The sequence below is a fragment of the Phascolarctos cinereus genome, unplaced genomic scaffold, assembly GCF_003287225.1.
Source record: "Phascolarctos cinereus isolate Bilbo 61053 unplaced genomic scaffold, phaCin_HiC Scaffold_4;HRSCAF=312, whole genome shotgun sequence".
Taxonomy (NCBI): Eukaryota; Metazoa; Chordata; class Mammalia; order Diprotodontia; family Phascolarctidae; genus Phascolarctos; species Phascolarctos cinereus.
In genome coordinates, this window is record NW_027555847.1 from 546,320,665 (window position 1) to 546,381,612 (window position 60,948).

Sequence of the window (60,948 nt, forward strand, 5' to 3'; positions counted from 1 at the left end):
TCTAGGAGAATATGGTGACTGCTTGTGTTCTCCACCCTGATATTATAACAAATGCTGATATTTCTCCTAAATTAGTCATATCACTAATGCCATGGGTTTGGACATATCAAATAACTATTAGTAGAGTAACCTGGATTATTAGGTGAGCTCTTGAGAACCTGCAGCTACAGAATGGGAACACTTGGAAAATCATGGTATCCAACAACAACTTTCTGGCTCAGCCTGAGAAATCAACATTCTCTTCATGATTTCCCTCTGCTTGCAATTAGATCTTCCAAGTGAAGGGCTTCAGTGAAATGCTTGATAACCAGCTCTGCTGAAATGAGAGTCAGGAAAAGGCTACTCAAGTTGCAAACAAATCAGTGACAGAAAGAGATACAAATCACAGCTGGTATTTATTCTCTGGGGGAGATTTGAAATGGCATAAGAAGAGCAGACAATTTATTTTCATATAACACCGACTTGCATGCAGAAATATGCCCAACAGTGGCTGCACAGTACAGTCTGGGGGTCTGAGCTTTTGAATTCACTGTTCAGTTTTCAGAGTAGCCTCAAATCCCGCTCAGACCCATGGCACAGAAATTTGATACATCTGCTGCTGTTAGTCATACACATCATTACCATCAGCTCACTTTCCCAACCTCCAAATGTCCATTTTTTTAAAGGAGGGAGTGGGGGTAAAGATATCACATGTTAACCTGATACATTTGCCTTCTAAGCAACTTTTCAAGAGCACATTAATCTCAGTAGATATTGCAAAGACAGTTTTCCCCCCTGCTGGATTTTAGTAACTGGATCAGCAGAAGCAGAGGAATAACCATTGAAAAATGACAAAAGATTTGCTGCAGGTTCTAGCCTGAATTCTATTTATAACTCAGAGCCTACCAGTGCTATATTAAAAGACATGCATTTGCATGTGCATGTGTGCGTGTGTGTGCTCATGCATGCATGTGAAAGTCATTAAAGCTGCAACATTTTAAAGGAGAGCATTTTAATTAGCAACACCGCCACAGAAGCCTGCAAACATCATCTTGCTTTACAAGCTGGAAATTGACCTTGACATTTGTTCCGTGGGCTTGACTGTAGCCAGGGAAACATAATCCTCATCATGGTCAGTGGGTAGGTGGAGTCTGGAAGATGGGATCTTGCGGTTGCTAAACTGTGTTTTTTTGTTTTTTGTTTTTTTACAAAGAGTTACTGGAGGTGTTTCACTCTCTTCTGTAATGAACTACAAAGCTGTATGGGAATGGTCTGCTGATGCAAAATAGCCTGTAATCCTTGCCTGTCCCCATCCATGCCACTGGAACCTGGTATAATAGTATGCTCAGAAGCTCAAGCAAAGAGTGACTCCCCCAGCTCCTCTAAGTAGCTCTTTGTCTCTGTCTCTATATCTCTGTCTCTCTTTATTTCTCTTTGGGTATCTCTGTCTCTATTTCTCTCTCTCTATCTCTGTCTCTTTCTCTCTGCTGTCTGTCTGCCTCTATCTTTGTCTCTGTCTTCTTCCAAATGGGCAAATTTAGTGGTGGCCTTCCCCTAAGAAACTCTCATGAATATTTGTGTTATTCATTTAGACAGTTTGCTTATTCTGAATTTTCCTAATAAGAGAACTTTGTGTTAAATACCCCCACTTATCCCACTGTGAAATTCAGAAGGGAGAAAGGGGATGATATTTTAAGATTTGGCTACCCCCTGCCCCCAAATAATAAATCTAACAAGGAAACAAATAAGAGCCTGTTATAATGCCATAAGAGTAATACCTGAATTATATTTTCTGTGTTATAGTGAGAAATGCTCAAAATATTATGGTTACTCAGGAGACACAGGATAATTAAATGCGTGGACAGTGACATGGTTTGTAATGGGCAGTAAAGAAGCAAAAGTATATACAGGCTATCAGAAAAGATAGAAAATATATATATATATAGAGAGAGAGAGAGAGATGACTTTATTCATATAAAACATCTTTATTTTTAAAATGGTTTTAGGAATTATTGCAAACAGTTCTATTTTACAAATGGGGAGTGAATATTTCTGAGTAAAAGCTTTAAAAATGGCAAAACAGAGGCACAGAGGTTAAGTGATTTGTGAGTCAGCAGCAGAGGAGAGCAGACACTGGAACTCAAGTCAGTCACAATTCAAAGGACTATAGACATGGGCACAGGACTACAAGAACCCAAGTGGGGGCAAGACTCAACCTTCTGATAGCAGAGCAATAGTAATGACATAGTTCAGTAATAAAACATGGAATAAGGGCCCTATTTAATTTTTTGCTACAGCAACCAGAACACTTACACAACTATTACTGAGAAAGCATGGTATAATGAAAAGAACATTGGCTGGTTCTGGAGTCAGAAGACATGAGTTTGGTGTATATCTCTACTATTTACCACCTGCATGACTTAAAGCAATTTACTTCTTCTCTTTCTGACCTAATTTCTAAAATAGAGGTATTAGACCTAATGATTACTAAGTTTAATTCCACATTTCATCTGACCTTCCCATTCCAGCCAAGTCTTTGCCATTTACCCTGCAGATACTCTCTTCTAACCACTGAATTCCATTCCTTGAGTGTCTTAATCCACTTGGTTTTGGAATCAATTGCCCTGAAGGAATCTTGATTGCAGATTCAGCCAGTGCAAAGGCACATAGCCTACTATATCTACTCTAAGCCACACTTTATTTCCCAACTGATAGTCCCTTCTAACCTTCTCTTTGTCTTCTGCCCTGCTACCTCACAATATCCCAGTCCCATGTCCTTACTTCCCAATGTGAAAGCAATCAGATCCCTATCATTGCTATTGGAAAAGACTATGTAAATTGTCTGCTCTGTGGCTCTACCCACTATTCCTCTGACTTCTCATATCAAAATATCCTTCTTTGGTCAATGTTCCCTTGCATGTTGTCTCCCTCACGTAGAATGTAAGCTCCTTGAGGACAGAGACTATCTATCTTTCTTTTGGATTTGTATCCCCAGATCATAATAGCTCTTGGTGATAAAAAGTGCTTAATAAATGCTTTTTTATTAATTCATTAATTATACATCTAAATCTATGATCACATGAATACCACTCAAATCATATTTTCTGTGTGCACTTCATCTGAATTTTAGGATGGCCTTGCATGTAGGTGAATTAAGTGAGTTACCTACATAAAATGCTTTCATGGTCACTTCACATGCAATAGAATATAAGGTTCTTGAGGGTAGAGGCTATTTTGTTTTTTGTCTTTGTCTCTCCAGTGCCTATCCAAAAGCTTGGCATATAGTAGGCTTTTAATAAACTCTTGTTGAATTAATAAACAAATGAAGAAACAAAATTGAAAAGGTCCTACTGCCCTAAAATATCTGTCCTACTGGTTTTCAGATTGTCTGAAATACACTGTTAGAAATTAATTCCTTTCCTGTAAGTATTGTACCTCCAATATTTTCTGTTAAAAGTAAAATACCCAGAGCCATAACTAGCAATTCTTTTTTTCATTTATTTGCTTATTTTTGGTGAGGCAGTCAGGGTTAAGTGACTTGCCCAGGGTCACACAGCTAGTAAGTGTCAAGTGTCTGAGGTCAAATTTGAACTCAGCTCCTCCTGACCCCAAGTCCAGAGCTCTATCCACTGCACCTAGCTGCCCAATAGTTTGTTTTATAAAGACCGCTGAGTCTGCAATCAGAAAACCTGGGTTTGCATTTTCATCAATGCCACTTACTAATAATATTACCTTTGGAAATTCTCAAACTGTTTGAGCTTGTTCCCATGTTAAAATGTACCTTACATTATTTGTTAATTTTGTAGTTTCCCATCCCCTTATTCTTTTTCCTCCCTCCCTCTACCATACATTTGTGTGTGTGTGTGTGTGTGTGTGTGTGTGTGTGTGTGTGTGTGTGTGTGTGAGGCAATTGGGGTTAAGTAACTTGGCCAGGGTCACACAGCTAGTAAGTGTCAAGTATCTGATCTGAGGCTGGATTTGAACTCAGGTCCTCCTGACTCCAAGGCCAGTGCTCTACCCACTGCGCCACCTAACTGCCCTATAACTAGAAATTCTTAAGCTTGGGGCAAACACATTGAGAATTAGGTGAAAACCAGACAGAAACAGAGACACCAGGATATCCCTTACATACCCCACCTCCCCACAGGAAAAGATTCCCAATGATCTAGAAACATGACAAGACAAGGCCTATTTTATTTTATTTATTATTTTTGCCTAGGCAATGGGGTTAAGTGACTTGCCCAGGGTCACACAGCTAGTGAGTGTTTTGTATCTGAGGCTGGATTTGAACTCAGGTCCTCCTGAGTCCAAGGCCACTGCTCTATCCACTGTGCCACCTAGCTGCCCTGACAAGGCCTATTTTAGAGAGGTCCCTCTGCCACCCCTACTCCTGACCCTCAAAAAGCAGGATAGGGAAGATAATAGCTTCCTAGTTTAACTTATTATGTTTGCTAACTAGACTAAATTCAGCTTGTACCTGCTAAAAGAGTAAAAGTGCTCTGAGTACCCTCTAATTTGGGGCTTTTAGGGGTAATATTTTTTTTACTTGTAAGTACAAACTGTATAACAATGCTAGGTAAATCCTACCCTGCAAATACCTCTGGGAAAGATAATATTTTATTCATTTTCAGCAAAAAATTCACCACACATTTATTTATTATTTTTATTCTACTACCACTGTATTTTTATTTTTTAATGTAATTTCATTTATTGAAAAGGAGAGGGGGCAGAGCCAAGATGGCGGAGTGAAAGCAGTGACTTGCTTAAGCTGTCCCCCAAACCCCTCCAAACACTCGCAAAAAATGGCTCTAAACAAATTCTGAAGCAGCAGAACCCACAAAAAGACAGAGTGAAACAAAATTCTAGCCCAAGACAACCTGGATGATTGATCAGAAAGGTGTATCTCCCGGGCTGGGAGCACAGCGCAGTGCAGCATGGGAGTGCATGCCACTGGGAACCTGCAGCAGGCCTTAGAGGACTGAATCGCGGGCAGCCTTGGAGGTTTCCAGACTCCTCAACCCACGAATGCCAAAGACAACTTAGAAGGTCAGTGGGAAAAGTCTGTTTCTGCAGTGCTGAGAGAGGAAGGCGGGGTTTCAGCTCCATTCCCCAAGAGCATGGTCCTGGGAGGGGCAGCTGCTTCCCAAGCTTCCAGCCCACAGACTGAGGGGGAATCCAGTCGCTGATCAGAGAGGGTTCGCAGGGATCTCTTTGCCAGTGCTGAGGCAGGAATCTCTTGCTTTGCCAGCGTTTGGATCTGGGTCACAGTTCTGGGCCGCGGTGCTGGGGTGAGGAGGAGCGCTGGCGTGGTGGAGCTTGTAGTGGCTGGGGAGAGAAACCCCTCCTCACAGTTACAGGACAGAAAGGAATACTTGTGGTCACAGGCCAGGAAAGGAGTAAACACCTCGCCCCTTATCATACCACCTTGTAGAACTGAAAATTTACAGGGCCCTACAAGTATCTCTGAAAACAGCTGTACAAACCCCTGAAGCTTGGGACAGTACATTCTCCATATTGGAAGCAGACTCTTACCTTAACAAAGAGTTTAAAACTCAAGTAATTGGCTGGGATCATGAGTAAACCTTGCAAAAAGAGTCAGACTATATTATCTTTGGTGACAAAGAAGATCAAAATATACAACCAGAAGAAGACAACAAAGTCAAAGCTCCTACATCCAAAGCCTCCAAGAAAAATATGAATCATTCCCAGGCCTTGGAAGAGCTCAAAAGGGATTTTGAGAAGCAAGTAAGGAAAGCAGATGAAAAACTGGAAAGAGAAATGAGAGTGATGCAAGAAAATCATGAAAAACAAGTCAACAGCTTGCTAAAGGAGACCCAAAAAAAAACTGAAGAAATTAACACCTTAAAAAATAGCCTAACCCAAATAGCAAAAGAGGTCCAAAAAGCCAATGAGGAGAAAAATGCCCTAAAAAGAAAAATTGGCCAAATGGAAAAGGAAGTCCAAAAGACTACTGAAGAAAATACTTCCTTAAAAATTAGAATAGAGCAATTGGAAGCTAGTGACTTTATGAGAAATCAAGACACTGTAAAACAAATCCAAAAGAATGAAAAATTAGAAAAAAATGTGAAAAAGGAGAGAGTTAGCTGTAGAGTGCAGATCCAGCCCTCTATAAAGAAGGCTTTGAGAGTTTAGTATGCCACCCTCCAGCCCTCCAGTCAGAAGGGAGAGAAGGCTGAAGGAGTTGGCAAGGTGTTGCTACTCTTGTTCTTTCTTCCTTTTTGAAGAGGACCAATGATGTCACAGGGTGATGTCTTGGCCTATGAGTGAATTAGATTTAAGTGAGGTGGAATTGCACAAAGTCTTCTGCCTTACTCGACCCCAGAGTCATGCAAGTCCAGTGGCAAGACAAAACTCGGGATGTCTGGTGACGGCCCAGGATGCAATGGATGACCTTGGTGTCTTAGATGTCTGGCCAACATCAGATTGCTCTAGTGCCTACTTTAGCCACCTTCACAGCCATTGGGACAAGTTGTTCTCATCCTCCCATTCCACACGGGAAAGCTTTCACATTCTTGGCATAGACATCCTCCTGACTCACAATGTGTTTGTGGCTTGTCAGTTACCTTCAACATTTAGTCCATCATCCATGCTACACCTTCTTGGCATCACAAATGAGAGTTGGGCAAAGGTGAACACCAAAGGTGGATGAGCAGCTCTAAAAAAAAAGGGCTCAGCAAGCCCTCACATCAGAGTTGAACAGCAGAACAATAAGATTTCAGGAAATCAGCTGATCTTGAGAAGGGCATCATGTTCCTTGGAATTCAAACCAAGCAGAGCAGCTGGACAGTGTAGATCCAGCTCTCAATAAAGGAAAGCCTTGGGAGGAGTTTTGTGTTCTTCTCTCCAGACCTCCAATTAGAGAGGAGAGAAGGCTAAGGAAGGTGGGAAGGTGTTGAGTATCTGACAACTAAGTGCATCTGGAAAAGCTTTCTATAAAAGTTAGCATCTGAACTAAACCAGAAGAAAAAAAAAAGAATCCCAAGAAGTAAGAAGGGAGTATATTCTAGGCCTGAAGGATAGTTTGTGAAAACTCAGAGAAATAGGAAATAGCATGCTGAGTCTGGGAAGTTCAAATAGGCTAGTTTGATTGAAATGTAGATTACATAAAGAATTAATTTTTTAAGTCTGGAAAGGGAGGTTAGGGAGAAGTTGCTAGATGGTGCAGGTGATAATGTATGGGACTTAGAATCAATAAGTCCTAATTTCAATTCTTACCTCAGATACTTGAGTCTGAGTAAGTCTCTTTCAGGCTCAGTTTCATCATCTGTAAAATGGAAATGATAATAATAACACCAAGTACTATATAAATGTTAGCTATTATTACAAACTAAGTTTGTATCTCAACCTAAAGGCAACAGGAAACTGCTGAGATACTTGAGTGGGAGCATGGTGTGCTCACCGCTGTGCTTTAGGCAGCTAGGTGGCATAGTTGATGGCCTTCTGGGCCTGGGGTCCAGAAGACCTGAATTCAAATGTGGCCTCAGATATTTGCTATCTGTGTGATCCTGAGTCAGTCAGTTAACCTCTGCCTCAGTTTCCTCAACTATAAAATGGAGATAATAGTACCTCCCTTCCAGGGTTTTTGTAAGGATCTAATGAGATAATATGTGCACTATGATTAGCATAGTACTTGGTACATAATGTAGGTGCTTAATAAATGCTTTTTCTCTTCCCCACTTGGCCTTATTTTGACAGCTGTATGGAGAATTTATTAGAGTAAAATAGAAACAAGAAAGAGCATGGAAGAGAGAGGTGGAAATGCATTTCACCTGCTTCACAATTTTGCTTAGCATGAGCTCTGTCTGAATCACTCTGCAGAAGACTAGTGAGAGCATATTGCCTGTACACATAATCATTTGGCAATTTGTTTCAACAATTGGCTTAAAATTCATTACACTGTCTTTCAGAGGCACCCACAGTCATTAGAGTTTTATGTGACTGTTCTAGGCAATGAGCCAATACTGACTCAAAGGCCAAGGGATAATGGCAGCTTTAGTGGCAGGACAAGGGAAGAAGGAGGTTCAATTTAAATCAGAGGAGTGCCCCATTGTAAAACCCAATTAATTTCAATTAATGAAGAAGAAAGCCAACCTGAACTTTAGAATTTGTTTAAAGAGATGCAATTTTGCATATTTTCAAGAACACCCTGTATAATCATTCTCAATAAACTAGAAACTATTGCAGTGTAAGTCCTGCTTTAATGATTTATAATGAGTTTATAGACCTTCTAGCCCCCAGGGAGCTCTAAGAAGACTGACCAAATCACAGGGATGCTCTTTGGAGACTAGGCTAAGCAAATAGCAGATGCTTAACAAAGAAATACTGATTGAAATGAAGGAATTCATTGTTCAATAAGGCAAAGGTCAAAGAGAAAGAGATTATCTCAAAATGAACATGAGCAGACGGAAGTTGGGAAGAGTAAGAAAATGTAATGGTGATCAAATGACCATATTTTGTCTACCCCGGAATAAAGAAAATAGAAGAGACAATGATGTGTTATCAGTGATTATTTAAGTCCCCATTGGTGAAATTTTTCTATAATCTCAAACTGCCACTATCATAATCTAGTTATGTGTTTACTTCATTGCTGCTGGCAACATGCCAAGTGGGAATATATGATGATAAAACATTTGATATAATTAAGCAAGCAAAATACACCAGTTGGTCTCTATCCTCTTACTATAAATGAATATATAGGAAGAGTGATTTTTGCTGTTCTGGAGCAATTTCCCCAATGTAATTAGACTTATACATTTTTTTAAAAAGGCAATCATATTCCACTTGGAACTAGTATATTTCAGAGTAATTGTTCTTATGTTAGGGTGCAATGATCTACTCTCCTTCCCCTGTCCTTTCCATTTTGTTGAGCAGTACCATTTAGTATGTACTAGCAACAAAAATAAAGCAACAATAACAACAACAACTAGACACAGCTTTAAATCATCATACACCAGGAAACAGAGTGAGAAGGCCTAGTTGTGAGGTGCACCTTTGCAGGAAGTATCCACATCAGTGAACTCACGGGTTCATGGAAGTTGAAGCATCTGCCATAGGAAGAAGCATAAATACTTTTGTCCTATTAAACACTCTTTACTTGGTATTAACATACTAAGAGCAAAAAATTACATATATCAAGGAGATATCCCTAGCAATCACCCATCCTCCAAGTTTTGCAGCTTCCATAAGATTAAATCACAAGATCTCTGTATGTTATTTTGACAGATTAAAATATAGCAGTTTAAATTGACAAGAGAGAGTCTTCATATTTTTCTAACAAAGCCTGGAAGACAGGTATTCCTGAGTGCCATGGCAAGCACTGCTGGCCGGGGTAAGGGGAACTTTGCAGCTGACAAAGGAAGCAACTGAATAGCATACATTAGATCTCTTTGGTGTGACAAAACTTTGATTTAATGAAACAATCCTGCTGGAGTATCTGTTGTAATCACATCCCAAGCACTGAGCACAGTGCTGAGGATGTAATTGTTACCACTTGTTTATACTCATTGATTCATTGGTTGGTTGATTCCCACAGTTTAGTCAAGCTACAGTAACTACATAGAGAAGCTATCAAATGGGACTTATTTTCTACGCAGAGAGTGGTTCTTTTGAAAGAAACTGCAAAGAAAATAGGAGATGTTGACATTCACAAAAGGTTCATTTATTAATATTTTTTGGATCATACTCTTAAAAAAAAGTGTTATAAATACCCAAAATTAACTACAAAGGGCATATGATAGAAGATGCTATCTGCATCCAGAGAAAGAACTGATAAATAGAAGTATGTATAGAATAATTTTATGTAATATATATATATATACATATATATGTATGTATGTATGTATGTATGTATGTATGTATGTATGTATGCATATACAGTTTGCCCCAGTAATTCCCTGCCTTTCTAGGGAGAGGACAGAGGTGTGATTTTTTCTCTTGTTGTTGTTACTTGTTTTCTTTCTTTTTTTGATAGTATTTTATTTCTTCCAATTATATGTAAAGACAATTTTTAACATTCATTTTTACAAAATTTTGAGTCCCAAATTTTTCTTTCTCCCTCTCTCTCCCCTCCCTCTTTTCTTCCTAAAATGGTAAGCAATTTGATATAGATTATATATGTACAATATGTAAAACATATTTGCATTTTAGTCATCTTGTGAAAGAAAAAAGACCAAATGGGGAAAAAAAACTTTGAAAAAAATAAAGAAAGTGAAAATAGCATATACCTCAATCTGCATTCAGAGTCCAACAATTCTCTCTCTGGTTGTGGATAGTATTTTTTATCATGAGTCCTTTGGAATTGTCTTGGATCATTGTATCTCTAAGAAGAGTTGAAGTCATTCATAGCTGATCTGTTACTTATTTTCTTTGTGTGAAACTAAAAATATTGTGTGCAACTTGCTTTTCTTTTTATGTATATAATAAATTTATTCTGAAACTTTCAAAGCAATCCTGCTTATCTGCGATTCCTTTTGGCCTTTCTTTGTTCTCAGAGGAAAAACATTTTTATTTTATCTGAAGGAAAAAAATGAGCCATTGGAACTTTTGAGGAGGGAAATGACTTGGTCAGATCTGCTTAAAATATCACTTTGGAAGCTCTTTGGAGTAGATAGATTGGAGAGGAGAGAGACTAGATGCAAGAAACCAGTTTGGAGACTCTTGCAAAAGTTCAGGCAACAGGTGAGGAGGGCTGTATTAGGGCTAATAAGATGTAATCTGAATAAAGAGACCAATGTTAGGATGCTTTAGACATAGAATGAACAAAGTTGGTAACTGATTGGACCTAGGGAAGGAAGAAAAATGGAGAGGTGGAGAACCTCTTTGAATGGAAAGATGTAGGTGCCCTTGACAGAAATAAGAGAGGTAAGTGGATCAAGTGGGTTTAGAGCAAGAGATGGTGAGTTTTCCCATTCCTTGCAGTGAAATATCATGCCCCTTCATTCTATGCCATCATGAATTTCCATGAATGGTATCATCTATGCTCCATATGGGAAGCTGTATCAGGCAGAGCACACTGTACATGCTCCTAAGGACTGAGCTCTCATTGACCAGTTCCCATTATGAAGATGACTGTAGGCAAAGACACAAAGACAGCATACAAGGGGCAAAGAGTTATCTAATTTGACTGAAATATAGAGCACACGGAGGAGAGCAATATGAAAAAAGATTGGAAAGGTAGGGTGATGATAGTTGTAAAATGTTAGGGCTTGAATCTTAAGCAAAGGAGTTCAAATTTTACTTGGGAAAAAAATAGCAACAAGGAACTTACTAAGATTTTTGAGCACAGGAGTAACATAGTCATATCTTATGAATATAAGAAAGATTGTTCTCATAGTGGTGTGAAAGATTGGAGGGAAGAGAAGGGAAATAGGAAGAACTGTTCAGTAGCTTTGTAATAGTACAGATAAATGGTAATGAGGCTCCATGTTGGGTGGTGGTAGCTGGGAAGCAGAGAAGGAGGATGTGAAAAAGACTGTGGAAGTGAAATCTCTTGGACTTAGTAACTAAAAGGTGACAGAGAAGGAAGAGTGAAAGATTATATCACGAATATGGGGCACTTAGTAAAAGAATGAAAGAAAATTCAAACTATTGTGTAATTCACAGTCCTGCAAAGCACAGAATAAACCTCATTTTGGAGGTGTTAAAGAGTGAAGTTAGTCTCTTGGAGAGACTTTATATATGCGTGTGCTTTAGTAGCCATTAGAAACAACTGTTGCCATTCTTCAGTCTTTGAGGTCTCACCATAACTCATAGAGGTAGCCGGAGATTCAAATATGGTAGTAAAATTTTTTGTCAGCTAATGATGCCTAATGAGTTTGGGGAAAATATAACGGACTTTTTTTCCCCTGACCAAGCCATATATTTTAAAAATGTGCTGGGAAAAAATACAAACTGTTTGGAAAGATATAGAATTACCTTGAGCTAGTTACTACTAAGGGGCTTTGATGAATGTAGAAAACAAAAAGGTGGGGTGGGAACAATGACCTAGAATCAAAGAACATCTAAATGGGAAAAAAAAAAGCCCTACGATGGAATAAGAAACTAACCCAGCATTGCTAGGGTCACTGGTGATTCAAATTTTCTATTAACAGGACTATGGCATTTGTGGACCCTTTTTTTTTTTTTAAAACCAGGTCAAAGCCCCACATATTTCAACATCTTTTAACCACTGCCTCCCTTAATCTACTCACCCTCTTAAAACTCCCTCCTTTTTAAAAAATTCCCTTCTTCTCCTACTTCCTTATTACATAGGATAAATGTCTGTACACAACTGTGTGTACATATACATATATACACATATATAATATATGTTTGTATATGCATATATGTATACATATGTATATGTATATATTTGTGTGTGTGTATTCTCTCCTTAAACCAGTTCACATGAGAATGAGAACAAAGCATTACCTGCTCCCTTCCATTTTCCTCTCCATTGTATAAACTCTTCCTTGCACATCACTTTTGATAATTTTCTTATACTTCATCTCCCTTCCTCCATCTCTCAGTATATCCTTTTTTCACTCTTTCATTCTTCTTTTGAGATCATCCCAACACAATAGACTTAAATCCATACCTTCTCTCTCAATAGACTCCTTCTAACTGCCCTAAAGATGTTAAAAGTTCTTATGAGTTACATATATCATCTTCCAATATAGGAATCTAATTAGTGTTAACCTTGTTGAGTCCTTTATAATTTCTCACTCATGTTTACCTATTTATGCTTCTCTTGAGTTTTATGTTTTAAAGTCAGATTTTTTATTTATCTCTGATCTTTTCATCAGGCATGCTTGAAAGTTCTCTATTTAATTAAATATCCTTTTTTTCTTCTGTAGGATTATCCTCCATTTTGCTGGGTAGATTATTCTGGGTTGTAATACTAGTCAGGGGTGGGGAGCCTACAGCCTCAGGGCCATATGTAGTCCTCTAGGTCCTCAAGTGTGGCCTTTTGACTGAGTCCCAAGTTTTACAGAACAAATCCTTTTATTAAGGGGATTTGTTCTGTGAGGTTTGGATTCAATCAAAAGGCTTCACTTGAAGACCTAGAGGGCCACATGTGGCCTTGAGTTCACAGGTTCCCCACCCCCAGCTTACCTCCTTCACCTTCTGGAATATTATATTCCAAACTTTTTGCTTCTTTATAGTGGGAGATGCTAAATCTTGTGTGATACTGACTATGGCTCCACAGTATTTCAATTATTTCTTTCTGGCTACTTGAAGTATTTGCTCCTTGACTTGGAAGCTCTGAATTTGGGCTATAATATTCCTAGGAGTTTTCATTTGGGAATTTCTTTCAGAAGGTGCCTGGTAGATTCTTTCAATTTCTACTTTGCCCTCTAGTTCTAAGATACCTGGAGAATTTTCCTCAATAATTTCTTAAAATATATCTAAACTCTTTTTTTGATCATGGCTTCCAGTTAGTCCAATAATTCTTGAATTCTCTCTCTTCAATCTATTTTCCAAGTCAATTGTTCTTCCTATGATGCAGTTCACATTTCCTCTTCCTCCTCCTCCTCCTCCTCCTTCTTCTTTCTGTCCTTTCAACTTTGTTTTATTGTTCTTGATGTCTCATGGAGTCATTGGGTTCTACTTGTCCAATTCTAATTTTTAAGGAACTGTTTCATTCAGTGAGGTTTTGTATTGCTTTACCATTTGGCCAATTCTGATTTTTAAAGCATTCTTTTCTTCAGTGTTTTTTATGCCTCTTTTGCCAAACTGTTAGTTCTCTTTTCATAGTTTTCTTGCATAGCTCTCATTTCTTTTCCCAATTTTTCTTCTACCACTTATTTTATTTTTAAAATCAGTTTTTGCTCTTTTTTTTAAACTCTTTAGCTTTCCTCGGAATTCTTGGTGGCCTTGTGTCCATTCTGTATTTTTCTTTGAGGCTTTTCTTGTATATATTTTCAAGACATTGTCTTCTTTTGCATTTGTATCTTGAATTTCCCTGCCATCATAGAAGCTTTTTATGGTCAGTTTCTTTTTTTGTTGTTAGATCATTTCCCCAGCCTATTTCTTTACTTTGGTTATGCTCACCTCTGGGGTAGGAAGGATGTCTGGCCTGAGCTTGTCTTTTATGTCCTTTTGCTGCTTTCACAACTCAGTGTGGTGCTCTAAGTTTTCAGCACTTCCAACATGATGTGTTGTAGGAAGAGGTCTCCTCCCTACCCACTTGATCTGCACTCTGGTTCTTACCTAGTTAGGGTCTTTGCTCCCTCAGGATCACTCCTCTCTCTGACCTGGAACTGGTAATGGGTGACAGAGCTGCCAGATGGCTCCCAATCCTGTGCTCAGTGCTGGTAGAGGAGTTCCCTGGAATCTCTTTCTGATCAGGTGTTCTGTCCCCTCACCATGCCTGGGTGTTGGGTTGCTCCCTGCCACTGGTACCATTGCCAAAGCCAGGTATTACTACCACCACTGGTGCTGCTTCTGCTGTGCCATATTCCTGATCAGTCCCCACTCCAGAACTGTTCTTCTGACCAGTACCCACTCCATTAGTGTCCTCAGACCCCTCTTTCTGACTTCCTAAGCTGCCCTAAGCTAAAAAAAAGACTCACTGTGACTTTTAATTGCCATCCCTGCCCACAATCTCATTTTTAGGTTGTTTGGGGAGGGGAGGCTTGGAAAAATTCAGTTTTTATTCTGCCACCCTGACTGTTCTCTTTGTTACAATTCTATATCTTAAAGAACTTCTTGGATCTAATAACTAATAGGCTAGGCATGAGACAACGGTTTAAACAAGAATGGCAGCAGTGAGAAAAGAAAGGGAGAGATGGATTTAAGAAATATTTTGAAGAATTGACTGGATATGAGAGGTGAGAAGCATGACAATGGGAGCCAATGAGCTATAGGAGTACAGAAATAGCCCCAACTCCTCAAGGCTAACCCTAGAGACCCGAAGAGATATAGTACCTGAGCCTCTGCCTCACAGAGATGTTGCGGGGAAAGGGTTTGGTAAGCCCTTTTTTGTAAACTTATAGTTTACAACTCTATATATGTGAGTTATTATTATTTGGAACTGTCTGCAAAGAGGCAATAGTTGAAATTCTAAGGGAAGATGGGATCATAGAGAAAGAAGAGAATAGATTTGAGGTCATCCACCTATCAAAAATAAGTTTTTAGAGATAGCTAAGTGGCACAATAGATACAGTACCAGCCTCAGACACTTCACACTTACTAGCTGTGTGACCCTGGACAAATCACTTAACCCCAATTTCCTTGCATAAAAAATTTTTATTGATGTCTTCCACTTCTTATATCATCATTACAGTATCCTTTCCCCTCCCCCTCCCAGACAGCCATCCCATATAATCCAAAATAGTTTTGCTGTGAAATAAATTAACCAAAATCTCAAGGTTCTTCCATGTTCAAGTTGACAAGATGTCTAATCTAATTCATTCCTGATCTATAATAGTAAAAAATTTATTTAGTCTCAATATACTGTATGCAGCCATTCTCAACGGCCCAATAAAAAGTCTGATGCCCCCCTCATCACAGAACACAAAGACATATTACCAGATAGAACATAAAATTGGATACATGTATTCAGATGTCATACCAGACTTTTTTCCATTTTTGTCACAAGGTAGGATTTGGTCTGAAGGGGGCACAAAGTGATTGTGATATAAATATAAAACATGTCAATAAAATGTATTTTAAAAAAACAAAATGTGGAGCATAAGGAATTCAGAAAAATGTGGGAAAATTTATATGAATTGATATAGAGGAAATAATCAGAATCAGAGCAATATCACTACTACAATATAAATTAACAAAAAAACACTAAAAGGAAGCCAAAATTTGGGCAATTGAAAAGCTATGTTAATAGTCCCAGAAAAGTTATAATGAAACATACTTCCCTTCTGTTCACAGTTAGAAGATGACCAGAAGGGAAGTATTTTGTAAACATCATCAAAAATGGTCACTATAATGATAGTTTTTGCTTAACCACTTTTCTTTTTTATAAGAGAGTTTAATTTGGGGGAAGGCAGATATAGTTAGAAAGGATTATGAAATTTAAAAAAACAAAAGACATCAATAAAACAAAACAAAAAAAAAACAACCCTTAACAGAACAAAGAGTCTGATGTTGGATAAGATAATAGGTCAGAACCATAGATTTGGAAAGGATCTTGCAGGTATAGATACATATACACACATGTATACACATATAGATACACATATTTATATGTGCATACATATGTGTATAAGTGCATGTTCACTCATACATATATAACTACTAACAACCACCAACATGCAGATGAGCACAAGAGCCATTAGTGTGGCAGCATTTCTGTCCTGCTTCCAGCCCAGCCTTCAGAGTCCTCATCCCAGGAGACCAATCATATGGAGAAGGGGCCCTCCATCCTTAACTGCCAACCAATGGGCGGGCACTCATTGGGCCTTTAAGGCAGTCTAGCTAAAGCAGTGGAGCACCTTGAGGAAGACACAGGAGGCAGCATGTGCCAGGTGGGTCAAACTACCATTACTACCTTGACCACCATTTCCCTTCAGATCCTGATGGAGACAATCTAGGACCCTGAATCTGAGCCTTTAGAATAACAGAGCTTCCTTCCCCATGTACCTATCATTCCATGAAGCATCCTCTGTGGAGATGCAGCCTGCAATTGCTCCTGCAGGTGGTATAGCCACAGTTACTGAAGATCCAGAAGAGAAAATTCTTCCCACCAAAGTCCTTGTCATCATCAAATGGTTCAACATCAGAAACTGATAGGATTTTGTTGGTGGAAATGACATCTAAAAAGAGGCATTAGAACTGATCGAACCATTCTGGAGAGCAATATGGATCTATGCCCAAAGGACTATAAAAATGTACATACCCTTTGACCCAGCAATAGCACTTCTAGGGCTGTATCCCAAAGAGATCATACAAATGGGGAAAAGGACCCAAGTGTACAAAAATATTTATAACAGCTCTTTTTGTGGTGGCAAAGAATTGGAAATTGAGGGGATGCCCATCAGTTGGGGAATGTCCAAACAAGTTTTGGTATATGAATATAATGAAATGCCATTGTGCTATAAGAAATGATGAACAGGCAGACTTCAGAAAAACATGGAAAGACTTATATGAACTGATGCTGAGTGAAGTGAGCAGAACCAGGAGAACATTGTACACAGTAACAGCCACGTTATGCAATGACTAACTTTGATAGACTTATCTCTTCTTAGCAATACAAGGATTTAAGACAACTCTAAAAGATTCATGATAGAAAATGCTGTCCACATCCAGAAAAAGAACTACAGAGCCGGACTGCATATTGAAACATATTATTTGCTCTCTTTTTTTCCCCTGTTTTTGTTTGTTTCTTCTTTTCTTGTGATTTCTCCCACTGGTTCTAATTCTTCTTTACAACATGACTAATGTTGTAATGTGAATGTGAAAATAGGTTTAATGTGAATGTATATGTAGAGCCTATATCAAATTGCATGCCATCTTGGGGTGGGGGGAGGGGAGAGAAGAGGAGAAAATTTGGAATTCAAAATCTTATGGAAGTAAATGTTGAAAACTAAAAATAAATAAATATTTTTTAAAAAGAGGCATTCTCGGGGCAGCTAGGTGGCGCAGTGGATAGAGCACCAGCCCTGAAGTCAGGAGGACCTGAGTTCAAATCTGGCCTCAGACCAAATACTTGATATTTACTAGCTGTGTGACCCTGGGCAAGTCACTTAACCCCAATTGCCTAAAAAAGCAAAAACAAAAAAAATACACACAAAAAAGAGGCATTATCTTTTTTGCCACTGCACGATAAGAACCATGAGACCTTTCCACGTGACTTGCAGCTGAAAACCTTGCATACGCATTGTCTCTTCCATTAAAATGTGAGCTCCTTGAGAGTACAGACTGTCTTACTCTTCTACAGTTATCCCCTCCACATCTTGGGGATTAGGTGTGGCATCCCTGCGATCTGGAAAATCCACATAAAATTTTTTGGCCCCTCCCTTCATGTCAGAGAAGAAATCTGAATTTGTTTCTTTTTCTTTTATGGAGTATTTGCAGCATTAAAAGATAAAATATGTTGATATTATACAACACTATACATATACTTTATGCATTTCTGAGTTTCTAAACTTTTTCTGTGTCATCTGTTGGCCTTCGTGAGTCATCTGCAGCTTCCACAAACTCCCCCAAAATTCCCATGTAACTTCTTTATGCTGACCTGTGATATATCGAAACCATGATGGGGAAAGTCATGATGTGGAAGGGATAACTGTACTTATATCCCCAGCACTCAACACAATGCTTTGCTCATCATAAGCACTTAAGATACGCTTCATCCATTCATTCATTTATACTGCTATATACCCACAGTTGGATGACATAATTAGTGGCACCTAGGAATCATACCAAACATTGCATGGGAAAGCAACATGATCAACAAGAAAGGTACTGGAAGAAAGAGAAGTACTAGAGTCAAAAGATGCTTACTTGGGCAGATCATACTTGAAAACAGTTTTCTTAATTGGTGAGATAAAGTTGGGGTAGGGAGAGTAAGAGAATAGGGTAAATATATGAAATGCAACATTTAGTTATTCTGCATAACAGCTTCAAAGGTTGAAAGCAGGCTATCCTTTGTTTCCCAAATCAGTGTCCCAACCAGGTATCCCTGGGATTTAGCCATAAGAGATGGAATCACTCATGTGTAGTCATGTCACAGACTTTCCCCCCCCATTTTATTAATTTATTGATTTATCAACAATCACTTCCGTATGCTTTTGAGTTGAAAATTTTTCTCCGCCTTCCTCCCCCCCCACCCTTCCCAAGACAGTGCACAATCTGATATAGGTTTTACATTTACATTCCTATTAAACATATTTTCACGTTAGTGAAGTTGTAAGTAAAAATTAAAACCAATAGGAGGAGCCATCAGAAAGATGAAACAAAACTCAACAGAAGGTAAAAATAAGTGATAGTGATTCGATTTCCATAGTTCTTTCTTTGGATGTGGACAGCATTTTCCATCCTGAGGCCTCTGGAGATGTCTTAAATCCCTGCAATGCTGAGAAGGGTTCGTTTAACAATATTAGTCATCGCATAACGTGGCTGTTATTGTGTACAAAGTCCTCTTGGTTCTGCTCACTTCACTCAGCATCAGACCACATAGGTCTTTCCAGGTTTTTCTGAAGTCAGCCTGTTCATCATTTCTTATAGCACAATACTATTCCATTACATTCATATACCACAGCTTGCTCAGCCATTCCCCAATTGATGGGCATCCTCTCAACTTCCAATTCTTTGCCACCACAAAAAGAGCTGCTATGAATATTTTTGTACATGTGGGTCCTTTTCCCATTTGTTTGCATGTCACAGACTTTTGCCAGTAAAGACATCTTGATCCCTCATATAAATGCAACAAAGAACCTGGTGTAGTGGGCAGGGGACTTAATTTGTCTCTCTGAAAAACTGGGTTTGCATACCACGTCTACTACTTATTAAATAATATGTTAATAAATATATTTATATAACAAGTAATACTATAAACGATTTAAATGATCTTGAACAAGTCACTTATAAGCTCCCTGTCCCTCAGTTTCTTCATCTGTAGATTGAGAGGGTTGTACCAGATGATCTCTAAAGTCACTTTTAGCTCTAAATCCTACGACTACTTAGCCTTACACTTAAGCATACTTGAAACAGCAATAGAAACATTAAACAATAAAGAATAATTTATTTGTCTAGGTGTGAGGAAAGTACCAGTGTAATTCAACAAATGTCCATTAAGCACCTATTATATGCAAGGAACTCTGCGAGGGATTCAAGGAAAAATAAAATAGTACCTGCCCTCGAGGAGCCTACATTCTATGGGGAATGCAACATGTTCATGAATAGTAAGAGTTGGAAAACCATGAAAATAAAGGAGATATTCAAAATGTTCTGGAAATATTTGAGAAAGGATATTTTTGGCTGAGGCACATCTGAGCTGGATCTTGAAGGATCATGAAAAACAGAAATAAAGAGGGAGTGCCGACCAATCTCAGAGGATCACCCTGTTCATATGTACAGAAGGAGATGGTATGCCAGTTCTGAGGAACATCTAGGCTCAACCTTAACTAGGGTTTACCTGTAAGAATAGAATAGCTAGCCAACATTTACAAAGCTCCTTAAGATTTTCAAGGTGCTTCACAAATATTAACTCGGTTTACCTTTACAAACAACCCTGGATGGTAGGTGTTATGATTATCCTTATTTTACAGATGAGGATATGCAACTGTGTGCTCTGGTCCTCTCACAGATGCTGAGATCATCCTGAGTTGTTAAAACATCTCAGTATCATAGGAGTAATCTCGTCCAACTCTTTCATTTTGCAGACAAGGAAACTGAGGCACAGGGGGGCTAAGTGATTTGCCCAAGGTCACACAAGTAGTACCTATCAGAGGCAGGATTTGGACCCACTCTCTCACTTCAGAGCCGCAGCTTTTTCCAGGCTACCTTGCTAATCAGAATGTTTATGGGTCAAATTATAGGTCTTATGGGACCGTTTAAAGCTGAGGAGCCTGAAAAGCCATAACCCCATTTTAAAATCTCTTGGGTAATCTTGGGGCTGCCAGTCTCAAAGCAGGCTTCGTTCCATATATGCAGTAGTCTCTATACTTCTTGGTGATGAGTATGCACCACTTAACATCAAACGATTTTTAGAGTGGGATGAGACCAAGTTCAAAGCACAGTTTACTCTCAAGGAAACTGAAACTAACAAGGTGAAATGAGTTCCCTCCCCCCGCCCCCCTTGCGAAGGTCACACAGATTCAGATTCGAAACCAGATGCTGGAAGCCCAAATGCGTGGTCTTTCCACTTATTTTAGCAAGAGTTGTCCACAGTTGCTTATTCATTCTCTCTCTCAATCTCTCTCTCTCTCTCTGTTTCTGTCTCTCTGTCTCTATCTCTGTCTCTGTCTCCGTCTCTGTCTCTATTTTTCTGTCTCTTCTCTTCTCTCTCCTCTCTTCTGTCTCTCTCTCTCTCTCTCTCTCTGTTTCTGTCTGTCTGTCTGTCTGTCTGTCTCTCTCTCTCTCTCTCTCTCTCCCCCTCCCTCCCCCACAACACCTCCCCCCGGGAGATTTTTATTTCTCTCCGCACCCATTTATGCCTAGGAAGAAACACTTTTTCCATCAGATCAAAGTAACTGGCAGATATCGGCAAACAAATTAATTGGGGACGCTCATACTCCGCCACCCACTCTCTACCCTAAGCTGGCACCTCCAGCTCGCCGCCGCCCCCTTCCATCTCTCTCCTTCGCACGCCCCTGCAAATCTAGTTCAAACGCTGCTCGGATTCCATTAATCATGCTCTTTAACCTCCAGTTCACGCGTGGGGGAACACGGACTACTGAAGGAGTTTTTATGAGGATTCCTACGGGGGCAGAAGGAAAGCTCAGGGAATTGCCCCCACCCCCCCGGCTCTTGTACACCTCGTTGCATTCTGGAAATTTTTCGCGCCCCCGTCCAGAAACAAGCATAGGATTCAGGCAGCAGCTGTCAAAGCTGCTTTCTCTGCTACGGCTCTTGGTCCAGGAGTCCCAAGACCACCAGGGCAGCGCCACCTACCGGCCACCCGGCGCCCGGGAGGGGGATACTACCCAATAAGGTCTTGCCGCTACTCCGGCACGATTTTCTTTTTTAGCTTCCCCCGCTCTTCCGCTCCAGTGAGGCAGGTAAGAAGATGGGGTGCTGGGGGAAGCATCTTAGGGTGGGGGCTATGGGAGAGGATGTGGGTCTGGAAGTTTGCGCTGGAACGGCACAAGATGCAGCATCCACGAAAATCCCGGCGATGCAAGGGTGTGGGTTTGGGTTTTGTTTTGTTTTTCCTTTCCAATCGTCCCAAAGTCGGACGAGAAGCTGCAAAGGAATCAACTTTGCGTTGGGAGTCGAATAGGTCGTTGCGCGAGGAGGTAGTTTATTTCTTTATCTCTCATAAAGAAGTGGAATGCTAAGGGCTTGGAGGGGATGGTCAGGCAGCGACCTGGACTCTACAGAGTCAGCTCTCGGCAGCGGGTACCCCGCCTGGCTCGCAGTAAAGTAAAGCCTTTTGCGGCTGGAGAAGGCAGCCAGACCCGAGGCATTCATTTTCCTTCGAGCTGGAGGCGGCGGCGGCGGTGGAGCGGCATCTCTGCAGCGGCTGGAGAGGAGTTGCACCGCGTGCTGCAGAGAGCGGGGCGGAGGGCGTGGTTCGAGCGCTCTGCAACCCCACCGCACATGTGTGCTTTCGGGGAAGGGGCTGAGAAGAAGGGGTCGGGGGTGGCAGGGGTGCAGAGAAGAAGGATGGAGCTCCGCTCCCGGGGCTGTGAAAGGCTGGGAAAGAGAAGAAACAATGAAGCACTTAAGTAAGTATGAGCATCTGGGGAGGGGTCCATTTCCAGATGTTAGAGAAGGGGGAATGTGTGTGTGTGTGTGTGTGTGTGTGTGTGTGTGCACGCGTGTCACAGTGGGTGTGTTTGGGTGTGTGTTGTGTGTATAGAGAATTAGGATTTGGGCGTGGGGGCTTGTCACCAAAGCTAGGGAGATATGGGGAGCGGCTGAAGCTCTCCTTGATCCTAGCGGCTTTAGAAGTATTGCACATGTGCTCCTTGGGGTAGGGGGAGGTTGGAGCAGAACTGCTCACCTCTTAGCAGGTCCCCCACCATGCTACAGTCTCTTCTACCTGAGAGCGGGACCGCGGGGACCAGGAAATGCATATCGTGTATGTGCCCCTCTTGGTAGGAAAGAGACTTGTACCCAGTAGAGCCACTGCCTAGATCTCTCCCTCTGGAGGCAGGAGGGAAGAGAGGGGAGGAGGCGGAGGCGGTGAAGGGGTGTTGGTGGCACTGGTACGGCTGCTCTAGGTGACATGCACGTGTGCGCACGGTCAGAGGAGAGTTTCTTCCCGAGCTCCCAATTCTGGGAGCTGGAAAGTGTGTTTGGATTGGGAAGGCGCGGGGTTTTGGGAGGCGGCAGGAGGGTGCTGATGTTAGATTGTCTTTTGGAGTAGGGGATAAGAAAAAAGAAAGAAAAACCCACTTTGTAATTTAAGGTACTTCGAGGGAGAAGGGGGAGTGGAGGAGATGGCGAAGAAGGACCGGATCTTTTTTAAATGCCCCGAAGTGATGGCTGCGGGGGCGGTTGTGCTAGCTTTTCCTGCGGCTATTTCTGACTGGGGCGTGGGGGCGGGGTATGGGGGACGGCAGTAGGGAGGGGGGGAAACCCGCTGAGAATCGGTGCTGCAAAAAGTTTTAAGCTACAAGCCGAGCTCGGTGTCTCATCTTCATCTCTCATTGCAGCGGAAGACAAGGTACAGGTACTCTGTGGCTCCACTTTTTAATTTTTTTTTAATTCCGCGATCCGGAGCTATGGCTGCTGCTGCTTAGGCAGAGGGGAGAAGAGGCAGTTTAGTTTTTACTCTTGGGAAGGGAAGTGGCCTGAAGAGCTGGAGGTTAAGCTGGTTCATGGAGTTGCTATAGGAAGCTTGCCTTGCCCCAGTTCTCCTGAGTTGGATGGAGCCTTTTTGGCCTCTTGGAGGTGTTTTGGGCATAACCTCAGAGGGCAGCGATTCAACCCTCCAAGTTGGGTTACTGGTAATAGTAATAGGGTAAGCGTCTAACACTGCAGTGGACCTTATTTTGGTAAGGCTGTCGTTTTGTCTGGAAACTGAAGGCAGCTTTCGGTGTAATTTGTAGACTACAGAGGAAGCAAGAAACATTTAGAATGGGAGGATTCTTTGTCCTCACCTAATTGGCACCTCCAGCTTCAGAGGCCTTCCTTTTCTGGGATTCATATAGTAATACAGCATCACGTGGCCCGAATTTCTTCCTTTTTTTAGAGTAAGTTTTCTTTACTTTGTTTAGACCAAATCCTGTGAGGAACCCAAAAGAACTTGTACTCTAACCAAAAATTCAATAGGCTAAACTAGCTCTTTGCTAAAGATGGATAAAGTTGTTTGTTAACCCACAGAGGTTCATTTTGCATGTGTGTGTTTTCAGAAGATGTTAAAACTGTAGTTTTATGATTTCCTACTTCTGGATTTTATCAAGGAAACCGATCACAAAGCTTGCAGTTGGCTTGGTTTTGGTCTTTCCTTCCAGACTGGATGATCCACCCTTTTCCCACCTTTGTAGAGGAGAAATATTCATCGTGAGACATTGTTTAAAACTCCACCTCAAGAGCTCTGTAGTGTCTTTCTGTGTGGACACTCAATGATGCAAAATGAGGAGAACAGTCTTTAGAGCTATGGAAATATAAAATGGTCATACTCTTGTTTGTGATGCCTGCTATCTAGAGGAGTTTTCTATCTTCCCATATGTTTGCATTTAAGTGATCAATGGGTCAAAGTAGTTACTTCTACCAGTGAAGAGCATAGACCTACAACTCATTGCATTCAGAATCCGCTGTAGCTAAAAAAAGCTATCACCCTGCTACCAACTAGATGATGAGCCCCTCTAAATAGCTCTTTGACCAATAGATGTACAAGTCATAACCAGAACTTCGCTCAGATCCATACTATTTTGATAGGACCTGCTAGAATTTGTGCTCTGCAGACATAGCCTTTGAGAAGAAGAAGAAGAAGAAAGCGCTTTAATTTGTAACTTGGTCTGGACTTGTGATTTCATCACTGTAGGAAATTCTTAAGGATACTACTTGCACTAACGTAAATCAGCAACTGCTGTCTTCTCTCTGACTAATATGTAGGCTCTTTGAGAGCAATGCCTGGTTTTTGGTTTTTTGGTTTTGTTTTGTTATGCATTTTTGCCATTCTTTTTCTCTCAGGTCCTTAGCACAATGCCTGACACATGATAAGCATTTAGTTGAATTGTTCTTTCTATTTCCAGAATCAAATCCCAGGTATGATGAGACCTCATAATATGACTGCAGTGAAGGGGCCTTGTGTTCAGACACCTTTAAATAATCTTCACATGGGAGGAGGGGGAAGAAACAAAATTAAAAGAAACAGTATTTGCTTCTATTTCTGCTAATTGAACTAATTTATGAAAACTTAGAAATGTCTGGTAACACTGAAAGTACTATATTTAACATTGTAGCAACTATAATTGAAACCTCCAAACTTCAAAGTTTAATTTCCTTACCAAAAACTAGTTACTTCTCATCTGATGAGTTATTAATAGTAATTCTTATGTGTATATTGCTTCAACATGCAAAGTGTTTTCTTCACAACTAGTGAGGTAGATAGTACAGGTGGTATTATTCCCATTTTAAATATTAAAAAAAAAACTGAGGCTAGGATTAAATGTCAGGCCTGGAATAAAATTATGGTCTTCTGTGTTTAGGGTCCCCCCCCAACAATGCCACTTTAATCATGTGACCCTAGTTTGAATGGAAAATGTTCTAAAGTCAATAGGGGAAAAAACTAGAGTCAGGTCAAGAAACACAGTGTCCCTACCGGATACTTCCCTTCCTTTCTGTGGGCAAATATGAGTCAAGGGAAGACGACTCATGAAGGAAGGTGCTGTTAGAGGGTGAATGGCAAGGTGTGGAATCCTTTGGATGACCCACAGGAGTGTCCCACTCCCACTGGAAAGGGAAGGACAGGTGATAGACTTAAGGGGTCAGAGTGGAGAGGGTATTCTAGGTTTCCTTTGGCAGGGGTGGAGATGTGGGAGGTGGTTAGTCTGGCCAGAAGGCAAAAAGGAGAAGAGGCAACTGATAGGAAGATTGGTGAGTAGACTGTGGCTGTGGAAGAGAGAAGATATTCCCAGTTGGTGATAGCTCTGTCTGGGTTCCTCCAGGCACCTTTGTTGGGGTCTGGGGCCACCTACCTCAGAGGAGGGAGAAATTGGCTTATAACACTTATACAGGATTTGCATGTTATTTGGTAAATCACTTTCTAATCCTCACTAGACCCTAAAGGTGGCCCTTGAGACCAGGTGGTTTAAAAATGCCCAAAATTGGCAAAAGGATGAAAATCACTACTTTTGTCCTTTATTTTAAAAGCTTACCTTTACCTGTTTACCATTTCATTTATATAATTTGTTCAGAAACCCCAAGGCAAAAAGGATTAATCAGTGAACAAAAACATATTTATTTAGGGCTACCATGTGCTAATCACTGTGTTAGATGCTGGGATATGAGGACAAAAAAATGAAATAGTCCCTACTCTTAAGGAGCCTACATTCTAACTGAGGAGACAAGAAGTGTATATTATACATACTGTATACACAGTAGAAATATAAAGTGGATAAAGAAGCATATATACAAAATCATTAAATGCAAAGTAGTTTGGGAGGGAGGTCACTAGCAATTGGGGTGGTGCTTGCATTATATCCTAAAGGAAGAGCAGAAGTCTGTGGGGTAGATTTAAGGAGCTAGTGCATTCCAGGTATGGGGGATGGCAAGTGTAAAGGCAAAGAGATCCAAAATAGATTATGATACTTGAGGAGCAGAGAGGAGGTTGATTTAGCTGGATCAGAGAGTGCAGGAAGGGAGGGTGGGAGGAAGTAATGTTTGATGAGATGAGAAAGGTGGTTTGGGGCTTGGTTGTGCAGCTTTAAAAGCTAAACAGAGGAACTTATGTATGTTCCTAGAGACTACAGAATTGACTGAGTAGGGGAGTAACACATAGTCAGATCTGCACATAAGAATTCTGCACTGCTTTGGCAGCAGTGTATAAGATGGACTGGAGTGGAAGGGAGACTGTTAAAATAATCTGAGTGAAAGGTGATGAGGGCCTGAACTGCTAGTTGCTTTCTTCCCAAACTACCTTTTGTTTAACTATTTTGGATGTACTTCTATTTATTCACTTTATATGTATGCTATATATGTATATATGTGTGTGTATTATAGGTCTCCCCTATTAAAATGTAAACTTGAGAGTAGAGATTGTTTCATTCTTTGGACTTGTATTGCTCAGTGCCTGGCACCTAGTAGGTGCTTAATAAATGACAGTTGAGAAAATGCAGTCACATTATATCATTTGAGCCTTACAACAATCCTGGGAGGTAGGTAGTGCTGGTGTTGTATAGTCTCATTTTACAGGTGAAGGAAAAGGGTCTGAGAGGTTAAAAGTGACTTCCTCAAGGAGACATAACTAGCAAGTAGGAGCTAGGGTTTAAACTCAGGTCTTCCCATTCCTAGTCCAATATGCTTTCCAGTCAGAACCTACTATCTTGGTTGCATTTAACAGGTTAAAATTGACAGATATTCTAGTTCCACTTTGAGTTTCTGATTTCCAGATTTCCTTTTTTAAAAGGTAGTCCCTGAACACTAGTTGCTATCCTTGTGATTACCTCTAATTCTTTTAAAAGATTGTGGGTGTGCTGTGTTTCAGAACTTTTATTTTTATTCTCATGTTCAACTTGGTATCTGCTATAAGTTTGGTGGTGGAAAAATTTCATTGAAATTTCTGGGCTCTGCTCTTTCCCTTTTTCTCCTCTACCTTTTTTAAAAAGCTCTTTTGTGAGTTTATATATAGGCTCTGCATGTGGCCTGTCACTTTATTTTTAATGAATTCCTGTGGTGGGTCCTGAATAGCATGGTAAGTAGGAAATGAATTGATATATAACTGTTTTCATGGGAAATAATTTACTCAGCATGTAATGCCCTCACTGCATACTGTGGAAGAAAGAACATTTCCCTTCTTCTTTTGTCTTAAAATTTGTCTGCATTTTCCAGCAATCTTAACAGTATGGTAGCATTTTGTGTTTTTGGCATAAGGTCTTTAAAGCAGTCTTTGCTTCTTTGACAGGCATTGAATGAAAAATGGCTGAAAGTCCTACGTGGGAGCAAGTTGGAGCAAGTTTTGTGCATCTGTATTACCGCCACTTTGATGCTGACAGGGTACAACTAAGTGCTCTATATGTAGGTACCAATTTGAATGTGATTAAACTATTTTTTTTTCTTCTTCATTGTTGATCTGTGTGAGTGACAAAATTTATTTTGGGGACTGGTGGGCTTGGTGCACTTTATAAACTGATGGAAAAATTCTTTATGAAAGGTAACATTTTTAAGATAAATGTATACATGAACAGAGAACCCTTCCTCCCAAACTATATGACCCTTAATTATTTTGGTCCAATGCTTATGTTTGATATCCTATAGCAGAGCTATTTACATGTATTTAACTTTTTCCGTTTTCTAATTGAGATTGGGATGGGGGGTGGGGAGTTTATAAAAAGTGGAAAGGAATCGGTTATTATAGATGTTCTCAGTGAATGAATAATAAAGTCTGATATTATGCATTTGGTCTGGGGAATTGCAATTCAAATAAATGATTAGTTGGTTGTGAGTAGAGTAGGAGTTAACTTGATTTTTAATTTTTAAGTTTTTAGTGTCTCAAATGAGCTTGCAACTATTGGAAGCTGCCTATTTCTGGCAAATATCTGTACAGAGGTACTGAAGAAAATGTAAAGAGGAAATATATGGAGTTTACTTTCCTCCACTCCCAGCAATCATAGGATTCTGATACTCTTGACTAGGATTTTATATGACCAGATGCCATTTCTGTAAGGAAATATTTAATAATGACCTGCCAACTAACTCCTCTCCCCTGACTGTATTGCCCCTGGTTATAAACTGATAATGAGGGACTTATCCACTAGCTAAATGAAAAGCTAAGAAGGGAAATAAAGTTCTTAGAATTAAAAGTAATTAATGACTTCTTAAATAATTAAGCCTCTTTCTTCTTTTTTTTCATTTAGATTAAATTTTATTTTCAGATCCACATTCTCTCCTCCCCACCTCCCCTGTCCATCTTACCCTCATCAGTTGAGAAAGCAAGAAAAAACAAAACTCTTGTTACAAATATTTATAATCAGACAAAACAAAATCTCTTGTTGGCCATGTCCTAATAGATAGACAGATATTGATAGAGAGATATACATATCTATCTATCAGTAAGTATAAATATATCTGTCAATATCTGTCCATGTATTTTAACATGATAGATAGATGCTGATGAATATTTATATATATATGCCTCAGTCTTCTCTGAATCTTATCATTTCTCTCTTATCAGGAAGTGAGTAATGTTTCATCTTGAGTGCTGTAGAATTATGATTGATAATTGTGTTGATTAGAGTTTCTAAGTCTTTCAAAATTGTTGTCTTTACAGTATTATAGTGTACATTGTTCTGCCAGCTTTGCTCACTTCACTCTGCATCAGTTCATACAAGTTTTCTCTGATTTCATCTAATACAGATGGTTTTTCTGAAACCATCCCCTCCATTATTTCTTATAGCATAATAACATTCCATCACATACACATATTATAACTTGTTGATTCATTCCCCAATTAACAAGAGATACCTCAATATCCAATTCTTTACCACCACAAAAAAAGAGCTAGCATACATATTTTTGTACATATGGGTCCTTTCGCTTTTTCTTTTATCTCTTTGGAGTATAGACATGTGAGTGATTTTGCTATGTCAAAGGGTATACACAGTTTAATCATTTGGTGGGCAATTCCAAATTACTGTCTAGAATGGCTGGATCTGTTCATAGCTCAATCAATCGTACACTAATGTACCTATTTTCCTACAGCTCCTCTGGCATGTGTCAATTTTCCTTTTTTGGTCAACTTTGCCAGTCTGATGAGTGATCTTCTCCTTTTGAATGTTTGATTATAGCCCACTGGTGAGAAGCGGGGTGGTTTTCCCCATTCCATTATCTTTATGATTAAATAAAACAAAATACTTGTTATGGTTTTGAAATCCAGTTTTTTCTTTTGGACTTTCATGTTTTCTATTATTCTTGTCACCTCTCTTCCTGTCATTTAATAATTAACCTTAACAATTAGCCTTAAGTTTACCATAAGCATTTTGAATAGACAACTTCTACATATCCACATATCCAGGACTAACAACTTCTTTGTAGTCTTTACCAATTATGAAAACTTTCACATTTTATCTCAATTGCTACAACAGCCATGTGAAGCGGGCAAGTGTTATTCTCAAGTCTACAATAGGGAAACAAAGACTCAAAAAGGTAAAGTGATTTGTCCAAATTCATATAGCTTGAGAGTGGAAGAACTGGGATCAGAACCCAGCCCTTTCGACTCAACCCAGGGTTCGTTTCAATAATTCTGTAGATCTTCTGGAATTATAATATTCATAATTATTTTACATCTCAGAGAGGAGTAAGTGTATAAGATCATTAGCCTTATGAGAAGAGAGTTGCATCTTCTCTTCTCAACTAACATTTATTAAGCACTTCACTATGTGCTAAGTGCTGGGGATATAAAGAAAAGCAAAAAAAACAGTCCTTTCTAGTGGCAGCTAGGTGGCACAGTGGATAGAGCACTGGCCCTCAAGTCAGGAGCACCTGAGTTCAAATTTGGCCTCAGACCAAACACTTGACACTTAGTAGCTGTGTGACTCTGGGCAAGTCACTTAACCCCAATTGCAAAAAAAAAAGGGGGGGAGCAGCTAGGTGGCACAGTGGATACAGCACCAGCCTTGAAGTTAGGAGGACCTGAGTTCAAATCTGGCCTCAGACACATAACACTTACTAGCTGTGTGACTCTGGGCAAGTCACAACCCCAATTACCTCACCAAAAAAAAAAAAGTTTGAAAAAAAATTTTTTGAAAGTCCTTTCTATCGATGTGTAGGGGCCAGGTTCTGAAGGACTTTAAAAGCCAGAGGATTTTATATTTGATCCTAAAGATAATAGCGATTTGGAGTTTATTGAATAAGAGGGCAATATGGATAATCCTCCATTTTAGGAAGATCACTTTGGCAGCTGTTGATTGGAATGGAGAGATTCATGAAGCAAGGAGACCAACCAGCAAACTATTGTAATAGTCCAGGCATGAAGTGATGAGGACTTGAGCCAGGGAGGTTGCCTTGTCAGAGAATAGAATGAGGAATATTTGAGAAATATTATGAAGGTAGAAAAAATAAGACTTCACAATTGGATTGGGGGATGAGAGAGTGAGGAGTCAGTTATGAATGATATGTAGGTTGCTAGGGCATGTAGCTAGGCTAGGGCAGTGAGTGAAAAAAGTTTAAAAAGCCCTGGCCTTGTGTTGGGAAAGGTAGCCAGGAAATCCTTGTCATCAGGAGAGAGCAAAAAAGGAAAAAGATTTAAGATGAAATCCAGTTGTACCTAGGTGTAGGCATTCCAGAATGCAATGCAAGGGTTGGGTAGTCTTAAAGTGGAATATTAGGAGATTTATGCAGAAGAGAATGAGAATAAGGGAGTAGTTATTTGGGAGCAAGCAGGAGAACAGGATTTGAACAGTGGTGACTGGGGTTCATAATCACTGGTATGGGATGAATAGAACCAAATGGAATTATAATAGTTATTGAGGAACCAAGTTCAGGTAGGTTATCATTGTCAACTGGGGTTCAGTCTCTGAAGGAGCTGTCCATAGGCATTAGGCAGCTGATGCAGGCTTCAGGGCCTGGAAGTCAGGGGGTTGGTAGGGCTGCAAAGAAAGAAGAAGGAGTGGAAAGTGTCCAGACAGAGGCAAGGCAAACTCTTTGGAGCTGCAGGTGGCTATTGAAGGTGTTGGCCTGAAAGTCATCTTGCCATCTATCTTCTGGGGATATAAGATGAAGCAAGATGAAGATGGTGTTGGCAGGAAGAGCCAAGTGGTAAAGTATCTATGAAGTTTCATAGTTGCTAGTCTATGACATCAAAAGATTGCAGCTGTTGTCATATTTGCACTGCTTCTGGATTCCCTTTGCCTGTGGGAATGGAGTTATCTCCTTTACTTTCTCTCTCAGAGGTTTTCAAACTTTTTTAGCCTACCAACCCATTTTCAAAAAAAAATTACTCAGTGCCCCCCGGAAATCTACTTTCTTTAACCCTTTAACTGTTTTTTTAAATTTGCATTTCAAAAAATATTAAAAAATTTTTAAATGGTGCATCTTAAATTTAATAATTTATTGTTAATTTGTGGGGGTTTTGCTGCATTGAAATTTTGATAATGCAATATTTCATCATGTAACTGTATATTATAGTACCGTAAACAAGTCATTACATGCACATATTACTGCTGATGCGTGCTGGACTTTCTGACAAGCTGATCTGCCAACACTTGCTTGTTAAGACCTGTTGGTGGATGTGACCAGTGATTGGTTATAACTTGCGTTTTTTGTGTGTTTATTTTGAAAATAATGTAATCACTACAATTCTAATTCTTACACAACATATGAAACATGTACAAATAGTTTTTCAAATTTTTCTCTTCTCTTCTTTCCTTATGCTTCTACTGCTCCTTTATTGTTATTCAATGTCCCCCAACTGCACCTGAGGTTGCTACTGCCCCACACTGTTCCAGTACCCCTCAAAGGGTGGTACCCACTTTGGGAACCTCTGAATCTAAATTGAGTGAAAAAAATTGCTCTTTTCTTTAAAAAAGAAACCATGTCATGTGCAGTTACTTGACATTCTGTAGCAAAGGGAAGTATCAAAGGTAACAGAATGTAGTTGGTGCAGAATGTGCCAGCTTACCTGCTGATTAGAGTATACAATGGTGATTATATTGATCTGATCATCTGTTCCCAATATGCCTTTGGAGTATATGTTCTAAACCATTTCAATGCTGTAGTTGGCTTTTTTAAGGATCTATGAGGAATAGATTGGGGCTGTACTTTAAAATGCATCTGGGGAGGGGGGGAATTGGCATACAGGTATGTTAATAAACCTCCTACAGCTAAAGTCATTAAGCAAATGAGCATTTGAATTTTATACCATCTGGGTTTTCCAAATGTTTCCCTTCTTCCAACCCTGCCCCTCTCTTACCCAGCCTCCCATAGATCTAATTAGGCTGTAATGGAACAATCCAATACAAGAATCATAGTATCTACACTGGTTTGAGATGGGAAAAGACCTACTGCTGCCACTTTAGATTCAGAAATATTCACAAGTTACACAAATCTTCACAGTTAAAAAATAAAATTAACCCCACAACCACAAAATATGCCGCCATGTAATATATAACATTGGAGTTATAAACATTCTGTCACTGCATCAGTTTAAAAGAAATGCTTATAATTGCTGTGTTAAACACAATCAAAGTACCCAGAAATTCTCCCAGTTCTTGTTTCTTCTCCTTTGAATGTCTTGTACTTTTATTTAGAGGAGTAAAAGTCCTTTCTTCCATGATTAGTCTTGTTAGGATAGGCTAGGTTAGCATACACTAAAAATCCTGCTGATTGATATGACTGAAGAATTATTCCTTCTCATTATATTTCTTGTGGTCAAACAAATCATATTTGTTTCCTGTTGTCTTGGATTGAGGTTATTATAATTATCTATTGTTAGTCCTTGTATAGAGCATGTAGAATAAGGTTCAGCTCTGAAGTTAGTGTATTACATTGAATATTACCATTTATAAACTTTCAGGAAATATTGAGAGAGAAACTAGAAATCCAGAATCCTGATTGTATTTCCAGTTCATTTCATTTAAATGTGGGTCTGGTAAATAACTAAAGACAAATAACTCCCTCCTGCTCACCCCAAACCAAAACAAAACCTTCCTAGCTTGTCTTTTTTTTTTTAAATAAATCATAGTTAATTGTTGTAAGAAATAAATACAATATTTTAGATGTATGTATATCAATTGCTTCTTAGAATTATAGTTAGCCTTCATTTATATTTTTACAAGTAAATAGTCTCAAGATAATCTCATTTTACAACTGAAAAATTTGAAGGTTCTGATTTGTCTGCATGTGTCGTTTGTTTGTTTTTTTGTTTGTTTGTTTGTTTGTTTGTTTGTTTTAAAGAAGGAGGGTTTGGGGTAGGCAGGGAGAGTGATTTTTACAAAGACCTAATCATAGAGATAGACTTGGGTCCTGTGTTTCTTAGCCCTAGAAAAGCATTCTCAGGAAATTTACACTGAAACTTACTGTGGTTAACAAGGCTTGATTTGTTGTTCTATTCCTATGGAGATGTCCACGAGCGACAGGGAGGGAGAGTGCTATAGTAAGACTGTCAGACAGTTAACCAGGACCTTTCTGATTTGTTTCTTCTGAGTTCCAGAATACTGTTCTCAGCCTGGCAGGTCCAGAAACTTGATGTTATCAATTTCCCCAGGGGGTGATCAGGCACCAAAGAATTGATTCCTAAAGATCAAATTCATAAGAGACTCATCGACAGTTTTACACATTTGCATGAAGAACTAAAACATCCCCATGTCAGCACAAAATGTACTTGGAAAAGAGAATTAGAACCAGAAAGTTGCTTGGAGAATATGAAATCAGAACAAAAAGAGTAGGGTGTTCTTAAAGGATAGATTCGTCAAGCTGTTAACTGCCAATCCTCCACATTTGAGAGCTGCTTATCAGGCTGCGTTTCCCTTGAATAGTGATGGAGATATACACTAACTTAATTCCTGGCTGAACTGTGGAATTACATTGATTTCCCTGAAAGAGCCAGTCTCTACTCTTGGCCTTTGCTCAATTCATTCTAAAAAATGAGATGACAATAAAGACAAAAGCACACACCCTTTTTTTAAAAATGTCTATCCTGCTGAATGCTAAATCATGGATTTCTCAAACCTGGCTAATTCAAGAATCCACATACTTCCTCTTCTTCCTTGATACCTATACTTTTCTTTGCTCCTGCCTTTTATTTTTGACTGTGATAGTGGGAACATGTAAGAAACTAAAAAATTTTTTCCCCTTTCTTTCTTATTACATCCACTACATATACAGACAGAAGCTTCTTGTTTGTCATGGGAAGGAGAACAGTTCCAAGGAAAATCAGCAATCATGGAGAAGATGCTGGTATGTGCTTTGTGTACAGAATATAAGGGAAGTTGGGGAGGCAATTTTAATATACAGAGCATTGGACTTCAATGAGACAGGTGTTTGAATCATGATTCTATTAACACAATACCCATGTGACTTTGAGTAAATATTAAATGTTACTATAAGAATGATTTCTGAGCATTTGGGAAGGGAAGCCGTGATCAATAAAATCCAGCTTAGATTCCCAAGAACAGATGGCCAATGTAATCGGTTTTTGATAGTGTTATTAGACTGGCAGATCAATTAAATGCTCTAACAATAGTATACTGAGATTTTAATAAAGCATTATGAGAGAGTCTATATATGAGCTTAGTTGATGCAGCTATATGGATTCAAAACTTGTTAAATGAATGAATGGAGTAGCTATTAATGGGTTAATTAATATCTGCTTGAAATGTGGTACTCTAGGGACAGCTAGGTGGCACAGTGGATACATCTCTGGCCTTGGAGTCAGGAGGACTTGAGTTCAAATCTGGCCTCAGACACTTGACACTTACTAGCTGTGTGACCCTGGGCAAGTCACTTAACCTCAATCACCTCACCAAAAAGCGAAAAAAAAATTTATCCTTGATCCTATCAACATTTTATTGATGATATGAATAAAAACCTAGGTGGGATGCTTGTCAAATTTTTATATGAAATAAAGCTAGAAAGCTAGTGTGACATTTACAAAGTCTAAGAGACATAGTTTCTGGGTAATTTAATCACTTTATTAATAAGTCTAGCATGTTTATTAATAAAAAGAGGTCAGCGATACTCTCAAATGCCAGACCCTTATAGTGGTAGGCTTACAGTTTATATACCCTTGGAAGAGTGGGTGTTTCTGAGGGGGGCAATCAACTGGTTAATAATTAATGAGGAAAATAATATTATATTGGGAGGTGGGCTATATTATAATGAGGATGTTGGGGGTATGTGATTCAGATCACTCAAGTCTTGGTCAAAGAGACTTATCAATTTCAGTATCACCTGTCTCACAAATGAGAGAATCCACATTTTCCTACACCTGTCTGAGTAAATGCAATGAGCAGGAATCTTCCCATGAGCCCAAACTTAGAATTTCTTTTACTGTCTGATTAGATCTTGGTTTGGGTAAACCTTTGCCTGAGATTTCCCACACCAGTTGATTTCTGGATGATGAAGTAGAAAAGGGGAAAAACCTTGGTTTCAAAACAATAACTAGTTAATACAAGAGAGAAATAATAATTTCTCTCAGGAGTGAGCACATTAGATGATAGAATCAAGATTTTTAAAAATCTCAGCAAGCTAAAATGATGATCTGCTTCTAATAAGATGAAATTTATGTGTGGATAGATGAACTTGTAAGTCTCCTACTTGAATTTTTAAAAAATCAACTTTATACGTATAGCATAGTAGCTAAACAGTAGTGTCTGAAAAAGGTTTGTGAGTTTTAAGTGAACTACAAATTCAATATGATTCAACAGGGTGATATAGCAGCCAAAAAAATTATTATGATTTTACTCTGTATTGAGAATCATAGTGTCCAGGACCATGGAGGTGACCATATTTGGAGGATTTTGTTCAGTTGTGTGTTCCATGTTTTTGGAAAAACATTGGTCAACTGGAATATATACAGAAGAATGAAGCCAGAGACCATGTCATATAAGAATTGGCTGAAGGAACTGGGAATGTTTAGCTTGAAGAGAAGACTTAAAGTTGGGGGAATCAATAGCTCTTCAAATACTTAAAGATTTGTTGTTGTTCAGTACTTTTAGTCATGTCCAACTCTTTGTGATCCCATTTGGGGTTTTCTTGGCAAAGATATTGGAGTAGTTTGCCATTTCCTTCCCCATACTCAAAGATAGCTATCATATAGAAGAAAGATTAAGCTTGATAAGCTTGACCCCAGGAAAGAGAGCTGGAAATAATGAGTGAAAGTTAACAGAGATGCAGACTTGGTCCTGATGTAAGAAAAACCCTTTCTAACCATTAGAGATATCCAAAAGCAGGACAATCTTATCTTCAGAAGGTAGCAGGGTCTCCCTCTGTAGAGTACTTCGAACTATATTAGGAATGTTATTTTGTCCCTATTCAGGTATGGGTTAAATGACTTCAGAGTTCCTGCCTACTCTGCTTCTGTGTTGTTACTTGTATTTACTGGATTTCCATGTTGTTATCTATAAAATTAGGATTTTAGATTAGACAATCTCCCTTCCAACTCTGAATGCTATGATTGTGTAAATGGAACAGTCTAAATTAAATCTTTTCCCCCCAAGTGCTAAACTCTTACTTTAGTTAAAGACAACGGAAGTAATTTTCATGAACCAGAAAAGAACCAGTATATTTTTAAAGCATTCCAATGTGTGAACTGCTGCATTTTGTTCATGGCCAAGATAGATTTATCTAATAAGTGACACTTTTAAAAATTAGACAAAGAAAGCCTCAATGAAATGTTTAAAATTCGTGTTTTATTTATAGAGAATATTATTGGAAGAGCACTATAATTAGATGAAACAAAAAACATGTTCTTGATAGATTGATATATCACTTTATCAACATCTTCTTGAAGAGACAGAAAGAGTTTTTAGACTGAGTGCCCATACCCAGTTCAATCAGAATACCCCCCCCACCTGCCACATATATATTATATTCAGGTAGTCTTGATTCCTATAGATTTACATTATCAATATATTTGGTTGAGATGAAAGTGTAATCTTCTGAAGGAGAGGAATTGTTCATACCCATGGTATACGCTAGTCATTACAGCATGGGGGTCCATATGTACTATAGGCAATGGATAATTGTTGTTCAGTTATTTTTCAGTCATGTCTGTCTCTTCATGACCCCATTGAGGATTTTCTTGGCAAAGGTACTAGAATAGTTTGCCATTTCCTTCTCCAACTCAATTTACAGATGAGGAAACTGAGGAAACAGGGTTAGTTGACTTTCCCAGGGTGTCCCAGCTAGTAAGTGTCTGAGGCCAGATTTGAACTCAAGAAGATGAGTCTTCCTGACTTTAGGCACAGCACTCTATCCACTGTACTATCTACCTGCCATTGGGTAATGGGTAAACTATGATTTATTTATTCTGGGAATACAGAAAATATCTCCCCTGTACAGTGATGACAATTTTGTCTCCTATTATTTCCATCTCAGTTAAGAGTGGTGTACAGTAATTGCTTTCTTAAGGGGGTTGACCAATATTCAGAGTAACATAGTGTGAGTCACTATCCTACAAAGCCTTTCTGGTCGTTTCCAGCCCACATTCCCTTCTCCAAACTCCTAGACCACTTGTTAGTAGCCCTCATTTGTTTAATTCCTATACTGTTGTTTTACCTTGCTATCCTTCACAAAGTCTTACTTGGATGCTTGGTCAAGGAGAGGAGAAGGCTATGCAGTGGAGCATGAGCTCTAATCATTTCTACCATGCTGGAAGGGCTTTAAGTAAGGTCCCAGAAAGACTGTAATTGTGTCAGGTGAAAAGCCTAGCGAAGCACACAGTGGCACATTACCAGGAGGCTGGCCACACAGTGCTGATTTGTTTGGCTACAGTAATCCGTGAAACAAAGAAAAATACAAAATGGCCCCAAGTCCAGTGCAATACTCTTCCACTTCTACAGATAAGATACTAAGAATCATATTTTTTAATAGACTCTAAGTAGAAACTTAGCTGTTGATACTCTACAAGTGAAATCTTTGTCTAATGACTAAGTGGACATGCTATGAGAGTAACTTTATCGTACCAATCTTGGCATTCTTGCTGTATCTAAATAAATCTAGAAGGAAGGAAATATCAGCTAAATTGAAAGATGGATCAAAAATTCTCCTTGGACAGACAAAAGAAAGAGCTGATGTGATCATCCAAAAGCAATAAGAAACAGTGTTTCTTTGTCATTACATTGGTCACTCTTAATTTCAGTACTTGTGATCATTATTTACAAAGTGACCTACATGAAAATAATTACTTCTTATATGCCTACATTTGTTGCAGAGGATGAAGAGGTGGAAAAATACTACAAAAAATGTAATAAGATCTTCCAAATTAAGCCAACATTTACTGTATTATTCAGTGATTATAGTGTAAAAGTGGGAATGTGAGAACTTATGGTGGACAATGTGATTCAGGAGTAAGGATGAGAAAAGACAAAGATGTATAGACTATTCAGAAGCTTCACACCTATATATTATGAATACTTTTTTCAAGACAAGAAATAGATGACTCATGGATCATGTGATTAACAAAATGGAGTACTAGATAGACATTATGTGCCAAAATTAAAACAACTTCTGCTTTCTCCATAGTCTAGGACACCAGGAAACTAAAACCCTCTCGACTACCACTACTAGCAGCAAGGCTGTGCTAGCCAGCCAACCCACAGGCTTACAACAAAATGTAACCACACACACTAGTCCCTCCTCTTCCTTTCCCGTGCTCTTTAGGTCTAAACTCCAAATTGTAGAAATTTGCTGAGGCTTCAATAGCCAGCACACATGGCAGCATTCTGTCCTGTAAAAGATCTTTGTAGGGGAGTAGAGGGAACAAAGGGAAGGAGGCAGAACACATCTGGGCTTGAAATAGAACTCATCCCGTATCCTGACACAGCTACTCCAGTGTCAGAAGATCTAAACTCTAAATGACAGAAGTCAGTACAGTCTGCAATAATACCAGCCTGCAATGCTCTATATTGCTGGGCCAGAGAACTGTGGAACAGAGTAAATAGGATAGGATACTGAAGGGAAGAGAAGAAAGGAGAAGTACTGGTAGGGGGTTAAGTAGCCCTCTACTAAGCCTGATGGAAAGAGCCTTGCATCCATCAGGGGTCAGTTCTGTCCCCCTCAAAAGTCACTTGGGACAAAGACTTAAACTGAAGTGGGAATTGTTTAGTGTAAAAGGAGGCTGAGAAGCTTTGAGATCTATCCCCTAGGGGAAACCACCATTAGAGGGGAGTCCAAAAGTGAGCAATAGAGGAAAATAAGGGGGGGAAATGGAAAATGCCAAAGATCTCAGGAAGAAATCCTTTATAGAACAAAATACAATAAAAATAGTCATTTGTTCAAGAAACACAAACAAAAGGCACAGATCCAAATGGAGAAAACAATGAAATCTTAAATAATGAGTGAGACAAAGAACAAATCATAGAAATGTGAAAGTAAATGATAATGTGAAACAACCTACTAAAATTTCTGGGATGCAGGTAAAGCCATCCTGGGGGTGGGGGGGAATCGTATCCCTACAATATATTAACAAAATAGAAGAGAAAAAGGATTAATGAACTCAACATGCATTTAAAAAAATTAGAAAACTGACAAGTAAAAAACCAAAAATAAGGACAAAAGAAGAGATATCAAAAATTAGAGTAGAAGTAGACAAAATGGAAACAAAAAAACCTCATAGAAATGTAAACTAAAACTAAAAGTTGGTTATTTGAAAAGACTGATATAAACTGATAAAACTGATATAAGCTATTTGCTAATGTGATTAAAAAGACAAGGATAGAAAATCAAATAAAAAAATAGAAAATAAGCAAGTGAAATCACAAAAGACCTGAGGAAATAAAAAGAATAATCAGAACATATTGTGCACATTTCTATACTAACAAAAATGAGAACAAAAAATAAAGAGAATGCCTTCAAAAATATAAAATATCCAAACTATCAGAATATCATAGAGACATCTTAAATGACCCAACCTCAGAAAAAGAATTGAAACTAGCTTTAAAGGAACTATCAAAGGGAAAAAAACTTCCTAGTCCTGATGGATTCACAGGAGAATCCTATCAAACTTTAAAAGAACAATTAATACCCATACTTTGACAAATATTCTCAAAAATTGAGAAGGAAAGCACCCTACCAGAATCCTTCTTATGGGGGCAGCTAGATGGCGCAGTGTATTGAGCACCAGCCCTGGAGTCAGGAGGACCTCAGTTCAAATCTGACCTCAGACACTTACTAGCTGTGTGACCCTGGGCAAGTCACTTAACCCCAACTGCCTTTAAAAAAAAAAAGAATCTTTCTTATGAGACAAATGTATTATCCTAATACCCAAACCAGAGGATAAAACACAGAAGAAAAACTATAGCCCTATGTCGGGAATAGGGAACCTGCAGCCTCAAGCCCACATGTGGCCCTCTAGATCCTCAAGAGTGGCCCTTTGACTGAATCCAAACTTCACAGAACAAATCCCCTTGGTAAAAGAATTTGTCCTGTAGAATTTGGACTCAGTCAAAAGGCTGCACCCAAAGACTTAGAAGGCCACTTGAAACACACTTGAAAGAGAAAGATTTACACAGTTAAAATAAGGGAATGGTGCAGAAGTATTATGCTTCAGCTAAAGTAAAAAAAAGGAAGGGGTGGCAATCATGCTCTCATACAAAGCAAAAGCAAAACTAGACCTAATGAAAAGAGAAAAACAGGTAAATTATATTTTGCTAAGAGGTACCATAGATAATGAATTAATATCAGTATTAAAAATATACGTATATGGCATAGCATCCAGATTCTTAAAGGAAAAGTTGAATGAGTTATAGGAGGAAATAGTAAAATTATAATAGTAGGGGACCTCAATTACCCCCTCTCAGACCTAGATCAATCTAACCATAAAATAAACAAGAAAGAAGTTAAGGAGATAGTAGAATTTTAGAAAACTTCCATATCTTAGCCCTCTGGAGAATATTGAATGAAAATAGAAAGGAATATACCCATTTCTCAGCTTTGCATGGCATCTTCATAATAATTGGTTATGTTTAAGGCATAAAAACTTTATAAACAAATGCAAACAAGCAAAAATATTAAATACATATTTTTTTCTTACCACAATGCAATAAAAATAATATTCAATAAAAGACCTTTGAGGCATAGATTATATAACTTAATCCTAAAAAATGGTGGTGGAGGTCAAAGAACAAATTATAGAAACAATCAATAATTTCATTAAAGATAATGACAACAGTGAGACAATATATCAGAGTCTTGGGGATGCAGACAAAGCAGCACCTAGAGGAAATTTTATATCTCTAAATATTTACATCAATAAAAGAGAGAAAGAGTAGATCAGTGAATCAGGGATGAATCTTTAAAAATCCCTAGAAAAACAACAAATTAAATAAAATAGAAATCCTAAAAAAGAAGTAATTAACAAAATTGAAATAAAAAATAGTTGAACTAATAAAACTAGAAACTGGTTTTAAAAATAATAAAAATAGATTAGACATTAGCTAATTTAGTTTTTTAAAAGAAAATTAAATTACTGGTATCAAAAGTGAAAAAGGTGAACCAATGAAGATGAAATAGAAGCAATTATTAGGAGCCATTTTGCTGAACAATATGCCAATAAAATTGACAATCTAAATGAAATGGATGAGTATTTACAAAAATAGAAATTGACCAACTGAAATATTTAATAATGTGTTAGAGGGGGAAAAATGAACAAACCGTAAATGAGCTCCCTCAGGAAAAAAAAAACAGCCCCAAGGACCAAATGGATTTACAAGTGAATTCTACCAAACGCTTAAAGAACAATTAATTTAAATATTACTTAAACTGTTTGGGGAAAAAATAGGTAAAGGAGTACTACCAATTTCTTTTTATTGCATAAATATGATTTGGATACTTAAGCCAGGAAGATTCCAAACTGAGAAAAAAAACTAGTGAACAATTTCCCTAATATTGATGCAAAATATTTAAGTAAAATACAGATATTTTTGTACAAAGCCAATACAGCTAAAATTAGAAGAAAAGCAGGAAACTGGGAAAACCCTTTGTAACAGTTTCTTGGATAAAGATCTCATTTCCAAAATATATGGGGACCCGAGTCAAATTTTCAAGAACAGCCATTCTCCAATTATAAATCACCATCATAGTTTTCAGAGGAAGATATCAAAGCTCTCAATAGTAATATGAAAAATGCTCTGAATCACAATAATTAGAGAAATGCAAATTAAAATAACTCTGAGGTACCACCTCACACTCACCAAGTGGACTAAAATGACAAAGAAAAAAAGGAAAATGACAAATGCTGGAGAGGATGTGGGAAAATACATCCAGTATCGCATTGTTGTGAATTAATGCGATCATTCTCTAAATCAATTTCAAATTATTTCCAAAGGACTATTAAACTTTGCACATCCTTGATCCGGCATTATGAGTACAATGCTCCCAAGAGACAAAAGAAAGAGGAAAAGGATCCCTATGTACAAAAATGTTTATAGCAGCCCTTTTTATGGTATCAAAGAATTCTGGAGACTGAGGAAATGCTCATCAATTGGGGAATGGCTGAACAAGTTATGGTATATGAATATAATGGAGTATTATTTTGCTTTAAGAAATGTTGAATAATGAAAGGAAAAAAATGTTGATGAGAATGGTTTCAGAAAAAAACCTGGGAATTGTATGAACTGATGCAAAATGAACCAGGAGAACAGTTTACATAGTAACAGCAATATTATAAAAAGAATCGACTTTGAAAGACTTGGTAACTCTGTCAAACAATGATCTACCACAATTTCAAAAGACTCATGAGGAAACAAACTATCCACCTCAATAAAGAGAACCAACGGATTCAGAATACAAATGGAAGCTTCTTTCTCTCTCTCTCTCTCTCTCTCTCTCTCTCTCTCTCTCTCTCTCTCTCTCTCTCTCTTTCTCTCTCTCTCTCTCCCTCCCCCTTTCTCTCTCTCTCAAAATGCATTAAGTAGGGGCAGCTAGGGGGCACAGTGGATAGAGCTTTGGCCTTGGAGTTAGGAGGATCTGAGTTCAAATGTGACCTCAGACACTTGACTTACTAGCTGTGTAACCCTAGGCAAGTCATTTAACCTCGATTGCCTTGCCAAAAAGCCAAAAAAAAATGCATGAAGTATCTGATACTATGCTATTAAAGCACACAAAAGATATGTATAGATTTAATTTTAAAGAGTTTCTTAAAGAAATAAAGAAAAGGGGCATCTAGGTGGTGCAGTAGATAGAGGTTCAGCCTTGGAGTGAGGAGGACCTGAGTTCAAATCCAGACTCAGATACTTGACATTTGCTGGCTGTGTAACCCTGGGCAAGTCATTTAACACCAATTGCCTCACCAAAAAAAGCCCAAAAAACCAGGAAATAAAGAAAAACTTAAATAGCTGGAAGAATATTATATTCAGGGCTTAAAGCCATGCCAAAATAATTGAAATGGCAATATAACTACTATTAATTTACATGTTTAATGTTATACCAATCAAATTACCATAGAGATATTTTGTAGAACTTGAGAATATAATAACAAAATTCATTTGGAAAAACAAAAGATATAGAACAGCAAGAGAAATGGTGAAAAGAGGTAGGGATAAATGGAGAATGGCACTTTGAGACCTCAAACAATAAAGCAGTGGTCCTCAAAACCATCTTGTATTGATTTTTAAATAGACCAATGGAACAGACTAGGCAAGGGAGAATCAGAAACAGTGGAACACAATAACCCCATTGTTTGATAAAATGGAAAACATAAATTACTTAGGAAAAAACCTCCTTTTTTGATTTAAAATAAAAACTGCTGGGAAAACTGGAAAGCAGTCTGGTTGAAACTAGGCTCAGACTAGTATTTTACAGAATATTCTACAAAACAGTCTAAATGGATATGTGACCTTAATATTAGAGACAAGTGATTTTTAAAGATTAGAAGAGAAGCAGATGATATACTTCTCATAGCTATGGGTAGACAATATATGTTTTTTTCTAAGACAAATATTCTTTTATTTCTGTAAAACTGAATATACAATTATTTTGTTCCCTATGCAACCAACCATTGCTTGTAACTAAAATTTAATGTCACATTAACAGGAAAAAAGGCACTTTAGATGGTAAAAAGACAAAACCCTCATTGTGAAAATCTAATTACAATAATAAACAAAATAATTTATGCAGAGGTTTTTTTTGTTGTTGTTGTTTTTGTTTTTGTTTTTACTCTCCTATAGGGATCATATCATCAAAGCCTTGTCAGTCTTGTCTTGGCTAAAATTCTTCTAATATAGGAATGACTTCTTGATTTGTTTCCTTCTTCCATTCCACAAGCCAGTTTAAAAACAAACCCCTTAGCAGGAGAGGCTGCTATAGTCTGCCTCCAGTTGACCACCTATCTCCTATATATCATCAGTGGTTCTAGTTGCCTTTAGTGTAACAAATTAGCTAAGCAGTAGCTGCCTGGTATCCTGGGAAGGCAACATTATTACCCTGTCTTAGAGGTTGAATGGGCCACCTTTATTTTATAGGCCACCTTTATTTTAGTCAGGGCAATGGGTTCTGAATGGTTGGAGTGTGAGAGAAAGACTACATTAATCCAGGTTTTTCCCTTTTTAAAAACAATTGTGCTTTAGCTGAGTTTTCCTCAGTATCTGCTAATGATTTTATAACCAAACCCCACTCTCATCACTGGTAATGGGCCAGCCAGAAACAGCCTTTGTGAGAGGAGGCAGTCATCTTGTAGACAATATATTCTTAACCAAACAAGGGATATAACTACAAAATATGAAATAGATAAACTTTGATTACATCAAACTGAAAAACTTAGGTACAGACAAAATTTATGTACCTAAGATAAGAAGGGAAGTAGTTGAATGGGGAAAAAAAATCTTTGTTTCAAATTTCTCTAATAATGGTTTGGTGTCCAAGATGTACAAATAATTTATATCCATCTATCTGTCTATCTAATAGGCATTCAACGATGGCTAAGTGCCCAAAGGACATGAACAGTTGTTGAAAGAATTACAAAGTATTCCCAACCACATTAAAGGATGCTCCAAAACACCAATAATAGGGACAAGTAGGTGGTACAGGGTCTAGCGCACCAGCCCTAGAGTCAGAAGGACCTGCATTCAAATCTGGCCTCAGACACTTACTAGCTGGGTGACCATGGGCAAGTCAGTTACCCTCCAAAAACAAACAAATCACTGATCATAAGAGAAATGCAAAAGAAAAACAACCCTGAGATTTTACCTCACACCTTGCAAATTGGCAAAGTTAACTAAAAATGACAGTAGTCAATGCTGGAGGAGTTGTGGGATAAAAAGCACACTGATACATTGTTGGTGAAGTTGTGAAATGGTACAACCATTTTGGAAAGCAATTTTATGTTATGCAAATGAAGTGACAAAAATATCCATACCCTTTAAGCCTGAGATGCCATTACTTGGCTTATACCTAAAGGAAGTTATTGATAAGAAGGAAGTCTCCACATACACCAAAATATTTGTAGCAGCATTTTTGAGGATAATAATGAATTGGAAATAAACTAGATATCCATCAACTGAGGAATGGCTAAATAAATTGCGAATGTAGTGGAATGAATGAATGCAGTGCAATTTTACTGTGCTGTAATAGATGATGAATGTGACAGATACAGAGAGACCTCAAAAAGTCTACATAAACTACATGAGAACGTAAGCAGAGCCAAGAAAACAATATACACAAGACTTCAACAATGTAAATGGAAAGAACAACTACATAAAATCAAAAGTGAATTAACAAAATTATAAAGATCAAGTATGACTCAAATGAAGAGAAATGAACAAATCCTGCTCCTTACCCACCCCCTGTTTCATGGAGGTAGGTGGTCCACTGATGTTGTACATTGCACAGGCTTTCAGACTTTTTCAATGCATTAATAGGTCATGCTGAATTTTTCCTCTTCATTTTCTTTTTCTTTTTTTGTCTTTTAAAAATACTTTGTTATTTGGATAGTTTTCTGAGAAGGGGAGAAAGAAAGACTTCATTATTGATGTGGAAGTCATTCCACAATTAGCTCCCTCTGAAGTTATACCACCAGCTTGATAAGAACAAAGAGCAAAATGGATACAAAACTAAAATAAAAGTGAAAATATGGCACCTTTCCCTCTACCTTATGGCACCTAATCCTGTTCTTCATATTCACCATGACCTGCAGTTCTATCCCTCAGTTCTTGGCCAGGTCATATCCCCTACACTTACTAAGTTTTTTTCCTTTACTTCTTCAGCCCTTCAGCAAATCAGTCCAACTCTATACCACCCTCTACTCTTGTATCTCTTTTCCTCTTGTTCTATCACTGGTCATGTTTTGGATTACTCCCACCATCATTCTCCTCCTCTCCTGTTCACATGCTGCTGAATGAAACTGGGAAAAATCATGAAACTGTACTGATTGGGTCCACTCCACTATAAATTTATGCTACGTAATTTCAACTAGACCTTCACTGTAGCAAGGTAATTCTTTTATATCTCTTTAATTGATTTGCTCTTCTACTTACCATAATGGCTAAAACTTTTCATCCTTCTGCAATTCTCCCATGGCACTCCTCCCCCATCCTTTCAGCTGAGGACCTCACTTTACACTTCACTGAAAAAATGGAGACCATTTGCCAAGAAATCCTCCTTTTTCCCCATCTCACATAACTCTCCTTCCATGATCTCCTCCGCCTCTGGTTTCCAGGAAAGAGGTAGTCTTTCTCCTTTCCAAGGCAAACTCTTCTATGTTTCTCTTTGATCACATTTTGCCATGATTTCTCAATCAAATTAACCTTGCTGTCATCCCCACATTCTCCCTTATTTTCAGTCTCTTCTAGATCCTTCTCTGCTATAAAAAAAAATACAAACCAAAAACAAAAACAAATTCCTATGTCTCAACCACCCTTTAAAAAAAAACCCTTTCTTGATCTAATCACCCTTAGTACCTGTCATACTATATCTTTCTATTTTCAGCTAAACTCCATGAGAAAGCAGTCTATAATAGATGACTCTTTTTCCTTTCTTTTCACTCCTGAACTTTTTGCATCCTAGCTTCCAACCTCAATATCTAATTGAGACTTTTCTTCAAAGTTACCAATGATTTCTTAAAATATGCTTATATGTTTAAAATTTTTTCTCTTATTTGTCATTTATTTTCTCTCCTTCTCACCTTCCCTCCCCATTGGGAAAAAGAAAAGAAAAGCACAACTTTCGTAACATATGCTCATATTCAAGAAAAGTAAATTCTCAAATTGTTCTTGGCCAAAAATACATCTCATTCTGTATCTTGAGTCTCTACCAGGAAGTCAAGGGCATATATCCTCTGGAATCATGGTTGGTCATTGCATCAATCAGAATTCTTAAGTCTTTCAAAATTGTTTGTATTTATGAGGTTGTTGTTATTACATAAATTATTCTCCTGGTTCTATTCATTTAACTTTGTTTCAAGCTCATACAAGTCTTCCCAAGTTTCTTTGAAACCATTCTTTTTGCCATTTCCCAGGCCATAATAGCATTCCATTATATTCACATAAAATATTTTCTTTAGTCATTTTCTGATTTATAGAGAGAAACTGTCTCCGGATTTAATGGTCTGTCTCAGTCCTCATCCTTGACTTCTATGTAGCTTTTTACACTATTAATCATCTCCTGAATACTTTTATCTCTCTAGGTTTTCATGACACTGCACTTTCCTGGTTCTCCTACTATCTGTCAGACCACTCCTCAATCTACTTTCCTAGTTCCTCTTCCAGGTGATATGACTGTTAAATTTAATTGTCCCCCCTAGGCTCTGTCCTGGGTCCTTCTTTACACGCTCTCAGTTGGTGATCTCGTCAGCTCCTATGGTTTCAGTGACCATCTCTATACAGATAATTGCCAGATCTATGTATCCAACCCTAGTTGCTCTTCAGAGCTGTAGTCCTGTATCATCAACTGCCTTTTGGACATTTCAAACTTGATGTCTCATAGGCATGTGAAATTCAACGTATCTAAAACAGAGCTCATTATATTTCCCTTCTCCCTAAACTGTGCCCTCTTCCCAATTTCCTTATTGTGCTTGAGCACCACTATCTTTCCTGTCACTCAAGCTCAAAATCCAATATAATCCTTAACTTCTCATTTCCTCTCACCTCATATATCCAATCATATACATCCCTTTCTCTCTACTCACAGAGCCACCAGCCTAGTACAAGCCTTCATACCCTCTTGCCTATACTATTACAATAGCTTTCTAATTGGTCATGCTGCTTCAAGTCTCTCCATCCACCACTCAGCTGCCAAAGTGATTTTCCTAAAGCACAGGTCTGACCATTATCACTTCCCCTCACTATTCAGCAAACTCCAGTGGTTTTGTATAAATCCCAGGATCAATACAAAGACTTCTGTTTGGCATATAAAACCCTTTTCATATTGGCTCTTATTTTAAAAGACAAAAAAAGAAAAAGAAAATGAAGAGGAAAAATTCAGCATGACCTATTAATGCATTGAAAAAGTCTGAACGCCTGTGCTATGTACAACATCAGTGGACCTCCTACCTCCATGAAACAGAGGGTGGGTGAGGGGCAGGATTCATTCATTTCTTATTCTGCATTCCTCTATCCAACTGCACTGGCCTAATTGCTATTCTTGACACATTACACCATTTTTCCCAACTCCATGTATAGATACTGAATGTTCCCCATGCCTGGAAGCCTCCTAGAGTCCCTGGCTTCCTTCAAGACTCAGCTCAAATCTTGCTTTCTATAAGAGACCTTTTCCAGTCCCCCTAATTGCTAATGTCTTTTCTCAGAGATTACCTTCCATTTACATATCTTGACTATGCATAATTATTGGAATGGCTTCCGGTCCATTAGAATGTGAACCTCTTGAGGACAGGGACTGTTTTTGACTTTCTTTGTATTCCCAGCCTTAGTATAGTGCTTGACACATCGCAAGTGCTTAATAATGCTTAAAAATCTGACTGCCTAATTTTAGATAATCATTGAGTTGCTGTGGCCAAAAAAAAAAATCATCCCATGGAGGCAAACCTTTCAGTGATGAGCTTCACCAAACTTACCTGGAGAGGTAGTCCTCATACAATCATAGATTTAGGAATGAAAGTGACCTTAAAAGCCTCAGAGCCTTCTTTTTATAGATGAGGAACCTGAGGTCTGTAGAGAGTCAGTGACTTGCTCAAAGTTCATTTACATGGTTATTAAGTGGCAGAGCTGGGATTTGAACTAAGGTCCTCTGACCCCAATTTTTATGTCCTTTCCACTGTACCATGCTGCCTCCTTGGACTATAGTCTTTTTCTTTTAAGTGTGCAACAGTGTCCTGAAGACCAAGTCTGTTACATTTTCACCAAATCCTCCAAGGCTTTCTATACATACCCTTAAAGGTTTGGGGAAGTGTCTCATCTATGTTATTGGCTCAAGCCCTCACCTGTTGTGTTGCCCTAATTTTAGAGGACCACATGCCCTAGGTTCATTAAACCATTTAACAATCAGGTTAGTTTTTTGAAGAAATATTTACTTCACCAGCCTCAAACACTTGACACTTACTAGCTGTGTGACCCTGGGCAAGTCACTTAACCCCATTGCCTAGCCAAAAAAGAAAAGAAAACAAAGAAATATTTGCTTCAAAGGCACAATGAGAACATAGAAACATTTACCCCAGCACCTAGGGGACATAATACTTCCTAGATGCCCTTGTTTTCTGAGGAAAGGAGGAAAATTGGATCCACAATTTAGCTCAGTTCTCAGATAGCATTAGTCCCAACAGGTTCCAAGTCTAAATCACCCCCTTAGGCTCTTAATCCAAATCATTCCCTGACTTCTCAGGGCTTCCTTGCTAAACTGGTGGCAATGTCAACCTGAATTGCTGGGCTCCAAGGTTACTTTAGCTTGAACTTCTGTGTCTGGAATTCCATTTCCCTCCCTTGGAACTAAAAAGGATAAATGAAGGAAGCCCCAAACCCCAAGTCTGTTTGTTAGGCCCACAAGGCCTAAGGGGAAGGAAAAGGTATTTCATTGTCTGCCCAACTTACTGCATAATTCCAGTGCCTTCATTTTGTTTTAATTATTTCCTATTTATCTTGTATATATAGTTTGCTTTGTATATATTTGTTTGCATGTGGGCTTTCTTCCACTAGATTATAGTCTCTTGAGTACAGGGACGTCTTTTGCCTCTTTTTGTGTCTCTAGCACTTAGCACAGTGCCTGGAACAAAACAGGTGCTCTTTTGATTGATTGATGGTGACCCTACTGTGGGTAAACAAGACCTTTGCTGCTAGATGCCCCTGGAAGAAGAGAGACTGTGCCTCAGTCAAGTAGATTTTTAAACACAGGCAGTTCTGGCTATATAGCCTATGGAAAGAGGCTGTTCCCAACAATGTGGTAGGCCAAAGCAGAATGGTCTTCTCTCAGAAGCAAGTCTCTGGCATCTCCCTTGTAGGGGCCTCCATCTTGGCTGATCTGGGCATGTGCCAAGGCCCCATTACAAATTTTTTATTGATGCTTTTATTTTATGCCACGGTTCCTTCCCAGTAATCTTCTCTTTCTGTTGCCAAAAAAAAAAGTTAAGTAAAACCAATTGACACAGTACCCAGGTCTATATTTTTGCATTTGTAATCAACTCAATTCAATAAACATTGATTGAGTGCCTACTATGTGTCAGGCTGGTTCAAAGCACTGGTAATACAAATAAGAAAGAGAAAGATAGTCCCTGCCATCAAGGAGCTTACAATCTAATTGGGGCAAGAAACCCACAAAAGGAAGCTGGAATGGAGGGTATTAGGGTGGAACCCAGCATGGAGGCATGATGCTCTGTGGAGTTGAAACCAAGCAGAGCTGCTGATGGGAAATGGAAAATTACTGCAAAGTTCTGAGGCCTCTATAAAGGAAGGCTTTGGGAGGGGCTTATTTCTCTACCCTCCAGTTGTCTCATCAGAGGGGAGAGGTACCTGAAAGAGTTGAGTTGGTGTTTTTGTTGTTGTTCAGTTGCTTCAGTCATGTACAAATCTTTATGACTCCATTTGGGGTTTTCTTGGTAGAGATAGTGGAGTGGCTTGCCATTTCCTTCTCTAGCTCATTTTACACATGAAGAAACTGAGGCAAACAGGGTTAAGAGACTTGCCCAGCATCACACAGCTAATAAATGTCTAAGGCCAGATTTGTACTCAAGAAGATGAGTCTTCCTGATTCCAGGTCTGGCACTCTATGGGAGTTGAGAAGATGTTGTAAACCAAAAACTGAGTCCATCTGCGTAGTGATGAGGCTTATCCTGGAGGAGGAATGATGCTGATGGAAAATGGTCTTCTGGAATCAATATTGAAGACCATAGTCTGTTACTGATCCAATATTTGAAGTCTTTTCACTGAGGACTGGCTAGAATTGGTGCTCAATCAGCAAAACCTAAAAGAATCAAGATCATTTCCTTACCACAGTGAGGTCATCTGAATAGGACTTTTGAGTATATAATTTTAGAGCATGAAATGATCCCTATCCATTTATTTTCATCTTGTCTCTTAGGACTTCTTTCTTCTGTTTTTGCAGTAATCCAGCTTTGAGAATAGAGTGGTGAGTTTAGATTTTTCAGAGTTCAATAATAATAGCAGAAATAGAATAGTTTATTAGCCTTTGGAACAAATAAAATTCAATAATGCATTGCCACCTAAAAATCATCCAGGAATTTAATGGTGTCAATTCATAAGTAAATGTACCATTTGTTGTTTTTGTTAATGTGAAATTTAATAAATGTTTACCTTATTTGAAGTTCAAATGTTTTATGTGTATGTTTCCCCCTCCCCCTTCTCATCAGAATCTTCCATTCCAAAAAATCCAGCACAGTATCACATCTCAAGATCACCAGCCAGCTCCAGATAACTGTATCCTTAGTATGGTTGTGGGTCAGTTAAAGGTAAGGATTTGAAAAATCAATGCTACTTAATACATATAAGAAGAGTATTTGGTAAGTATAAATTTTTATTATTGTTTCTCATTTCCTTATTATATTGTTGGTAATCCCTCTACGCTTCTTGAATCATTCCTTGATCTCAAAACTGACTATCTTTTCATTAGCCCCTTTAAGTTCTTTCCTTGCCCATTAACCTTGGGGTTTTTTTAATTTCTACTTGAATGATCAGATTACCCATGGTAGGTTACTGAAACTTTGGTCTAAACACCTCAGCCTTTGGGTGAAGTAATCTGCTATCTATCACCATAGAATTTATCATTCCCAGAATGACCTATCCTAGTTCCTTGGATACATTGAACCTTTTAGCTTTACCTATGTGCATCAAATGATGCCTAGGATGGGATAGAAGGGAAATTTACTAGACGTGGGCTTAATTATTGAATAGAAACTGGACTGGGAATTGATAAGTAAATTCAACCATGGCAGGAGAAAAAAAACCAAGACATCAGAAGGTTATTCAGTTTTATGAAAGGGAAGAAAAAATATAAATATTTGGAGAAAAGACTGAGAGGTAGAATTAAAGATGTCAGTAATCTATAAGAAACCTGGAGACTATTTAAGAACTATATTAAAGTCTCAGGAAAAATGTGTCCTGTGGATTTATGGACAATTAGCAATGGTCCAGAGGCTGTCTTAGGAAAAGGAAAAGGATTTCTTTCCCTTAAAAAATTAAGATGCCATGTGAGAACAGGAAAGCCCCAGGGAAGTGGGCTAGATGTAAACCAGATATTAGGAAGGTCAAAGAATACTTGGAAAAAGTATGGAATAGTTTGACAATCCATGGGACAAATGTGTTTAAGGATAAAAATATAATGGTTGATTTGGAAGAGCGAAATCTCCAGATTTTTGAATGACACTCAGTTTTCTGGGTAGGGAAGGTGCCGAATAATGAGGATTAGAATACCAAAATATATTATGAGTCTATGCATTTATAAATAAATAATCTAAATTATAGGTAAAGAAGAAAGGTTCTGAGCCAACAACTATAACTCAGGCCAGGAACCTAGTAGTTGTTATAGATAATTTCCTGAGAATATTGGCCGTTATACTATCAATAAGAGACATCAAAATGAGTATTAAAAAACATGATCTAGCTCTTATTTAATAAATCCACATCTGGTATATCGTATCCTGCAATACTGCCGTCTTTATTATCACACTTCAGAAAAGCTAATGAAACTAAGGAATATACAGAATAGGACAAATGAAGTGGTTATGGAGTTGGGTAGGGGTGGAGGGCAGGAAATTGGTACTCTTCATTCAACAAAGGCGTGAAACATATCTTTTCAAAGGTTGTGGAAAGGGAAAACATTACAATGAAATACACTTCTGATGTATAGGCCCCCTCTATTGTAAAATTCACAGCAAAATTATAGAAGCTTTCTGTCTTGATAAGCAAGAGACATATGAGGAATATGTTCCTCCATTATAGTCTGATAGTGATGAGCATGTAATTCCTACTGATAGTGATTGAATAACACTTAAAATATTATACAAGCAGAGCTGAGAAAACAATACATACAGTGACTACAATAATGTAACGAATAGAACAACCATGAAATAAAACCGAAAGTCAGTGTTTCAAAATTAGAAAAACACACATGGTTCACAGGAAGATATATGAGAAGATATCCTCACCCCTTCCCTTATGGCTCTCTGGAAGATCCATAAATGCACATTGCACATATTTTCAGACCTTTTCAATATATTGATCAGTTATACTGATTTTTCCCTCTTTATCTTTGTATTTTTTGTCTTAAAATACTGTTTGTTATGTGGGTGGCTTTCTGGGAGGTTGAAAGGGAGGAGAAGAATACTTGGGAAATTATGGTGATGTAAAAAGAAGACAGTAAAAACTTATTAAGAAACCAAATACTAAAAAAAAACCCAACACTAAATACCATAGAATAACTTCCCCCCCTTCTTTTTAAAAGGTAGATGAAGAGCCTGTGATGGGATTCCACCAACTGTTTATTCTGAAGAATATGAATGACAAATGGATTTGCACTAACGATATTTTTAGACTGGCTTTGTACAACTTTGCTTGAGTATTTTGTATTCTTTCTACTCTCATACTTTCCCTACCCTGTTGTTCTTGGCTTGGTTCAACTTATGATAAAGAGGCAACATTGGATTTTTCTTTTAGTTTTGCACTGCTATGTGTTGATAAATAAAAGAATGTGGGTGGCTGTATAAAATAATCAAAGGGCAACTTCAGGGAAAGGATGGAGAGTCCTGCATCCAAATTTCAGGATACTGGGAAATTGACTCAAATAGGAGAAGCACCAAGGTACTATCTTGGGAGAACAAATGCAAGCAAAATGTACCTTTTAGAGAAAGGGCCCTGTTTAGGGGACCACATTTTTACTTGTTGGAACTGAGGGAAAAGATTTTTTTCATTCGCATGATTTAATAATAATAATGATAGATACTTCTCATTTTAAAGAAACTCTGGATTGGAAAACCCAGTTCACTTCCTTGATGCTCCTGCTTTGTGTTCAGCCAAAAATTAGTTAGCAATGCAGTTAATTCTAGGCAAGTTATTTTTGTAGCTGTACTCAGAACATCTGTGGGATGGTGGCTGACACAAAGTAGACTTTTGCGTGTCAGATATTAGAATATGGGAAATTGCTTTTTCACACAGATTTATAATGTTTGTGTTACTGTTCCATCGGGCTGAATCCTGTTATCCTTATGTTCTTAAATGTGTGAAGCTACCAATTTCAATATATAACTTCAATGAACCAATGAACCAGAAAATTCTGGATGTTAAGAATGATGAAATGCTAATTTTTTGAACATCATAAACAAAAGTAAAAATTTTTTTACCTAAAGTCTACTATACTACATGGGTAAAAACTAGTGGCCAAGACACATGGGTTTATTTTTAACTTTAGAGAGATGGCAACCTCTCTGAGCTTGGTTATGTCATATTGGTTAGAATAATTACCAAGTATTCAATAAATTAGGAGCACACCATGCTCCTGTACACCAACAGAAGGCATGAAGAGCCAGACTCTTTTGCTTTTTTCATTCTGGTTTATGAATTTTCTATTATGTTTAACATACTTTAAAAGAAAATTCTACACATCAATTTTGATATGTGAAAATTAACACAAGATAACTGATTCACACTGAGAAAAGAATAAAGGAGCACATTCTATGTTTGATTCCAATAGATAGATCATGGTGTCAAAACTGGAAGAGAATTTAAAGTCTAGCATACCCTATTCCTTCATTTTATAGATAAGTCACAGGCTCAGAAAAATTGTGAGGTGCCTCATTATTGGCAGAGCTAGAATGCGTGCACATATCTCCTGAGCCTGTAATCTTTCCATTCTCACCCTCTTCATCTCCACCCCCACCGCCAGATGTCTTTCATTGTTCACAGATGCCTATGGCATCTTTCCAGTTGCACCTATACCTGAAGAAGGATCCCCTCCACAGATCTCTGACAAATGGTCATCCAAGCACTAGTTGAAGACCCTTAAAGGGAACATTCTACAGATGCTCATTCTACTGTTGAATCTCTCTGATTGTGAGGAACTTTTTCCTTACATTAAATCTAAATCTGTCCTTTGCCATTTCCATCTGTTGCTCCTAGTTTTGAACTCTGGAGCCCAGCTGAAGTTGAATCATTCCTATGTGTGATGATCGTTCAAATACTTAAAGACAAGTATGGTGTTCTCCCCTCTCACCATTCTCTTATCCCTCTCTGATTGTCCAGATTGTCTAGCCTTCTAAAATACGGGGTCCAGAACAATATGCTACTCTGAATGTAATTTAACTAAAGCAAAATTTTAAGAGCTTGCCATCTCCCTTGTTCTGGGTACTGTGCTTCTTCTCAGAGTATCCTATGGATAGCATTCATTTTTTTTTTGCCTTCCATATTCACACTGTTGACTTGAATTGAGTTTGCAATCCACTAAAACTCCTACATCTGTTTCACATGGGTTGTTTTCTAGCCATGGCTCCCCCTATTTTAAATATTTATGAAGCTGATTTTTAACCCATTTAAAGCTAGATTTATTTCAATTTTATCTTAGTACATTTGCCACTCTCTCCCTACCCCTTGCCATTCAAACCACTGAAATATTTCTGGTCCTTTATTCCCATTTGACATGCCAGTTATGCTTCATAGATTTAAGTCATTTCCAAATTTCATAAGCATGACATTTGTGCCTGTATGCAATTCTTTGAGGAAAATGTTGAGTGGAATTGGGCTAAGGACAAATTATTGAGGCACTCCATTATATACCTACCTCTAGTTGACATTAAGCTATTAATGAGTATTCTCTGAGAATGACCATTCATCAAGTTCCAGATCCATCTAACTATGTTGTTATTGTCTGATGTCTTTTCATCTGGAAGAAAGTGACCTGCTGGAGGATAGGAATTTTTTGTGGTTGTTGTTCTTTGTATTGCCAGTACCTAGCACAATGCTTTATTTATGGTAGGTACTAACTACGTGATTATTGAATTAAATCTTGTATATATCTTCAAAGATCTTTATCTGTTGACAAACTATGTATATAACATCCCTCTGACCTATCAATAGAATGACCCAGTTGCAAAGAAAAGATTTCATCTTCATAAAGTCTTGCCGACTCTTAGTGATCACCACTTCCCTTTCTGGATATTCACATCCTTTTCATAAAAGGTTCCACAAATTTGTCAGGAGTCACAGTCAAGTTCCTTGGCTTATATATTGCTTTCATTTTCTTCTGTCTTTTGAAAATCAGGATATTTGTCATAGGGTCATCTATTTAAAGCCTAGATTGGAACTTATGTCTTCCAGACTCCAAGTTCAGTCCACTATCCATTAGACCACACTGCTCATTCTCCAGTCTAATGACCCACCAATCAAATCTACCAGTTCTTTCAGTATTCTGGGATGTGTTGATTAAGACTTGCTGATAACTTTATCAAGGGCAGCTGGTATATTCTTACTGTCTACCTACTTTGGAATTCAGTTCCCTTTAGACAATATTATGCCCTGTTCAGTCCAAATATTATCTCCTGGTAGAGGAAACAAAAGATAAATAAGAACTGAGCAATCCAGTCTTCTTGCCATTATCCATTATCATCATCCATCTACCCCCAAATAGTGGTTTTCCTCCCTACCTCCAACATGGGCAGCTAGGTAATACAGTAGACAGAATGCTGGGCCTGAACAAAAAGAATTAAGTTAGATTACAGCCTCAGATCACTGCCTAAGTTGTATGACCCTAAGTAAGTCACCTAACCTCTGTCTGCCTCAGTTTATTTCATTCTAAAATGGGAATGATAATAATAGCACCTACCTTACAGGGCTGATGCCAGGATCAAATGAGGTAATATTTGTAAAGCACTTAGCACAGGCTGGGTACTTTGTACATACTTATTAAGTAGGTATTTCCTTCACTTTTCCTTCTCATGGCTTTAAAAGCTCTTTATCTTTCCTTAACCTTCTTGACTGGTTTCAGATCATTTTAGGCATTGGGCACCTGATTTCTTATAGACTAATATTCTTTTGCACTGAACTTGGATTACCTGCCCATCTTTTTTTGTTGCTTAAAAAAAAACAAAAACAAATCCAAAGTCCATCAGTGAGTTCCTTGTGTGTCTACAATGATCCTTTTTGGAAAGTTCCCCTTAGGGGTTGTCATATTTGACAAGATTTGGGAGGCTTTCCATCTTGCCCCAGATACATGCCCTAGGAAGATGGCACACCTTTCTATTTTTTATGTCTCACTGTCAAACACCCCCCTCACTATTCCTCAATAAATTGGCACTTCTTCCTCTGGCCATTATCAGGTGACCTTGCTGGATGTAAGGATCCCCATAATTTTTCCAAGCACAGGAAACTACTTCCTTTTGAGATAGACCAGCTCTCTTTTAGAAGAAGAACAGCATAAACTATTACTTAACTCAGAGTATTGAAAGATTTTCCCTTCTACCTTTAATTGGCAGTTAGTACATTTCTGGTACGTCCTAATGCAAACAGAACCTGTTCCATAAGCACAATCCAACTTAGATCTGATTATCCACCTTCTTTCTCTTTCCTTGTGACTTAGTGAATGGGAAGAAATTTCAAGACTTAATCATACCAAATCAGCCTGTGGAGATACCTATTGGTTTTTGTACACATGCATTGTGATTGTAATATGCCTTTTATGCAGTAAGCAAAAAGGAATCTTACTACTTTATACTCATTATAATAATCATCCTATACATTTATCTCATAAAAATATTCAAAATCATAATTTTAGAGCTGGAATGCATTGTATAAAACTGACTGCATATTTCTAATATGTGCTGAATTTAACAAGCTGGAGTCTTGTGAACTAATTCAATGGAAATATGTTCTCTATATCTGTCTTCTGATTGGTTGGATAAGAATTAGTCAAGTCTTCAGCAAGCACCTGTTCTTTTTGCTTGGTTGTCAAAATCTGCATGTGTTAAGTTAAACAAATTAATAACCTGCATCTTAGCAAAACCTCTCTTACAAATCTGCTGATACAGCCCTTTATGGTTAAGGGAATTGAGACAATGAGATGAGCTATTCTATAGAACGAGAAAAGGCCATACATAGGTAGTATACATGGCTTCCTGTCTTCTCCACCCCTCTACCTCTAAGAGTGGAAGTTAAAGTTAACTTGGATTCTTATTTGCAAGGTTGACCTGGTAACTGTTGTCACCTTTGTAAGCTCCAGAGGGACAGGGACCACATCTAATCTAAACTTTGTATCTTTCCTAGCACTTGACAGTGCTGTGCACTATAATAAGGGCTTAATATTTGTTGAATGAATCACTGGGGGAAAAAAGTGAATATTTGGGGGAATGTGCTCACTAATAGTTCTTAGAAATGTCTATTTCTAGGGTGGGGGGAGAGGGTTGAAGATTTTCCTAACAGTTATCAAGGATTGTGCATCAAAGACTTGGATATGACAATTTGTTTATTAAAACAATTCATTCTGATAAACCCACAAAATCATCTCCATTTTTGTATATGTTTAATACTAAGAGAAATACCCCTTTGTGGTAATAAAAATATCAATGGCATTGACTTTTCAAGGCATATGGAAGACCTGTTTAAAGACAATATCAAAATGATTTTGACAGAAGAAAAGGAAGAATTGAACAAATAAAGGAATATCCGCTGCTTGGTGTTGGGTTGAGCAAAGTTAAAATGTTAACACTACCAAACTAGCTTACAGATTTATGGCAATACCATTCAAAATGCTAATGGGTTGTTTCACAAAACTAACAGTTTAAAAATTCATATGGAATTAGGTAAGAATATTTTAAAATATATGGGAAAGAAAACTGATGAAAATGAAATATTTATTGTTTAGATCATGAAATGTTTTAAAAAGCAATAATTATAAAAACTTTGGCACTGGAAAAAGAGTGGACAAATAGGTGAACAGAGAACCTAGGAATAGAACCCAATGTATATAGAAGGTTATTATTTGATAAGCTCATACATGAAGAAGCATTAAGGAATGGAATAACTATTTAATAAAAACTGCTGGGAAAATTGAGTAGCTGTAGGGCAAAAAATGGGTTTGGACCTAAACCTCAAAGCATATTTGGCAATAAACTCAAAAAGATGAGTGATCTTGATGCAGTCTGGGTAGAATGGGTCCCTTTTCCCTTCAGTGAGGAGATGGGGCATAGAAATATAATGATAATAATAATAAAATTTATATACGGCTTATTATGTGCCAGGCACTGTGCTAAGTGCTTTATAATTATTATCTCATTTTGTCCTCACAATAATTTTTTAAGAAAGAAAATTTAGCAAGACCTGTGTTGTTCTCATCAAACCTATTCATGGTTGGCATATTCAAGGTGCCTGGGGTGTGCTTATCTTAGAATGGTGCATTTTTAAGAGGTTCCATCTCTTTGTACTCTAAAGTACTAAAATACTTATTCAACCAATTTCCCTGAATCAGCCTGCAGTCCTGTAATAGATTGGTTTCCTGGAACTCAAATGTGTCACTTTTAACTTTCAGGACTAGAATTTTTTTTGAGGGCCCAAGTAACAATGAGGCACACAGTGGTCCATATCTTGTTTTTATATTTATAACAGATAAGTTTATCCATCATCAATAAAACCCTTAGTTAAATCAACTGAGTGTGGGGCTCTATTCTTTAAAATCCTGGTCTAAACTGGCAGAGATCTAATTTTTTTTTGATCATAAAAACTAAGAAAATTAAATAGTATAGTTATCTCAACTACAAAGAGGTAGGGCATTTTTATCAACCAGAAGACATTATTAGAAAGAACATTTGTGGATTTAATTGCATAGAGGTAGGATTTTCCACAGCAAAAAGAATTTCTCTAATAGACCAACAGACAAAGAACATGAAGAAACATTTTCCTTTTTTTACTGGTGACAGTTTTACATTACATTCATTCCCAGATATGTCCCTTCCTCCCTTCTCAGTGAGCCTTCCTTTGCAATGATGATTTAAAAAGCTAATGGAAAAAAATAGGTCATCAAAACTAGCACATTACCCATATCAGCCCGTATAGTTAATATTTCACACTCACAATCCACCATCTCTGCACCACCTTTGCACCTCTGCAAACCTGCTCAAGGCCCCAGCCTGGTCATAATTATACAGTG

The 60,948-nt window shown here is 38.2% G+C and overlaps 1 protein-coding gene across 4 annotated transcripts; it reads left to right on the top strand.

Annotated features, from left to right (window-relative positions):
• Positions 1–21,319: 21,319 nt before the first annotated feature.
• Positions 21,320–60,448, top strand: LOC110208741 (nuclear transport factor 2-like). Of its 4 annotated transcripts, none has more exons than XM_020986880.2 (5): positions 21,320–21,659; positions 27,677–27,789; positions 34,594–34,665; positions 52,175–52,273; positions 54,265–60,448. In XM_020986880.2, exons 2-5 carry the CDS (start codon positions 27,691–27,693, stop codon positions 54,376–54,378), a joined length of 384 nt encoding a protein of 127 aa, XP_020842539.1. In that variant the 5' UTR covers positions 21,320–21,659; positions 27,677–27,690; the 3' UTR covers positions 54,379–60,448. The 4 variants fall into 4 exon arrangements, with proteins under 4 accessions (XP_020842539.1, XP_020842540.1, XP_020842541.1 ...); XM_020986881.2 differs by lacking the exon at positions 21,320–21,659 and adding an exon at positions 22,089–22,328; XM_020986882.2 differs by lacking the exon at positions 21,320–21,659 and adding an exon at positions 23,188–23,272.
• Positions 60,449–60,948: the final 500 nt, after the last annotated feature.

What these genes read in the sequence shown, in the direction of transcription:
- LOC110208741 (XM_020986880.2), top strand. Translation starts at nt 27,691, where the DNA reads ATGGCTGAAAGTCCTACGTGGGAGCAAGTTGGAGCAAGTTTTGTGCAT. An exon ending in TACAACTAAGTGCTCTATAT is followed by an intron (nt 27,790 to 34,593) that starts GTAGGTACCAAT and finishes CTACATATACAG; the next exon opens with ACAGAAGCTTCTTGTTTGTC. An exon ending in TGGTTGTGGGTCAGTTAAAG is followed by an intron (nt 52,274 to 54,264) that starts GTAAGGATTTGA and finishes TCTTTTTAAAAG; the next exon opens with GTAGATGAAGAGCCTGTGAT.